Source organism: Peromyscus maniculatus, chromosome X (genome assembly GCF_049852395.1).
Source record: "Peromyscus maniculatus bairdii isolate BWxNUB_F1_BW_parent chromosome X, HU_Pman_BW_mat_3.1, whole genome shotgun sequence".
Classification (NCBI taxonomy): Eukaryota; Metazoa; Chordata; class Mammalia; order Rodentia; family Cricetidae; genus Peromyscus; species Peromyscus maniculatus.
In genome coordinates, this window is record NC_134875.1 from 145754594 (window position 1) to 145815541 (window position 60948).

The window sequence follows — 60948 nt, forward strand, 5'->3', positions numbered from 1 at the left end:
GAGTATGCCATTGCCATCTGTCGTCTCTCTCTATTAGAAGGCAGTAGCCATCTCCTGTTTACCCAGTCATGAATAAATGCCACAAATACCCAGGCATTTCCAGTGTGCTCTGATGGTCTTTGTGGTGGAAGCATAGGGCCATTCTAATCTATCAGCCATCCCTCGGGACCTTAAAAAAAAATCCTGATTTTCTTCCTGGGAACATTAGTCCCTATTCTTTATCAGATAAGCTTTCTGAGAGTGTGTTATACTGTGTGAATACTTTGTCTCAGTGGATCTAGATCAGTAGTTCTCAACCTGTGGTTTGCAACCCCTTTTCGGGCTTGAATGACTCACAGGGATTGCCTATGATCATTGGAAAACACAGATACTTACATTATGAATAATAACAATAGAAAATTGCACTTATGAAGTAGTAATGAAAATTTTATGGGTGGGGTCACTGCAACATGGGGAAGTGTATTAGAGGGTCACAGCTTTAGGATGTTTTAGAACAACTGACCTAGATCTTCCATCTCCATCACTACCACCCACTATGTCACATACCTGATTCATTTCTCTGACAAAATACATAACATGAGCAAGTAAAGGAAGGAAAGTTTATACTGGCTCTTAATTTAAGTAAATACACATCATCAATGAGAGATCATGGGCCAAGAGTCCCAAGTTGCTTGCTACATTGCATTTGTAGTTAGGGAGCAGGGAGAGTAGTTAGAGCACTGCAGATGCTCCCCTAGCTTTCTCCTGGTTATGCAGTCAGGAAAGTCAGTCCAAGGAATGATGCTACTCTATTTCAGATGTTTCTTCCCAACCCAATTAACCTCATCTTAACCTCTTTGAGACATTACCATAGGCTTCTGTATTTCTTGATTTCAGATCCTGTTCACTCAACATTCAATATTAACCATTCCTAATCCTCTTCTTGATAATTTGTGGTCCAAATATATCATTTTTATTACATTAATCTTTTGTGGGTGTGTGGTTGTACAAGAACATTTGTGCCATGGCTTGTGGTGATGTTATAGGGAACTTGGTAAGCAGTAGCCTTCTAGGAGTATATGAATTTCATTAACTCGAGTGGACAAATTATGTATGTGCTGGAAATTAAATCCACACAGGACAGAGAGTAGAGTGACAGGGGAAGGTGATAGAGTTACATCTATAGATATGTGGCAAGGAATTTTAAACTGGAAGCCACTGGGATTGCAAGTAACAGAGATATGCGTGTTCCTGACAGAAAGTAACTGTTATAAACTCAATATACCCAGATTCAACTGAGCACAGAAGCAAGATCAGATGTCAGGAAATGTTTTGATTATGAGCAATGTGTGGCAGATGACAGGATATAAAATCATAGAACAAAAAGACTTCTAAACATGTATGTGAGAATATTTAGGCTAGGATAAGTGAGGTGGATGATTTATGATAAATATGGGTGGCATAATTCCATGAGCACTGGACTCAGACTGCATAAAAAAGAAGAAGAAGATCAGAATCATTCATAGCTCTCTGCTCCCTGGTGACAGGCAAAGAGTGACTGGAAGCCTCATACTTCCTACACCATACACTCTCTGCTGTTACAGTACCCTCAAACTGTGAGAAAATAATGTTTAAATATCTACTCTTTCCTTTCTTTTATCATGTCTGATATTTGTCACAACAATGAGACACAAAAGTAACATAGAAAAGTGGTCATTGGAATAGAATTGTTCAAGTTAATGTTATTAACCTAACCATGAACTTATTAAACTTTTGGAATCAGTACTTGGGTAATGTGGAAATATTTGGACCTATGCCTTAGAAATGCACTCAAATGTTCTAAAAACAGATTTTAATTGGCCATTCCATGGGGAGTGTGCAATTCTAGAAGGATGTGGAGAGTTGGGAGCTGCTTATGAGTATTCAAAGAGGATCAAGGAATGTAAGGTGAAAGGAGCCAGGGGTCATTCTTATTCTATGCTTGCACAGAGCTGGCTGCATTGTACCTGTGTCCTAAAAACCTGAATATGGCTGAACTTAAATTTGTAGAATAATTTGTCTTGTGGAGGACATTACAAAAACATAGAAGTCAGGCAATGGTAGCACACACCTTTTTCCCTAGAATTCAGGAGGCAAAGGTCCATCTGGATCTCTGTGAGTTAAAGGCCACACTGGGAACAGAGCCTGGCATGGTGGCACACACCTTTAATTCTAACACTAGTTAAATCTAAACATCTGGAGGTCTGTACAGACAGACAGGAAGTGGTGAAGCAGGGCCGAATGAGGGATTGTTGTAGCTGGGCTGAGAGATGAGGTGAGATGGCAAGGATAGAAAGGCATACAGGCATGAGTATACAGGAAAAAGTCTCTTTTGAGGCTGAGGAGTCGGTAAGGTGAGGTTGGCTGTGGCTCACCCTATTGCTTTGATCTTTTGGTTTTCACTCCAATATCTGGCTCTGGGTTTTGTTGTTGTTGTTAATAAGATCGTTTAGCAATTTGTCTTACTATTAGGTCCCTGGGGTTAACTTCTGCTCAATTTAGTGGTCTCAGGGATGTTAGGGGGACACAGATTGTGCAAGTCCAGGCAATGGGTTTGCATTGTGCTACTGAAAAATCAGGTAATAGCTTGTACAGGTTATGAGGAGACAGGTGAAATTGTTGATGGAGCAGTCTAGCTTGTTCCAACAGGGGCAGGTTTACTGTCATGGAGAGCTTGTCAACCCTACCACCTGAAGCAAGTATTTCTGGTAGCCCCGAATGAGATAGGATATAGGTTATATACTGGAGATGCCTCCTATTCTGTAGCATGTCTTGTATTGCTTTCATAGTCGTGGAGATGAGATTTCTAAGGTTTTATATTTTAGCAAAGGACAACAGCTTGCATGTCTGTGTCATGTACTGTCTGTCTGAAAAAAATGTTAATGGTCACTGATTGGCTCAACTCCAGTACTTTAAGGACGGCCAGAAGTTTTCCTATTTGAACAGAGCCTGGGTTGAGTTAGGTATGAGTAATTTCTTTGCTATCGGGCATTATGATTATTAGGACAAAGGTCATTCTATTGGCATCTGTGAAGGCGATAGCCATTTTAGGAAGAGGGACTTTCAAGGAATTAGCACATGAGCTTAATGGTGGGCCGAGGAGTGGCAAGGCAGACAAACATTGATCTTGGGAAAAATGGTTATCCAAGGTCTCTGGAAAACCCATCATAATTTTCTGGAAGGGAAGAGAGTCTGCCCACAAGGGCTAAGTATTTTGGAGGGAGAAGATGAGGACAATCTTGTCTGGTTCACAGCCTATGATTCTCTTAGCAGTTGTGCTTGTTTTAGTGCCTATCTCAAAGGCAATATCAAACTTCAAGGTGATACAGGATAGCTCAGAAAGTGATTGATGTATCCAGATTAAGGGATCTGATTGCCACAGTGCTCCCAGTACACAGCCTTTAGTCCAAAATACTAGGGCTATCAGGGGGGGCATTTGGGTCATGTCTCCTCAGGGAGGCATTATAGACAAGTTCACTAGCCCTCTTTAAGAGATTCCTGGCTCCCTCCATCAACTGTATTTTTGCAGAGAGGAAGGAATGCCCCTCAAGGAAAGAGAACAATTGTCTCATGTCTTCATTGGGAATTGGGAGAAAATGTTTGAGCCAAGTAATGGTGCCATAGAGTTTCTGGAGGTATGTGAGGGAGTAAGGACTCTTGCATTATAATAGAGGCATTGAGGGGTTGGATGGGTTGGCTAATTTGGTAACCTAAGAAAGCAAACGGTGGTAGTCATTGTATCTTTACTGGGGCCATCTTGAGGTGAAGAGCTCCTAAGTCCTCAAGGAGCTAGGGTAATAACTCCTGAAGTCTCTGTCTACTTTGGTGGGCCAACAGGATATCATCCATATAGTGGATTATTAATACCTCACTGGGTACCCTAGCTAAGACCTGTTGAAGATACAACTGACAGATGATTGGACTGTTTTTCATACCCTGCAGTAACATCTTCCAGTGATAACAGAAGCAGGTTTTTGAACATTGGGCTCCTAGGTAGTCAATGTGACACACTCTCTGTCCTCTGGAGCCAATGGTATTGAGAAAAAACAATGTTTAATGTTTATTACAAGAATATGCCACCCTGGTGAAATAATACCTGGGTATGGTAGCCCTGTCTGAGGGGAGCCCATCTTTTACACTTGTGCGTTGATGTCTCTTAAGTTTTATGGAAGTTGAAATTTTCCTGACTTTTTCTTAATGACAAAAATGAGAGTGTTGAATCTCCTGCAGGAAGTTTCAATATGGTCCAATAACAATTGCTCTTCAACTAACTTTCTCAACCCTAATAGTTTAGGTTCTATAATACGCCACTGGTCTACCCACTCAGGCTTCTGTGATGTCCAATTTAATGGTATGGGCCTTAGAATTTATATCTGGGCATGCAGTGGGGAGGGTGCTGTTGCCCTTAGAGTTGGGGGTGAAAGCTAGAATTTCTATCAAATTGACCTGTCATATCATGTGTTACTATATACTCACAAAAGGCCTTGTCATCTATGGTAAGCATAGCCCCCATTTCCTCTAATAGATGGTGACCCCAAAGAGTATAGGATATATCAGTTCTAATACGGCAGAAATGCCCCTGATTGCCATCAATGTCCTTCCAGTGAACTGAGTGAAGGGTTATTTTTGAAGGCTTATCCCCTCCTACCCTGATAATGGTTGGACCATCTTTAAGTTTCCAATGTGGGAAGGCTTGAGCATTATTAAGAGATATTACAGTGATTTCTGCCTCTGTGTCCACCAGTACCTTTGTGGGTCTACCATCCAGGTAGACCATGATGGGAGAATGGGGGTATATGGGAAGGGTACAGAACTGTCTGGGTTTGGAGGGGCTGCTGCCTCTTACTTGCTGGGCCGAGTGGTGCCTCTCTTTCAGTTTAAAGGCAACTGGGGAGAGCTTCTACAATCATCTGCCCAATAAAAACCTTTTGGGCATTTGGGACATCTGGTCTTGGAACAAACTTTAGGATAGTCTCTACAAAGGAGACCTTTCTGACCTCAGCCCCAACAAGAACAGTCAGGTGGGTTAGGAGAGGATTGCCACGATTATTGTCTTTGGAAGCTAATAGTGCATTGAGAAAGGTGGTGAGGGTTGCTATGGGCCCTTTCTGAGGGTTGAGATCACCTATTTATGGAGGTCTTCATTATGCACTGCCACAACAGCATTGTGGGTAAAGGCATTAAGCCTTTCCCATGTTAATTGCCTAATGAGCATCTCTCTGGTTGGGCCATGATCCACCCATTCCTTCACAGCCTCAATGACTTGGGCTAAGAAGTCAGTAAACAGTTTTCTAGGCTGCTATATAAGATGATGAAAGTATGCAGTCAAAGCCCAAGGAGTACAGGATTTCAAGGCTTTAAATGCCAGTTCAGAGACGTGCTAATTTGGACTTGGGTTACAGGACTAACATATTGGCCTCTGATGGTCAGCATCTCTAGGGAAATAGCCATATTATATTGAATATTTAGGTATACCTGCCCTTCAGCTTGATCATCATAGGCTGCCCACCAATTAAGAAAAACAGCTGGCTAGAGCACAGTTTCATCCAATGATATCAGTCATAATAAATTGGAAGGTGCATTGCCCATTGTCACAGTACTTGTTCAAAATAGGAGGAGTTGGTCCTGAGTCATTCGCAGCCTTATGGATCAAGTAAAGTTTGGGTAGAGGGGTAGGAACCAATGGCTGAGTGGCTGCATTGGCCCCAACATTAACAGGAAATGCTAAAGGATTGTTTTGGTGATAACTGGAGAATTTGAGCTGAACAGTGCTCTGGGTGGTTGTCTCAGTTATCCATGAGGGGCAATGGGGAAGCAGAGGGTGGGCAGGTGTCTTGTAAGTCTCTGCAGGGATAAACAGTACATCGTTCTTCATCATCCTTAAGGACTGATTTCTTGAGTGGTTTCTTGGAGGGGATTGTGTCTGTGGAGTGTTCTTCTCCCCATCTGTGATATGGCCCTCGTAAGGTGGTGGGGAGGTAAAGGAGATTCAGGAGGGTTTTTGTTCCACACAATGGTCATTAAAGGACTAGAGGACTTCCTCTGTAGTGCCTGATTTTACACATGCTATGATTCCCAAAAGTATTGGGACAAAGGCTACATGGGTGGGTTTTCCTTCCTGCACTTCCCATTTCCTTGTTAAAAGGATGCCCCACATCCATAAGTATGGGTTCCAAATGTTTTCAGGTGATATCAAGGGTGCAATAACAGAAGCTTCATTCCAAAATTTTTCTAGTTGAGAGGTTTTAACGCTTATATCCCTGGTCTGAAGTATAGCTTTAAGAGCTCTGAGCTGGAGATGCCTGGCAGCTGAAGCAAAGATTCCCAATGAAAAAGAAATAGCATGCAAGGACAAACAAACTAAAGAAATCACTAATCTGCTAAGCAAACATTCCCAACACTCTATGGAGGTGTCAGGGGATTTACAGCAACTGGAAAAACAAAAGCCTGGCTGTGAGTTTCAGGAGCCAGGTGGGTCACTAGTTAACAGAGTGTGCCCTAAAGCCAAAGCAACTGGAGGAAAGAATGAAAAGATAGGGAGAGGTGGATCTCTTCCTCTGCCTCCCAAGTGCTAGGATTAAAGATGTGTGTCTCCACTTCCTGACTTCTATGGTAGCTCCGCCCTCTGATTTCAGGCAAGTTTTCCTTTATATGCAACATATCACCACATATGATCTTACAGAGTTGGAGGCAGGATGCACAGGGCCTGCCCAGGTCTGTACCAGATTGAGTTCTAGAGCTAAAAGAAGAAGAGGACATATGTCCTTATTCCTAATCCAGAAGCAATATCCAATTGATAACTTCTTGTAAATGAATATTTTTTTCTCCAATGGCATCTCACTGGGGAAAAAAACTACTCTTAAGAGTAGGCTTCATGCTTAGCACTACATGAACAGAAAAACCAACTCAACATCACTTTTGGAGGTTCCTTGCCACATAATGTCATGTCAGGGATTTTTCTTTTGTTCTTCCTTTTTTACAATTTTTATCATTTTTTTCTTCCACCCCTTTTCAACCCTACAAGTCCTTAGAATATGTATTATGTCTTATGGTTTTCTGTTTTTATAGGATTCCTGAGTATGCTGAAGGGTTGGCCTCTGCATTTGTATCTGTTTCTTGTGTCTTTCCTTGAGCTCTTTTCTTTCTGTTTGTATTTTACAATTCTTATGTTTTTGCTTTATTTTATTACATTTTACGTTATTCTATTATTGTTCCTTAAGAGATGGTTTGTTTTCTACTGAGGGATAGAAAAGGGAAGAATCAAGATGAAAGTATAGGTGGGGAAGAAAAGAGGGAGGGGAGCCTATAATCAGAATATATTATATGAAAAAAAATATATTTAATAAAAGAAGAGTGAGGTCTCAAAAAGAAAAGCCGAGGATTCAAGATGCCAGAAACAAGCAGATGCAGGTAGGCCTGTGGCAGCTGCCCGCAGAGGTAGACAGGCCTGGTGGCAGCCGCTGACAGGGACATTCAGGCCCGGCAGCAGCCAGCATAGACATTCAGGCCCAGTGGGGGCCCACAGAGGTGGACAGGCCTGGCAGCAGAGATAAGCAGACAGAGGTGGACAGGCCCAGTGGCAGTTGACAGAGACATTCAGCCCGGCGGCGGCCCACAGAAGTAGACAGGTCACGTGTCGGAGACAGGCTGACGCAGGTGGGTCCGCGGCAGCAGCAGCGGTGGCGGCGGCTACCTGCGGAGGTGGAAGGCCTGGTGGCAGTGGCCGGCAGACACATACAGCCCCGGTGGCGGCCCAAGGAGGTGGATGGGCCCGGCAGCAGTGACAAGCAGAGGTAGGTAGGCCGGCAGTGGCAGCCGGCAGAGACATACAGGCCTGTTAGCAGCCCGCAGAGGCAGACAGACACAGCGGCAGCTGACAGGGACATACAGGCCCAGCGGCGGAGACAGGCGGACGCAGGTGGGCCTGAGGCGGCGGGCTGCAGGGGTGGACAGGCCCGGGGACGGAGACAAGCAGACACAGCTTGGAATGCGGATGCCCCTAGCCCCAACACCTGGGGAAGAGGCTATCTGCATGGGTCAGAACCAGGGCGAGTCTGGGCACTCCCTCTGGGGACAACCCAGGGCCCAACTGCTGATCCTATGAATCCCAACAACTTGGAGGTGTTGGTGAGACTACCCTGCTCAGCTGAAACCCATCTGGGAGAGGATTCAGATGCCTACAGTTTGAAGTCTGAAGAAACAAGATCAGCTGAGGAGTTGAAAAATGAACAAAACGTGACCTGGGAACACAGAAGAAGGTGCTACCCAGCCACTAAACCAGATCACCAGAATCATAAGTATATAATTCACCAACTGAAATCAGCTGTCCCTGAAGAAACAGCCCAATAGCACCAATTTAACCAAGAACCCCTACTAAACCAAGACTAAAAATTAGAACAAGAGAGGCACTCTCAGACACAGACACCACCTGCACCGCACAGAGGAAAAGATGAGTAGACGCCAGTGCAAAAATACAGGCAACAACATAAAGACCTATATGGCAACATCAGAACCTAGTGATTCTACACCTGCAAGACCTAATCATACCATGACAGAAGAAACGGAAGAAATCAACCCTAAAAATGACTTTAAGAAGATGATAGAGGCCCTTGAAGAAGAAATAAAACATTCCCTCAAAGAGGAAATAAAAACTTTCCCTGAAGAGGTATTGAAAAACTACCTTAAAGAGGAAATAAAAACTTTCCTTAAAGAGGAAATGAAAAACTCTCTTAAAAAGGAAATAAGAACTTCCCTTAAAGAGGAAATGAAAAACTCCATTAAGGAGGAAATAAAAAACTCCCTTAAAGAAATGGAAAAAAAACCAAACAAAAAATGGGAAGAAATCAAATCAAGCCAAGAAAAAGCAATTAAACAGATGAAAGAAACATTCCAAGATCTGAAAAATGAATTTGAGACAATAAAGAAAACACATGCTGAGGGAATGCTGGAAATAGAAATCCTGACTAAACGAACAGGAACTACAGAAACAAGCATAACCAACCGATTGAGAAAATAGATTCGTCAGTCAAAGAAAACACTAAAGACAAAAAAGTCGTAACACAAAACGTCCAGGAAATTTGGGACACCATGAAAAGACCAAACCTAAGAATAATAGGGATAGAAGAAGGAGAAGAATACCAACTCAAAGGCACAGAAAATATATTCAACAAAATCATAGAAGAAAACTTTCCTAACCTAAAGAAAGAAATACCTATGAAGATACAAGAAGCTTACAGAACACCAAATAGGCTGGATCCAAAAAAAAGTCCCCTCGCCACATAATAATCAAAACACTAAACACCAGAACAAAGAAAAAATATTAAGAGCCGCAAAGGAAAAAGACCAAGTAACATATAAAGGCAAACCCATCAGAATAACACCAGACTACTCAATAGAGACTATGAAAGCTAGATCATGGACAAATCTCATGCAGACCATGGATGCCAACCCAGACTATTATAACCAGCAAAACTCTCTATCACCATAGGCGGAGTAAACAAAATATTCCAGGATAAAACCAGATTTAATCAATACCTGTCCACAAGCCCAGCCCTACAGAAAGCACTAGAAGGGAAAATCCAACCCAAAGAAGCTAAACACATCCATGAAAAATCAAGCAATACATAATCCCACACCAACATACACCACAGAAGGACAACACAACACAACCACAAAAAATAACAGGAATTAACAATCACTGGTCATTAATATCCATCAATATCAATAGTCTCAACTCACCTATAAAAACACATAGGCTAACAGAATGGATAAGAAAACAGAACCCATCCATCTGCTTCATACAAGAAACACACCTTAACTTCAAAGACAGACACTACCTCTGAGTAAAGGGCTGGGAAAAGGCTTTCCAAGCAAATGGACCTAAGAAACAAGCTGGTGTAGCTATGCTAATATCTAGAGAAAAAGGATGTTTTAAAAGAGAAGAAGTCTTGATGCTGAAAAAGCCTTTGACAAAATCCAACACCCCTTCATGATAAAGGTCTTAGAAAGAATAGGAATACAAGGAACATTTCTAAACATAATAAAAGCAATTTATAGCAAGCCAACAGCAAACATCAAATTAAATGGAGAGAAACTCAAAGCGATACCATTAAATTCAGGAACAAGACAAGGCTGTCCACTCTCCCCATATTTATTCAATATAGTACTAGAAGTTCTAGCTAGAGCAATAAGACAACAAAAGGAGATCAAAGGGATACAAATTGGCAAGGAAGAAGTCAAACTTTCACTATTTGCAGATGATATGATAGTATACATAAGTGACCCCAAAAACTCTACCAGGGAACTTCTACAGCTGATAAACTCCTTCAGTAAAGTGGCAGGATACAAGATCAACTCAAAAAAATCAGTAGCCCTCCTATACACAAATGATAAAAGGGCTGAGAAAGAAGTCAGAGAAACATCACCCTTTACAATAGCCACAAATAATATAAAATACCTTGGGATAACACTAACTAAACAAGTGAAAGACCTTTTTGATAAGAACTTTAAATCTCTAAAGAAAGAAATTGAAGAAGATATCAGAAAATGGAAGGATCTCCCATGCTCATGGATAGGCAGGATTAACATAGTAAAAATGGCAATCTTACCAAAAGCAATCTACAGATTCAATGCAATCCCCATCAAAATCCCAACACAATTCTTCACAGACTTGGAAAGAAAAATACTCAACTTTATATGGAAAAACAAAAGACCCAGGATAGCTAAAAGAATCCTATACGATAAAGCAACCCTTGGAGGCATCACCATCCCGGACCTCAAACTCTACTATAGAGCTATAGTAATAAAAACAGCTTGGTACTGGTATAAAAACCGACATACGGACCAATGGAATCGAATTGAAGACCCTGACATTAATCCATGCACATATGAACACCTGGTTTTTGACAAAGGAGCCAAAACTATACAATGGAACAAAGAAAGTATCTTCAACAAATGGTGCTGGCGTAACTGGATGTCAATATGTAAAAGATTACAAATAGATCCATATCTGTCACCATGCACAAAACTCAAGTCCAAGTGCATCAAAGACCTAAACATAAATCCAGTTACACTAAACTTAATAGAAAAGAAGATAGGAAGCACTCTTGAACGCATTGGCACTGGAGACCATTTCCTAAATAAAACACCGACAGCACAAACCCTGAGCACAACCATTAATAAATGGGACCTCTCAAAACTGAGAAGCTTTTGCAGGGCAAAAGACACAGTCAATAAGACAAAAAGACACCCAACAGATTGGGAAAAGATCTTCACCAACCCCACATCTGACAGAGGATTGATCTCCACAATATATAAAGAACTCAAGAAACTAGACATCAAAGCACTGAACAGTCCAATTAAAAAATGGGCTAAAGAGCTAAACAGAGAATTCACAAATCAAGAACTACAAATGGCTGAAAGACATTTAAAGAAATGCTCAACATCCTTAATCATCAGAGAAATGCAAATCAAAACGACTCTGAGATACCACCTTACACCTGTTAGAATGGCTAAGATCAAAAACACCAATGACAACCAATGTTGGAGAGGATGTGGAGCAAAGGGAACACTCCTCCACTGTTGGTGGGAATGTAAACTTGTACAACCACTGTGGAAATCAGTATGGCGGTTTCTCAGAAAATTAGGAATCGAACTACCTCAAGACCCAGCCATCCCACTCTTGGGCATATACCCAAAGAATGCTGATACATACCATAAAGATACATGCTCAGCTATGTTCATAGCAGCCCTATTTGTAATAGCCAGAACCTGGAAACAACCTAGATGCCCATCAACGGAAGAATGGATGAAAAAAATGTGGTACATATACACAATGGAGTACTACTCAGCAGAGAAAAACAATGAAAGCATGAAATTTGCAGGCAAATGGATGGAACTAGAAAAAATCATCCTGAGTGAGGTAACCCAAACCCAGAAAGACAGTTATGGTATGTACTCACTCATTGGTGGATTCTAGATATAAAATGAACAATCAGACCACAACCCATAGAACCATAGAGGCTATATATATAGCATGGAGGTCCCTAGGATGACTGTGGCATATAATCAATTTCAGTTTTACTCAATTATTGAAAAAAAATAGCCAAATGAATGGAAACACATGAACTATGAACCAAAGGCTGAGGGGCTCCCAGCTGGATCAGGCCCTCTGAATAGGTGAGACAGTTGATTGGCTTGATCAGTTTGGGAGGCATCTAGGCAGTGGGACCAAGTCCTGTGCTCATTCCATGAGTTGGCTGTTTGAAACCAGGAACTTATGCAGGGACACTTGGCTTAGTCTGGGAGGAAGGGACTGGACCTCCCTGGACTGAGTCTACCAAGTTGATCACAGTCCTCGGGGGAGGACTTGTCCTGGAGGAGGTGGGAATGGAGGGTGGGCTGAGGGTAAGGGGAGGGCGTGGGAGGGGGGAGAATAGGGGAACCCATGGCTGATATGTAGAACTGAATGGTATTGTAAAATAAAAAATATATATCACAAAAAAAAAAGAGAAGAAGTCTTGTGGCAATGCCTCAGTGGTCCAGGTAACTACCAGAACTCGGAAATCCGAGACGGAGACTAAGGCAGCAGAGACGAAACACATAGATGTACATACAGGAAATAATAAAGAAAAAGTCAGTAAAGCCAAGAAGAACAAAAGAAAGGTGGATCCTGAAGCCCATCCGTCAGATGATCCTGTGAACGAGGAACCAGTGACAAAAAAGAAAATAAAAGATGGAAAGCAAATCCAAAAATAGTACCAAGGTGCCAAAGGGTAACAGCAAGACGGAGGAGACTAAGGGGGACAATAAAAAGCAAAATACTTCCATTAAAAAGGTGCAAAGAAGAAACCTCAAACAGGTAAATCAAGTGAGAAGGGCAGCAGACCTGCTCAGGAGACGCAGAAGGAGACGGCTCTGGCAGAGCCTCCTTCCATGGAGCTGGCTCAAGGGGAGGTCTCTTCTGGTCCTGCGCTCACTCGGGTGGTGGTCACCCCTACAGGCTCTACTCAGCCCGGGCTTCCTTTTCCCATGGATATTGCTCAGACTGGGTCTGCTCAGATGGAGCTGCCTTCTCCCCTGGAGCCTCCTCTGAGGGAGCCGCCTCCTCCCCTGGAGCCTGCTCAGAGGGAGCCGCCTCATCCCACGGAGCCTCCAGGGATGGAGCAGCCTCTTCCCATGGAGCTTACTCAGATGGAACAGCCTCCTCCCATGGACCCTGATCAGATGGAGCCTCCTCCTCCCATGGAGCCTGATCAGATGGAGCCGCCTCCTCCCATGGAGTCTCAGCGGGGACATTGTCAGAGGAGGCTGCTTTGTCCTTTGAACCATGCTCAGGTGGATGTTGCTCAGACAAGGCCTCCTCACATGGGATCTGTTCAGAAAGAGCCTCCTGCTGTCATGGAGCCACCTCTTCAAGTGAAACCAGTCATCAAAAGGTCTTCTCCCCGAAAAGAGAGTACCAAGGAGAAGTCGGGCATGTGGAGTGAGGTGGTGCAGCAGGAGCAAGTCCTTATTGAAGTTGGCTTAGTGCCTGTTAGAGATAACCAGCTTCTGAAGGGAAGCAGGCCCGCACAGGATCTTCCAAAGGGAAACTCAAGAAGAGACAAGACACGTAAGGACCAAGAAATTGGCTCTGATGGGGAAGGAAATAAAATGGCCCCTCTCAAGAAAGTGGGAACAGAGGAAGCTGGCAAGAGTCTAGCTATGCATGCTGCTCCCAAGGAATCTACCAGTGTCTTATCCTCAGAAAAAAACTCAAATGGGTCAGGTGGTGAAACGTTACATGCTAAGTGTCAGACTGGTTCAGCTGGGCTTTGTGAAATGTAAGTGGACACTGAGCAGAACCCAGACAGTGTCCCTGTGAACGCCTCAGCACCCGAACCAGTGTCACCATTGCCTCCTGTCCCATCACCAACCGTAATGGCCTCTCGTCCTATCACTTTGGCTGAAAACGAGTCACTGGACATTGATGAAGACGAAGGCATCCACATCCATGATGGAAGTGACCTGAGTGATAATATATCCAAGGGAAGTGATGATTCTGGGCTGCATGGGGCTCTGACAGTGCCACAAGAAGCAAGTTCAAAAAGTGGGAAGGGGGGTTGGCAGTTAAAATAACCGAGGGAGAGTTTGTTTGTATTTTCTGTGATCGGTCTTTCAGAAAGGAAAAGGATTACAGCAAGCACCTCAATCGCCGTCTGGTTAATGTATACTTCCTTGAGAAAGCAGCCGAGGGGCAGGAGTAGTGAGCTGGCCGGTGGAGGGCGGCTCATCACAGTTTGTAAGCAATGCCTCACTTTTAGTTTAAGGCAGTAGACACACACAAGCTCGCTTTAATTAGTGTCCAGTGCTGCTTTTTAAGTGACATTATTTCCTTAGGACTGTATGTGTTACCTAGTGACTTGCAAAAACCTTAGCAAATCCTAGGGAGTTAATGTAAGAAAACAGATACTTAATCTGTTAGCTTGTGCAGTGCAGTGAAGAAAGGCGGGATGGTAGGTGACGTTCTCCGGGGTGTCTACCTGTTTGGAACCGGTCCGGTGTTCTGCCCTTTTCACTTCACTTGCTATTTTTAGTTCCTTGTTTAGGCTGATAAAAATTGGCATAGCAAATTACTTGAAGAATTTGCCTGCTTTATATAAGTAAAGTTAGCACTTTAAGGTTTCTTTAGAGATGAGAAAAGACATTTAAATTGAAGAAAAATTCTTTCAACAGTGGACATTGTATCTGTCCAGGTAATTGCTTCCTGACTTTTGGTCGATATTTTGTGCTTCTATGTTAATAATTATGAAAAGTGATTTTTGGTGGGTTTTTAAATTTTTTTTATTTTGGTGCTTTACTGGCTTAAGATGTTGCACATGGTTTTTTGTTTTTCTTTTTTAATCTATGCAGTTAATTCCCCCCCCTAGAGATAGCATTGTGTTTAATAGTAACACTTTATACATGTATGCATGTTTTTTTTTTCTTTTTGGGGGTTACTTTTAGGCTTGTTTGCAAAAGGGCCATTTTTTTGCTGCAGTTGTCTTTTTTGCAGAACAATAGTGTGTGCAAGTTTATGAGCAATGGAACATGCAGGTTCAATCCATTGTTTTTATTTTTTTAATCTTAACCTCTTGATCTATGCCAGAAGCAGTTTTTTTTTTTTTTTTTTGAGACAGGGTTTCTCTGTGTAGCTTTGCGCCTTTCCTGGAGCTCACTTGGTAGCCCAGGCTGGCCTCGAACTCACAGAGATCCGCCTGGCTCTGCCTCCCGAGTGCTGGGATTAAAGGCGTGCGCCACCAACGCCCGGCGCCAGAAGCAGTTTTATGTAAGTTATTTTGATGGTGAGCATATGTGTAATTTTACAGCTCTCCGGGTCTGGTTTTTGCAGTAAGCCACTAGATCCCATATTGAACACAATTTAATCTCAGTATCAGACATTAGAGTTTTTTTACTTTGCTGTTTCTAGCTTATTTCTTACAGAGTGAGAAGTCATTCTTTGAAGAGTTTCTTTTTTCAATAGATGGTTGATGTTGGGATGGTTACTCAAATCAAGTGATGAGTGATGAACTCCAAGTCATCCTTGGAAATAGCAAATCTGTAGCCCAACATAATTATCCTTTAAACTAGAGAATATCACTTGTGAGAAAACCATCATGGCCACATGGCTGATCTAGAGTGGAGTGCTGAGTTCTGGCAAACAGCTGCATCCTTCTTCCAGTGAGTACATGAACAGGGCTGATGTGAATTATGTACAGTCCAGATTTTAAGAATCATACTTTCTCAGGGATCTCCACAAACTAGTGGGTGTCCTCGCTGCCCCTGTGAGACAGCCTCTGTATGGGAGAGGCCTCACGTGACTTTGTCCCTGGTGTTCCTCTGGGGACACCTGTGTGAGAAACTGCATGCTCCAGAAGCAGCTCTCATGTCCTTTGGCCAATGCCGGAGTGTGAAATAGTCCAATGTGGGATTTTTCTTACTAGTAGTAAACAAAGGATGATCCCAATCGGGAATCGTGACATTTTTCATTTTTGATGATGGTCATGTTCTGTTTTGAAATAACCTCTGTGTATTTCATTTATTTTCTTTTACCTGGCGATCTCTGAGCAGGCTTCAGATTTTGACAGTTGATGAAAGATACGACAAGCATTAATGTGTGGGTGAAAAGCTTGGTGAAATTCTTAGTGAAGTTTTAGTTAAAGTTGGTTGAACTTGGGATTGACTGGGAGGCCAAAGATTTAAAAAGCAGAAGATTCTCTCAAGACACAAGTTGTGTGATAATAGTGTGTTTGGTGTGTGTGAATGAGAATTTGTAAATGTTGAATTCTAGGCTCTGACAATCATTGTCAGTGCAGATAAAGCTGCAAGTATTTATGTTTTAAAACTTAAATTATAAAGCTAGTTACGTCTTTCTAACAACTAGTTTTAATGTTTATGAGCATATTTTACCTATATTACCTTTTCAGGATGTTGAGAAAGATGCATCACAAGCACAGGCTGGAGGCTGGGTGCTAGATGGTTTTGAGGAAGAGGTCTTGGTGGACTCTTTCATAGAGCAAAGGGAAGCAATGCCTTCTGGGAAATGAGCTAAGTTTTAATCTAGTCTTTAAGATTAGAAGTCAAAAACAAAAATATTAAGGAAATGAAAACTTAATTGATCTTTGAAGTATTGTTATGTGGAATTGAGTGGTACTTTAGAGGCCTTTCTTCGAGAAAACAAGGACTTGGTTGTCAGGCCTGTATTAGGCCTAAACCTTGGTGCCATGTAGTTGTACTTAAATTATTTCAATGGAAAGTGTCTTAGTGATTGGAACTTCTAGTGCAGTTTGGAGTTCTTCCATTTGAAAAATGTGATATTTGCATGGGATTGTTTGAATCTTGTTTTCTAGTCCCTCCCCATCACCACCCTCATAGTCTGAAGGTAGATTTTTCTCTTCATAAAGGAACAAAAAAAGTGAACATCTTGTTTGTAAATAGGTATCTAGTAACTAGTGGTAAACTTGAAATGGTAGAATTATTTAAAGCCTAATTCTAGGTAGCCTTAGGAAAATGTATCTTAATTATTTTTGAACCTGCATTCACCTTGTTTTTTTCAAATATCTTAACTTATATTTTCTTTTTCAGAGCTGCTTCTTATTTGGGGCTACTTTTTTTTTTAATTGAGGCATAATTCATAAAAGGGTATATTGTTTTGATGAGACTTTTTACAACTGTGGCTGGATGTCTTTCTTTAGTCTTCCAAGAAGGGCCATTTTACTTTTTTAGAGTTACTTTTTAAAGTCATGAGGTCAACAACTTGGACTACTATGCATGTAAGTGCTAATGCAAATTAAAGCCCAAGTTGACCTCCAGCAGCAGTTCATTCTATGTTGACAGTGAGAGAACACTTTGCCTGTTAGGATACTGTTACTCGTGGACTGAAATGCTGAAGAAACCCCTCCCCCTATTTTGTTTTTTGCAAAAATCAAGGTATATTCTAGGGTTTCCTGGTTGACCTCAACAGAGAAACTGAGATGATAGTCTTAGTTCAGAAATGATCTGAATGTAGATTTACAGTCTACGTGTACAGCTGGCTAAGTGAGATCACTTTCACAGTTCTACATGTATCCCATCGGCTCCCCATTAGTCACTGAACTCTTAAAATTGGTATTGTAACACTATCACAATGTTTTGCGTGAATTTTATAAACTTTACAGTGCAATATGTGTTCCTTTTCTGAGGCAAACCAAAGGTATATTTCTCAAGGTTATGCTGCTATCAGCAGTGTTGATGGAGGATTTTTTACACATTTGTAATAGATAGAAATAAACCAGAAAAAAAGAAGAAAAAAAAAGTGGTGGAGGAAAAAGTGAACACTGCAAGAATACTCAAAAGGGCTCAGAGTTGCAAACACCAAGAATGGCTTTGCATAGTAAATGGAATAGAGGAGCTCTGAACTATAGTTTACTTTTCCTGGTTTGGTCTGACAGAATGATTGAATGCTTTTGTACAAAAATCAGAGCCTTAAAAACAAGGATTTGGTGAGATTGTAAAATGGTGTGCCACTATGGCAAAACAGTTTGGTGGTTGGTCAAAATGCAAAACATTGTTACTCTGTTACTCAACAATTCTACCCTTAGTAATATATCCTCAAACTACCGAAAATGTGCACCTATGAAACATGTTCATGAAGGTTTACAGCAGTGTGTTGCTAATAGTAAAAAAGTTAAAACAACTCAAATAGCTATCAAATACTGGAGAGAAATAAAATGTGGCTTATTCATACAATAGAATATCATTAAGACATAAAAATGAATGAGAAACTGACAGATTAAATGACTTTGGTGAACCTTCATAATTTCATTTGTAGATCTTTCCATTTCTAATTTATAAATACATTTGGGGTTATAAATTATAAATGTACTGTCTCCTGTCAACATTGTATACTTCTATTTGATGATTTCTGTGTCAACATTATATGGAAATGTTTCCAAGTATTTTCTGTATTAACTGTGAATGAATAGAACAAAATAAATTGCCTGTGATGGAAAAATAAATAAATAAAGAAAAGCCACAGGATAGAAGTCATTGATATTGTCTGGACCACAAAGCTGAGGAAGACTTCATATATAGCAGAAAAAAAGAACTTACAATATTTGAGCATAAATTATTTAGAACTAATCTCTTGGTGCTACTAATGAATTTATTATATAAATGTTACTTACTAATCATGATGACCTTGGGTATATGTCTGTGCCCTTATTTACTCAACAGATGTCTGGTTGACTCAGTAACTTTAAAGGCTGATCCATCTGATTAGATTGGTTAAAAAATAAAGTCAAAGGGACTTAAAAAAATAAAAGAAGAGAGAAATAAAAGAAAAGAAAGAGAGAAACAGAAGGAGAGAGAGAGAGAGAGAGAGAGAGAGAGAGAGAGAGAGAGAGAGAGAGAGAGCATGAGAATGTCCCTCAAAGGACATTGCCACCTATTGTAAAATATATAATGAATTTGCAGTTGTAGGTATAATAGGTACATCACGTTAGGTATAATTATGGCCAGGTTATTATTTTCAACTGGTAATTAAGCATTGTATAAAGAGTTTTGATTGTGTGTCAAATTGACAAGGAGTTGACTTGTAGTGGCTATTCTTGGTTGTCAACTTGAATAGTCTGGGATTAATTGAAACTAAAGAAGTTGGTGTGGTGGTTTGAAAGAAATTGGCCCCTGTAGGCTCATAGGGAGTGGCACTATTAGGAGGTGAGGTCTTCTTGGAGCAGGCATTGCTTTGGTAGAAGAAGTGTGTCACTGGAGGTGGGCTTTAAGGTCTTATATGCTCAAGCTAGTTCCAATGTGGCACTGTTTCTTTCTGCTGCCCACTGATTCCGATATATAACTCTTAGTTCCTTCTCAAGCACTATGCCTGCCTTTATGCCACCATGCTTCCCACCATAACAATAATGAACTAAATCTCTGAAATTGTAAACCAACCCAAACTAAATGTTTTCCTTCATAAGAGTTGCCATGATCATGATATCTGTTCACAGCAACAGAAACCCTAACTAAGAGAGAAGTTAGTACCAGAGACTAGGGTATTTCTGTGATTGGTCTGATCATGTTTTTTGTTTGGAGAAATGTGGAATTTGGGACCTTGGATTGGAAAAGCAGTTAAATGATTTAAGTGGGAATTAATGGGACATACTTGTAGGAACACAGAAGACAGTGGTTTTGAGGGTGATTTGAATTATGAAGGCCTGTCTCAATAAGGTTCAAAGGAGAAGAATATTTGTTTGTATCCTAGAGACCATTCTTGTGATCTTCTGGCAAAGAATGCATGCTTTCTACCCTTGTCCAAAATGTATGCCTAAGGCTAAATTTAAGAATCATGGATTAACAGCTTTGACAGAGAAAATTTGAGACAGCTTAGTATTGATTGTGTTGCTTGGATAGTGAAGGCCATATTTAAACAGATCTGTAATGAAGAGGATCAGGCTGAGCAAAGAAAAATACAAAATGTACAGATTGAGGAGAAAAGGGACACTAGGAAGTGGAATGAAGTTAATTCCTATGTTCAAAGAGAAAAATAGATAAAGCCTGATATTAAATAGAATAAAAGGACTGGTAACAAGATCTCCCCAGCTAAATTCTAATTTGTAAAAAGGAATTAGAGAAAAGCTCAAAGCCTGGAGTGGTATTGCATTCCTTTAATCCCAGCACTCCAGAGTCAGAAGCAGGCAGTTATCTGAGTTCAAGGCCAGCCTGGTCTGCAGAACAAGTTTCTGGACAACCAAGCTTAGGCAGTGAAGTAAATCACTGAAAACAGAAAGCTGATGAAGACATAATTGAAAGAGGGGGTCATGTGGCAGCAGTAAGTAGAACTTGGCAGCTTTACCTATGTGGTTCTGGCTTTAGAGTAAACAGAAAGTAGAATGGGGTTGTGGAATTTCCCTTTGTGAATAAGGAAGGGCACTTCGTCAGAGATATCACTGAATGGAGGCCTAGGCCATTTTGTGAAACTGTGAAGTTGAGGCCAGTATTGCCTTGGAGAGCCCAAATATTGTAGATGCCAGAATTGTGAGAAACCTGTAGAGGAGAGCTGCTAATAGGGAATAGAAGCATCCCAAGAGAAATAAGGGTGTTGCGGACCACAATGCTGAAAAGAGCTGGAGATCTGAAAAGCACTTTCACATTAGACATGGAGACTCAGAGTTTGGAGTTTGCCCAGCTATTTTTAGGTCTTGCTTTGTTCCAGTATTTCCTCACTATGTTCCCTTTCTTCCCTTTTGGAATGGTAATGTATATCCCGTGCAACTATATGTTGGAAATATGTGATCTTCTTTTGATTTTGATTTTATAGGGGATTACAATTAAGAGTTTGTCATGAGATTCAGAAAAGACTTTGGACTTTGGATTTTTACAGGGGTTGAGGCTTTTATAGACTATGAGGACTTTTGAAGTTGGACTAAATGCATTTATGCATTATGATATGGCTTTAAGCCTATCATAGCAGGGGAGGGGAATGTGGTGGTTTGAAAGAAAATGGCTCCCATAGATTCAGGGAGTGACACTTTAAGGAGATGTGGCCTTTTTTGTAGTAGGTATGGCTTTTTTTTTTGAGAAAGTGTGTCACTGGTGGTGGGCTTTGTGTTCTTGTATACTCAAGCTAGGCCCAGGGTTACAGTGTCTCTTCCTGCTGCCTGTGGATCCAGATGTAAAACTCTCAGCTCCTTTTCCAGCACCATGTCTGTCTGCATAACACCATGCTTCCTGCCATGATGATAATGAACTAAACCTCTGAAATTTAAGCCCTTCCCAATTAAACATTTTACTTTATAAAAGTTGCCATGGTCATGATGTCTCTTCACAGTGATAGAAACCATAACTAAGACAGTTAGGTATATCTGTGAGGGGTTTGTTATTGATCTAATTATTTGAAGTTGGAAGATGCACAATAAATTCTGATATTTGAATGTAGAAGGTGTAAGGATTCTGTCCTTAATTACATCATCAGCCTGCAAAGGCATCCCAGCCTAAAAAGTGGGTGGGCCCATTGTGCGTCCCTCTTCTCTTTCTGCTCTCTCCTTCTGTCTGTTCTCTCTCTCTCTCTCTCTCTCTCTCTCTCTCTCTCTCTCTCTCTCTCTCTCTCTCTCTCCTCTCTCCCCCCTCTCCCAATAAAGCTCTAAAAAGGTAACCATGGCTTATGATTCTTCCAATCTGCACTCTCCTCTGCCGGCATGGCTGCCACGGGCAGTGGCCAGCTATGAGCAGAGCACCGATTTAACCAATATTGGTACTGTTCAGACTCGGATACACCACCGAGCACCGAGGACCTGCTATGACTGCTGCCACCTGTTGCCTCCTTCCCCATCCAGTGAGACTGAGAGACTGTGCTGCCATTGCCACAGTGAATCTGCCATTCTTGCGGCTATATTCTTTGCGACAGACACCCTGGGGGTTGTCCTCAGGCTGTGCTGGCAAGTGCAGGCACATTTTCGCTCCTGAAGAGGGGGTAAATGGTGTCTAGGGTTCAACAGTGGACCAACTGCAGTGCAGTCGCAGCCCTCACCTTCCTTTGATGAAAAGGAATGTTGACTTGAGCTGATTCATAGATCTTTCTCCACTCTCGGGGATGCTTGAGGTTGTAGTCTGATCCCAGTTTGTTATTTTAATTTTTCTCTCAGCTACAGCCATGAGACAGAGGGGCAGATACATTTGCCACCTACATTGGCAGGTAGGGACAGGCACAAGTAAACCTGGCCACATAACAGAGTCGCAGGAACTTCTGCCAGCAAACGGGCAAATAAGAGTTATGTTATTTCTAAGCTTTCTGCTAAAGCTCTAAACCCTTCTCCCTCCCTACTTCTGCATCTGCCACATGCAACCTTTTCTGTCTGACTTCCTCCGGCTGTGGGCAGGCTCAAATGGGCAGGCTTGGGTGGTTTCTACAACTTGCCCTAACTCACCTTAACTCCACCCACTCATACTCAAACTGCCTTGAAAAGCACAGATGGGTCTGGAAGTGGCTAAGATCCATACAAATAAGTTTACAGTAGTCAGGGTGGCTCTTAAGCCAAAAATCATCTTATAGCCTCAGACAAGTCTTCCAAAAGCATTGGTTTATGGTCTGCCTACTGGCAGATCTTCCAAGAGCTATCCTTAAGCTACCAATCACCAGAGGAAAAAATTCAGGACACAGAGTAAAATTGGTTTCTTGTTCCCCAGACCTCCCTGACTATAACTTAAGCATCTGGAGAGCAAGGCTCCTGAGCCCACAGGCAAAAGAGTCATATGTGGCATTTAAGGTGTGCCAGGGAAGAGATAAAAGCCTGAAAACAAAATTGCCTACTGCTGGTACTCAATTACTCCCAAAAGCTGTTAGGTCCTTGTTTTAAGTGAGGAAAAGGCACAGGCTAGTGAATGCCCTGCCAGGCCATCAACAGCCTTGTTAAAAGTGCCAACTAGAAAGACAAAGAGACAGCTGACTGCCCCAAGATGACAAGATGCATGGGTACATCAAGCTAAGATCTCCAACAGACCTAGGCTTGGCTACAGACATGGCAGGGAACCCAGAATGCAGCATGGAAGTGATCCGTTTCTTTCCTTCTGGACACCAGAGCCACTGACTCAGTCCTGGGAGTTTTGGGATGCCACCTCTCCTTTATTTTTGGGTACAGAGGACAGTCTTACCACCTCACCAGATTTAATTGCACTTTCAGAGTTACTTAATAAAAAAAGATTTCCACCTAAAATAAGAGCTCCAAATCCACTGCCTGTGTTTCTCATGTGCATACAAAGAGGGCCTTGATCTTTGCCTTGTCCCTAATTCCAAAAAAAATAAATTCTCATGCACCACAAGCTTTTCTCTTCCCAGTTCCCTGTTCTAACTCACTGTTCAGCTAATAGCACAGGACCACCACAGAACCAGAGTCCAGAGATCATCAACATCTTGTCAAACAGAAAGTTCCCAGCCACAGCCAAGAGGGATACATGTCTCCAGAGCAAATAGATTACAGACAGCATCCCACAATACCTGTCTATCTCAGAAGACTCCCCCAAGAGCCAACCGATGTCCAATTGTCAGCTGAAAGCAGTTTTTGAGAGGAATGATGCCCTTATTCCCATCTACCTGCGGTTTTAATATGCAAAAGTCTGGGATATAAGGATTCTGTTCTTAATTACTTCATCAGCCTGCGATGGCATCCCAGCCTAAAAAGTGGGTGGACCCTCTGTGCATCCCTTTCTTTCCTTTCCACTCCTTCCTTCTGTCTGTCCTCTCTCCCTCCTTCTCTCTCTCTCTCCTCCCCTCTCCCAATAAAGCTCTAAAAAGGTAACCATGGTTGTGATTCTTCCAATCAGCACTCTCCTCCACCAGCATGGCTGCCACGGGTGGTGGCCAGCCACGAGCAGCATGCCATTTAACCAACAGAAAGATATACTTTAAGCCTGACCTCCTTTCTGGACCAGAGGTGAGTATCCGGGCCTAGCCCCAATCTCATCCCTGGGCACCAGCCACTCCAGGGAAGACCTGCCCAACTTGGCCCCAGGTTCTGGCCACCAGGCAGGTCCCCTTCTAGCCACACCAGGAAGGATCCCCTTCTCCAAGAACCCCGGCAGCCCCTGCAATCTCCACGCCCTGCCACGACACCCATCTGCCCAAGACCCCAGCCACTTCCTGAGACTTAGAGACCGGCCACCACCTCCCATCCTGCCCCCAACTTCCCTTCTGGACCAGAGGTGATTATCTGGGCCCAGCACAGACCACATCCCTGGGCAGCAGACACCCTGAGGAAGACCTTACCAACTTCACCCCTGGTTCTAGCCACCAGGCAGGTCCTCTTCTAGCTTCACCAGGAAGGACCCCTTCTCCAAGCCCCCTGGCAGCCCCTGCAATCTCCATGCCCTGCCCCCATGGCCATCTACCTGAGACCCCAGCCACTTCCTGGGACTTAGAGACTGCCCCCAGCTCCTATCCTGCCCTAGACTTCCCTTCTGGACCAGAGAGGGCTCCCATCCGTCCCTGGAATTCCCTTCTGGACAAGAGCTCACATCATGACCTGGGCTTCCCTCTGAACACCCATCCTACCCAGGACTTCCTGTCTGGACAGAAGCTCCCATCATGCCCCAGACTTCCCATCTGGACAAGAGCTTCCATCCTTCCCCGGAGTTCCCATTTGGACAAGAGAGCTCCCTTTTGGACAAGAGAGAGAGACTTCCTGAATCTATCAGCTCTGTCTGAACTAAGTGCGCTGATAAGACCAAGAAGGAATCACAAGGAGATGGGCAGATGTCAAGGCAGAAGTATATACAACAAAATGAAGAGCAATCCAGCATCACCAGAATCTAGCCTGCCTCCAACATCTAGACCTGAACATCAAAAATTGGAAGAAGCAGAAGAAAACAGCCTTATGAATAACATCATAAAAAAGGTAGAGGCTTGTGTAGAGGAAAAGACAAAAAAATGGGAAGAACGCTGTAAACAACTAGAGGAAAAGGCAAACAAATTAGAAGAAAACAATAAAGTCCTGGAAGAAAACAATAAAGTACTGGAAGAAAACAATAAAGTACTGAAAGAAAATCATGAAAAGCAATGAAACAAATAAAGGAAATAGTCTTAGACCTGAAAAGAGAAATAGAAAAAATGAAGAAGACACAAACAGAGGGAGTGCTGGAAATAGAAAACCTGAGTAAAAGATCGAGATCTTCAGATGCAAGTATAACAAACAGAATGCAAGAGATGGAACAGAGGATCTCTGGCATTGAAGATACAGTAGAAGAAATAGTTTTATCAGTAAAAGAAAACACTAAAGCCAACAAACTCATAAACCACAATGTCCAAGAAATCTGGGACACCATGAAAAGACCAAACCTACAAATTATAGGGATAGTAGAAGGTTAAGAATACCACCACAAAGGCACAAAAACTATATTCAACAAAATTATAGAAGAAAACTTTCCCAACTTAAAGAAGGAAATGCCTATGAAGATACAAGAAGCCTATAGAACACCAAACAGAACAGACCCCCAAAAAAGTCCCCTTGACACATAATAATTAAACAACTAAATGTACAGAATAAAGAAAGAATATTAAGAGCAGCAAAGGAAAAGGCCAAGTGACCTATAAAGGCAAACCCATCAGAATAACACCTGATTTCTCAATGGAGACTTTGAAAGCCAGAAGGACCTGGACAGATGTAATGCAGACATTAAGAGACCATGGATGTCAGCCCAGACTAATATACCCAGCAAAACTTTCAGTCATCATAGACAAAATGAACAAGACATTCCAAGACAAAGCCAGATTTAAACAATACTTATCCACAAACCCCGCCCTATAGAAAGCACTAGAAGGAAAATTCCAACTGAAGGAAGTCAGATACACACTCAAAAACACAGGCAATAGACAAAGCCACAGCAGTAAACCCCAAAGAATAGAAGTACACACACACTACTACCAAAAATAACAGGGATGAACAATCACTGGTCATTAATATCCCTTAATATCAACAGATTTAATTCACCTATAAAAAGACATAGGCTTACAGAATGGATACGAAAGCAGGACCCATATTTCTGCTGCATACAAGAAGCACATCTAAAATTCAAAGACAGACACTACCTAAGAAAAAAAGGCTGGGAAAAGACTTTCCAATCAAATGGTCTTAAGAAACAAACGGGTGTAGCCATCCTGATATCCAACAAAATAACATACTCATCACAGGAAAGATCCACCAAGATGAAGTTTCAATTCTGAACATTTATGCCCCAAATACAAGGGCACTCACATATGTAAAAGAAACATTACTAAAGCTTAAATCATATATAAAACCCCACACATTAATAGTGGGAGATCTCAACCCCTCACTATCTCCACTGGAAAGATCTCCCAAATTGACACTTAACAGAGAAATAAAGGACTTACCTGATGTCATGAACCAATTGGACCTAATAGATATCTACAGAACATTCCATCCTAACAAAAAAGAATATACCTTCTTCTCAGCACCCCATGGAACTTTCTCTAAAATCGACCACATACTTGGCCACAAAGCAAATCTCAACAGATACAAAACAATTGGAATAACCTCCTGTGTTCTATCAGACCACCATGGTTTAAAGTTAGATTTCAACAACAACCAAAACTACAGAAAACCTACAATCTCATGGAAACTGAATAATGCTCAACTGAATCACCAATGGGTTAAGGAAAAAAATAAAGAAATTAAAGACTTCCTGGAGATCAACGAAAATGAAGACACCACATACCCAAACTTATGGGACACTATGAAAGCAGTGCTAAGAGGGAAATTCATAGCACTAAATGCCCACATAAAGAAGTTGGAGAAATCTCATACTAGTGACTTAACAGCACACTGAAAGCTCTAGAACAAGAAGAAGCAAAGTCTCCCAGGAAGAATAGATGCCAGGAAATTATCAAAGTGAGAGGTGAAATTAATAAAATAGAAACTTAGAGAATAATACAAAAAATAATGAAATAGAGAGTTGGTTCTTTCAGAAAACCAACAAGATGGACAAGCCCTTATCCAAACTAACCAAAAGACAGAGGAGAATCCAAATCAATGAAATCAGAAATGAAAAGGGGGACATAACAACAGACATTGAGGAAATCCAGAGAATCATCAGGTCGTATTTCAAAAACCTCTACTCCACAAAACTGGAAAACCTAAAGGAAATGGACAATTTTCTAGATAGGTACCACATACCTAAGTTAAATCAAGACCAGATAAAGTATTTAAATAGTCCAACAACACCTAAGGAAATAGAAACCATCACTAAAAGTCTCCCAACCAAAAAAAGCCCAGGACCAGATGGTTTCAGCACTGAATTCTACCAGATCTTCAAAGAAGAGTTAATACCAATACTCTCTAAATTGTTCCACATAATAGAAACAGAAGGAACATTACCAAACTCCTTCGATGAGGCTACAAGAGAGCAACTCAAAGCAATTCCATAAAATCAGGAAAGAGGCAAAGCTGTCCACTCTCCCCATACTTATTCAATATAGTACTTGAAGTTCTAGCCAGAGAAATAAGACAACATAAGGAGATTAAGGGGATACAAATTGGAAAGGAAGAAGTCAAGCTTTCCCTATTTGCAGATGACACGATAGTATACTTGAGTGACCCCAAAGATTCCACCCAAGGAACTGATAAAGCTTAGAAACACCTTCAGCAACACAGCAGGATACAAGATCAACTCAAAAAAATCAGTAGCCCTCCTATATACAATGGACAAAGAAGCTGAGAAGGAAAGCAGAGATACATCACCATTTACAATAGCCACAAATGACATAAAATACCTTGGGGCAACACTAACCAAGCAGGTGAAGGACCTATATAACAAGAACTTTAAGTTCCAGAAAAAGAAATTGAAGAAGATGTCAGAAAATGGAAAGATCTCCCATGCTCATGGATAGGCAGGACCAACATAGTAAAAATGGCAATCTTACCAAAAGCAGTCTACAGATTCAATGCAATCCCTATCAAAATACCAACACAATTCTTCACAGACCTGGAAAAAATAATATTCAACTTCATATGGAAAAACCAAAAACCAAGGATAGCCAAAAGAATCCTGTACAATAAAACAACCTCTGAAGGCATCACAATCCCTGACTTCAAGCTCTAATATAAAGCTATACTAATAAAAAACATCTTGGTACTGGCATAAAAACAGACATGTGGACCAATGGAATCGAATTGAAGACCCTGACATTAACCCACACACCTATGAACATAAAATTTTTGACAAAGAAGCCAAAAGTGTACAATGGAAATAAGAAAGCATCTTCAACAAATGATGCTGGCATAACTGGATATCAATGTGTAGAAGGCTACAAATAGATCCATATCTGTCACAGTGCACAAAACTTAAGTCCAAGTGGATCAAGGACCTCAACATAAATCCAGCTACTCTGAACCTGCTAGCAGAGAAAATAGGAAGTAGTCTTGAAAGCACTGGCGTAGGAGATCACTTCCTAAATATAACACCAGAAGCACAGGCACTGAGAGAAACAATCAATGGGACCTCTTGAAACTGAGAAGCTTTTGTAGATCAAAGGATATGATCAACAAGGCAAAATGACAGCCTACAGAATGGGAAAAGATCTTCACCAACTCCACATCTGACAGAGGACTGATATCCAGAATATATAAGGAACTCAATAAATTAGACATGAAAATGATCAACAGTCCAATTAAGAAATGGGCTATAGAACTAAACAGAATTCTCAACAGAGGAAGCTCAAATGGCTGAAAGACATTTAAGGAATTGCTCAACATCCCTAATCATCAGGGAAATGCAAATCAAAACAACTCTGAGATAGCACCTTACGCCTGTCTGAATGGCTAAGATCAAAAACACTGAAGACACTTTATGCTGGAAAGGATGTGGAACTAGGGGAACTCTCCTCCACTGCTGGTGGGAATGCAACCTGGTACAACCACTTTGGAAATCAATATGGTGCTTTCTTAGAAAATTGGGAATCAATCTCCCCCAAGATCCAGCTATACCACTCTTGGGCATATACCCAAGAAATGCTCAATCATACCACAAGAGCACTTGTCCAGCTATATTCATATCAGTACTGTTTGTAAGCACCAAAACCTGGAAACAACCTAGATGCCCTTCAAGTGAAGAATGGATAAATAAACTGTGGCACATATACACAATGGAATACTACTCAGGAGAGAAAAACAATGACATCATGAAGTTTGCAGGCAAATGGATGGATCTAGAAAAAATCATCCTGAGTGAGGTAACCCAGACTCAGAAAGACAAATATGGTATGTACTCACTCATAGGAGGATACTAGATGTGGAACAAGGATGACTGGACTGCTACTCACATCACCAGTGAGGCTACCTGGAAAACAGTACCCCAAGAAAGACACGAGGATCGCCCAATGATGGAGAATTGGCTGAGATCTGCATAAACAACCTGGACATGAGTGGGAGCAATTTCGGGCAAGGTTCGAGGGAAAGAGAGCTTGGGGGAGGGGGAGATCCCAGCTGGATCAAGAACAGAGAGGGAGAACAAGGAATAGGAGACCATGGTAAATGACCACATGAGAAAAGGAAGAAACAAAGTGCTAAAGAGGTCCACAGAAATCCACAAAGATACCCCCACAAAAGACTGCTGGCAATGGCCAAGAGACATCAGGGACTGACCTACTCTGGTGATGGAATGGCCAAACACCATAATAGTTGTGCCAGAAACCCCATCCAAGGACTGAGGAATCTGGATGCAGAGATCCATGGCTAGGCCCCCGGTGGAGCACTGGGAGTCTAATTAGTGAGAAAGAGGAGGGTTTATATGAGCGAGAATTGTTGAAACCAAGGTTGGATAAAGCACAGGGACAAAGAGCCAAACGAATGGAAACGCATGAACTATTGACCCGTCCAGCAGGCCAGGTTATTCAAGGGTCTCGAGGAAGGACCACCTGGGAATCATTGGGGGGCAAGAGGGAAAGGAGACCAAGTGCGTGAAGAAAGACAGAATCAGTCTGAGTTGCGTCAAGGTCTCCTTTATTGACTGGGTGTTAGAGCTTATAAACAGGGCTTCAGGTAGGGAGGGGGAGCAGGAGGAGTGAGGAGAGGACAAAGAAAATTCCTAAGGGAGGGTCAGCAGGAGGTCGCTTTGGTCCCAGGCGCCTGCAGCTAGCTGATTTAGCACAAGTTTCAAGAGGTTTATTTAATAGTACATTCCGTGGTTAAGCTAAGAGCCTCCTATTTACAGGAGGCTTGATAAATCGTGGAAGGTTACACAAGTTCAAGACACAGCTGTCCGGAGTCAGTCCCCAACAAACTAAGAACCAAAGGCTGAGGGGCCCCCAACTGGATCAGGCTCTCTGAATTGGTGAGACAGTTGATTGGCTTGATCTGTTTGGGAGGCATCTAGGCAGTGGTACCATGTCCTGGGCTCATTGCACGAGTTAGCTGTTTGAAACCTGGGACTAATGCAGGGACACTTGGCTCAATCTGTTAGGAGGGCACTGGACCTGCCTGGACTGAGTCTATCAAGTCAATCTCAGTCCTCAGGGGAGGCCTTGCTCTGGAGGAGGTGGGAATGGGGGGTTGGATGGGGGAGGGGGAGGGAATCAGGAAGGGGGAGAACAAGGGAATCTGTGGCTGTTATGTAGAACTGAATAGTATTGTAAAACAAAAAAAATGAAAGATCTACTTTAAACCTGGACCACACTTTCTCATGGTATCTTATCTTTGGGCCCTTTCTCCTCAATCACTGGTTTTAGAGTCTCCATTTTTGGGATTGTGACACACACTAAAGACAAACTGAATTCACCCTCATGGACTGAACAACTACAGGTTTCTGTAGTGTTCTGTTGGGACAAATCCATTGTTGAAATAGCTACACTAACAAATATGTTTTATACACACACACACACACACACACACACACACACACACACACACACACTGAATAATACAGTGACTCTTGATATTCCTGAGAGAGTCAAGGTGATACTGGCAGCCTCTGACAAGTATATCAGGCACATTTGTTCACAATCGGTGGGTACAAGGTTAGGCATGGGAGTGTTGACTGAGCAGGCCAGCACATTTTAGTTACTCACCAGTGAAAGATGGTTCAGGTATTATGTGACAGGAGCAGTTTATGGTGTATGGTGGTGATGGTGATGCTGGAAAGTGAGATTCAGCAAGGCTATTCAAGCAAAGCATGTGCACAGTCTGCCTGTTGAGACAGTATTTGGAATGTGAGGATGGTACAGGCATGAGTGGTTCTGAGCAATTCACATGTGAAAACTTGTACAGTTACTATGTGGCCAGAGCTGGCCTGATAGCGTGGGAATTCTGCTGGTGGGCAAGTTTCTAAAGCACTCACAAAGCAAAGCTATGTCTGGGAGGGTACAGACAGTGGGTATGGGCTTTGTTGTGGGGTACTCACCTGAGAAAGGCAGTTCAGGGATTGCTTGGGGCTAGTTGGGGAGCAAACTATAAGGATAAGTTTGTAGGTGAGCTTCTGGCAAGAGTGGACAAGAAACCAGTATGTGATTCACAGATATGCCATGGAATGTACAGTTGATATAGGTGGTAGAACCCACCAAGGAATGCAAGTGCATGAGCTGTTTAAACTTACCTAGGACTGAGAGTGTGAGGAAGGTCCATATGAGCTTGGGTCTGGAGGAATTGACAGAAATCTAGGCCAGATGCTGAGATGTTGGAACTAGTCCCATGATTTTTGGTCATGCTATGAAGTATGGTTCTCACATATTCTACCTGAAACCATTGATCACTCAACTTATCCACAGCTAGGTCTTGGAGTAGTTATTTGGCATATACAGGCTCTTTATGGGAGAACTTGCCAGGAACAACCAGTACAGGATTTGCACGCCTAGCTAAGCTTAGGTGAGGGGTTAGAATGGTGTTGGCAAGCCAGGTTCTAGACAGGTTCTAGGGAGCCCATGAGCCAAAACAAGTGGCTATATTTCACATATGGAACCAAGCTTGCAAATGTAGAAATAACTCAGATGGTCTTGAGTCTGAGGGAGCACACCAGTAAAATCCAATTTCAGAGCTGCACTACCAAAGCTATACTTGGTATATTGGAGGTGATGCTAGCAGATGAGGTTCTGTGGAGCATACTTAGACAAAGAAGTGTGATCATAGTGTTGACTGCTAGATCTTGGAATGTGGAGATGGCATAGGCAGTCTTGTGTTTAGGGAAATCTAATCAGGGAAGACTAATCAAGGAAATCTTATGCAGGATCCATGTGATCAGAGCTCTTTCTGGAAGTAGGGACAATATTGGAATTTGAGGTTTGTTGGAACTCACTACGTAGATTATATATACTGAGCATATCCAGAGCCTGGTGTGGGATCAAGAGATGTCACAGGATGACATTGTTCTGGAGTTTTCAGCGGGAAAATCAAGCCTATGAACTGTTTAACCAGTATTAGGACAAAGAGTATAAATTTGGTACTGGGTGCTGAATTTCTCAAGAAGTTCATCACAAAACCAGTGAAATATCTATGCACCCAGAGCAGGATCTTGGAGCATGGCAATGCAGCAGGCATGCTTTGTTTTGGGGAAACTCATGAGAATTCATCTCAGGACCTGCATCCCCGGAAATAGGCATAGGAGTGCCAGGATGGCATAGGCAGGGGATGTTCTTGGAACTCACCAGACAAACTCTGTGCATGAGCTTCACACATCTGGTGCTAGTCCTGGGAGTGTGGAGACAAAATTTACATACTTGTTGATGGGGGAACTCTTCGTAGGAACCCAGTGCTGGAACTCTGTAACCAGAGTTAATATATAGGGCATATACAGATGGTACTGGCATATACAGATGGGTGGGAGGGTTACTGCTGATTATCACCAAGAAAACAAGTACAATATCTAGTCTTCTAGACCTAGCCTTGGAGTGTGGAGACAGCTCTGACTGGCAATGTATTTAATATCATTAATTAAAGCCCTTGGGTCCTGTATACCTACAGAGGCATGTTTGGTGTAGATGTAACCAACCGTCTTATTAAATAAGAAACACAGAACCAATGTAAAAGAGAAAGCCAAGAGATCAGAGCTCAGATCTAAAATCTCACCCTTCCTTCTGTGTTGGTCTTACCTTCCCAAAAGAGAGCTATTTCCCTGTGTATAAGTCGTTTCATAGTCATTCTGCCTTCTCATTGGTTGTAAACCCAAACACGTGACTGCCTCGTCACTGTCTGTATGTACAGCCCCCCAGGTCTTAAAGGCATATGTCTCCAATGTTGGCTGTATCCCTGAACACACAGAGATCTATGGGGTTAAAGGCGTGTACCCCCACCGCCACACTCTGTCTATGGCTCTAATAGCTCTGACCCCCGGGCAACTTTATTTATTAACATACAATCATAATCACATTTCAGTACAATTAGAATACCACCACAGTTTGGGATAGTAGAGATAGCACACATAATCTTGGTTCTTGTGGAATTTACCTGGAAATGATACTACAGGAGATGAATGACAACAGGAGCATGGGGATGGCTCTGATGGATGAGATTTTTTGAAGCTTACTAGACAAAGTCCATTCTCAGTGAATGGGGCTATAGATAGGTCTGGGAGTATAGAGATGACAAGGGCAGGTATGGTAGTCTAAGTGAGAATGGCCCCATAGGCCCATTGTTTGAATACTTTGTCTTCAGGTGGTGAAATTGTTGTGGAGGTTTAGGAGATGTGGCATTTTGGAGATGTGTGTTGCTAAGGGTGGGCTTTGAGGTTTCTAAGGACTCCTTTGTGAACCAGTGGGAAGTCATGATGGAAAGCTGTTCCAGGAGGTGAGTTCCTAGAGCCCAGACTGGGAGTATGGTGATGACTCTAGTGGCTGAGATTCTTTAGTTCACAAAAAGCAAAGCATCTGAATCTTGGCACCTAGGAGAGTCCATTCAGGAAGTTCCAACCTTATTTACAGTGGAAAAGATAGAATTGAAGTGGTCATGGAGATAAGGTGGGGCTTGACACAACTGCAAAGTAGACTGGATATTCCTGAAAAGAGCTGAAGAAGGGATCCTGGTGAAGGTACATCTTCACTTGCAATGGAGATTTCAGTGCATTAAAGATCCAAGGCTAGGGTATGAGGACCAAAGGCAACCACAGGTTTAGTGTGAAACTGGCAGGACTGAGTCTACAAAACAGCCTGCTTATATTGTTGATGGTAGATACAGAAATACCTAAGCACTGTGTAGCCCAGAACACCATGAGCTAATCACATACTTTAGACGTTTAGTGACCAATGCTGTTTTACTTTGATTTGACTGTAACTGTGCCCCTACTCTTCCCTCTGAGAGTAGGAATATATTGAAGTATTTTTTTTTTATTTACAGGTGCCAACAGTTGAGAGTCTTTGCACATTTGATAAGACTGCATATTTTAAAGAGGCTGAACATTTAAAAATGTTTGAGTTTTTATAGATGGAGGGTCTATTAAAGTAATACAAATTTCATTTAATGAGTTTAAAATGACTTCTGGTGGATAAACAAGAAAGGAGAGGTTATAATTTAATGATCCATGTGTATCAAACTAACAACTGATCAATTGTGTTGACTAGGAGTTTGTCAACTTGAAAAAAGCTAAGGTCATTTGGAAAGAGGGAACCTTGATTGAGAAAATGCTTCCATAACATTGGCCTGTAGGCATGAATGGGAAGGATTTTTTTTTTGATTAATGATTAATGTGGGAGGCTCTAGACTATCAGAGGTCATGTAACTCTCAGTCATTTCTACTGAGTCATCTAACTAAACAAGTTGAGTGAGTCATGGGGAGAAAGCCATGACTTCTGTGTTAGTTCCTTCCTCTGGGCTCCTTCCTAGATTTCAAAGTTGTATGCTGAAATATACCCTTTCCTGACAAAGTTGTTTTTGGTCATATTTCATCAAGGCAATAAGGGAGTTAGGGAATGTGATGGTGGACAACTTTCTGGTGATGATTGTCAGGCAAACCCATTCATTATTTGTAGAATATAGAAAGTTAGACCCTGGAGTATGGAGATGTGGTATTGGCTTCATTGAAACTGACCAAGGAAGACCAATGCTGAAGCTTCAAGACCAGAGCAAGACCTGGGGGTGTGGTAATGGCTCTGGCTTGCAATGTCCTTAGCATTTCAACAGCCAAGCTGTTAAGCAATCATCACATCTGGGGCTGGGGCTGGGAGAGTGGAGTGGTCACAAGAGGATGTGATTCTGGCAGAACTCACCTGGACAAGTGAGTTCAAGAGCTGCATGACCAGAATTACTTCTGGTAGTGAGAGAATGCCAACAGATGTTGCAGTTCTGAGGAGATCACGAGGCAAACTTGGTGCACTGTCTGCACATCCTCAAAGAGGTCTTGGGCTGTACAGATGATTGATGGAAATTTAAGTTTGAGGAGATTCTGCCAGGGAAACCAGTATAGGATCTGCTAGACAGGAGCTAGGTATGGTACTGTGGGGTGGTGATGACAGGTAAGATTCTTTGTAGCTAACAGGGCAAATCTGTTATGAAACCAGGGCACCTTGGGCTAGACTACTAGACCAGTGAGTGTGGTGATGAGGCTGGAATGTGGGTTGGGGTAGCACCATCAGGCTAACTAATATGCTATCTATGCTATAACTTTGACATGGAGGTGGTGCAGATGTGCTTGATGTTGGGGAATCCACCAGGAAAAGATAATGCAGGAGCAGTGTGATGTGAGATAGGAGATGGTGCAGATGGGCTTGGTTTTCAAAGAACTTAGCAATAAAAACTGGTACAGTAGCTGATTTACCAGAATTAGGACTGGGAATGTGGGTATAAAGCTGTAGGATGACATTTTGAGGACATCACAAGCCAGGGCACCATCTACCTATGCAGAGGTTGGCCTGGAAGTGAGGGGGAATGATCTGGTGGGAAAATCTCAAGGAACTCAGCAGACAAAGCCTGTGTGATCTGTGCATCCAAAATGGGGTGGGTCATTGTGCTGATGGGCTTTGTTCTGCAGGAACTCACTAGGAAAATCTGATCCAGGAGGTGAGTGTCTACAGCCAGGCCTCATAATGTACAGATGATGCATGTTTGTTTGATTCTTTGGCAACTCACCTGGGAATTTTTCTGCAGGGCTCCTTGACAGGGAGCAACCACTAGGACAATGAGAATTTTGCTAGCTTTTGAGGTTTCAAGAAATATAGTAGGGAAAGCCAATGTATGATCTCTGTGTTCATAACTGTGACCTGGACAGAGATGGCACAGCTCTACATGGTTCTTTGGGCTCTTGCAAAACAAAGCTGTTACAGAAACTGTCTGACCACAGCTAGACTCAAGAATGTAGCTTTTCCTCTGACAAGAAAGCATCTTTGCAACTCATTATGCAAATCTTCTAAGCAAGGATGTCATCTAGAGGTAGGTCTCAGATTGTAGAGGCCATGGGGCCAGATCAGTTCTCAGGGTACTAAACAGAGAAAGAACAGAGCAAGGCAGAAAATACAGGCATGGTGCTGACAGAAGTGTAAGCCCCTTGAGCCACACAAGTGGCCAGGCCCCTCCCCTGAGGACCTCTAATTGCAAGGTTCCAGCCACACAATACTCTAATTGCCCCCATCCTACACAGTAAAAAACACAATCTCTGGACATGAAATCCAACCAATCTCTACCCTGCAAAGTTCCACTCCTTCCCAAGAAACTATATAAGTCCTGCATCCTGTTCAGTTTACTGCTATTTCTTGTGAGCAGAGGTAGCCATCATCCTGTTTTTTTTCCTTTCCAATAAATCTCTTGTGTGAGGTTTGTTGTGTGGTGTGACTTTGTGGTATTCCTTGGTTCCAGGCTGCCAGGATACCATTCCATCCAAGCTCTAATGCTTACATTTGTTGCTGTGACTCAGATAGGCTCTCCTAGGGCCTCCATTTCCTCTCATGATCTAAGCTGCACTGTGATCCTATACCTCATCTCTAGTCCACCTGCAACAGACTCACCTTCTTGCTTACTGATCATTCACCCACCAGCAGCAATTAGGTAAGTTTCCCCTTTGGTCAGTGTAAACATTTCCCTGAGTCCAAGGAAGTGACTGTTGAGTGTCCAGCCCTCCTCTGGTACTCTTGGAGGTGGAGGTACCCCCTGCCACAGTCTTTAAGGTTATAAGCTGGACCTCTTCACCTGATCCCTTCCCACCTATAAGCTTGCACTTTCCTTAGGCCAAACCACGATATTGTACCCCTTCCTGTCTTCTTCTCCCACCTTCCTCTTAGAACTACCTGTAATCCCACAGCTCCTTTAGGCATTTGTGGCATTTGTGACCCTATTCCCTGACAATTTCTTGTGGATGAGACCCCTCCTTCTAGAGCTCGGTTTTTGTCATTGCCTTCTTGCCCCTACAAAATCCCTGGTACCAGGCTCCAAATCTCTTTGCTGGCATAGCCCCCTATTGAGTGTGGTGATGACTCATTGAATGGCTTGGTCCTTGTTCAGTGCTCCCTGAGTCCTGGAGATGCCCATGACTGCAGTGACATTTTTCTTTTCTGTCACCCATGGGAACATGTCTTCTATAACGTCTCATTCCCCCTTGGGATGCCTCTTAGTGAAGCTCCGGGAGTCCAGTTGGTGAGAAAGAGGAGGGATTGTATGAGTGAGAATTATTGAGACCATGACTGGAAAAAGCACAGGGACAAATAGACAAACTAGTGGAAACACATGTACTGTGAACCAATAGTTGAGGAGCCCCCATGGAACTGGATCAGGCCCTCTAGATAAGTGAGACAGTTGATTAGCTTGAACTGTTTGGGAGGCCCCCAGGCAGTGGGACTGGGACCTGTCCTCAGTGCATGAGCTGGCTGTTTGGAACCTGGGGCCTATGCAATGACACTTTGCTCAGCCTGGGTGAAGGGAGGAGGGGACTGGACATGCCTCAACTGAATCTACCAGGTTGACCTGAATCCCCAGGGGAGTCCTTGCCCTGGAGGAGATGGAAATGAAGGGTGGGTTGAAGGGAGGTTGGGAGGGAGGCGGGAGGAGGAAGGCCAGGGGAATTCATGGTGGATATGTAAAATAAAATTAAATTATAAAATAAAAAATCTCAAAAAAAAATCCTCGAGCCTTTCCACCTGACATCCGACCTGAAGTGCCCTAAATTTATTTACCGTTGAAATAAAATTCATGACTTAGGTAGCTTCAGAAAGTAGAGGCAGAAAGATTATAAGAGTCAGCAGGGATGGAGGTAATCAAGGAAACTAGGCCTTCTAAACACAGCAGGACTGATGCACACATGAATTCACAGAGACTGTAGCAGCATGAAAAGGACCTGTACATGTTCAATATGGACAGGCTCCCAGTGCTAAGAGTGGGAAGTGAACATTATCTACTATCCCCACCCAAAAAGCTGTCTTCAACTGACAGCTGCTTGGAAAAGAAAATACAGTTTTATCCAATGAAATGTAAATGGGTATACAAAACCATGTTGAAGGGTAGGACCCAAGCCCTGCAGCATGTGGCCAACACAAAACAAACTCAATGGTGTTTTTGGAGAAATTTTTTGCCTAGTTTTGCTGTGTTTGTGCACTTATCTTATTTTTGTACATTATGGTTCTGATTTTGTGTTTTTATGGGTTTAGAGTTCTGTGTGTGTGTGTGTGTGTGTATGTGTGATATGAAAGTAGGACCCATCTTTCTGCTGCATACAAGAAACACATCAAAAATTCAAAGACCCAAGAATAAAAGGCTGGGAAAAGACTTTCCAATCAAATGGTCTTAAGAAACAAGCGGGTCATTTTGTGTTTTTATGGGTTTAGAGTTGTGTGTGTGTGTGTGTGTGTGTGTGTATGTATGTGTGTGTGTGTGTGTGTTTATTGTGCTTTTTGAGGTTTGATAGTTTGTTTGTTTCTTATTCTGGTTTGTTTGCTTCTTTATTTTTCTGTTTGCTTTCAAAAGAGACAAATAATGAAGGCATAGGATTGTATGAGTTGGGAGGTGGGGAAGATCTAGGGGAAGTTGGGGTAGGGGAACTGTACTAAGAATACATAGCATGGATTTTCAATAAGAAAAACAAGTACAAAGCAAAACAAAAAAACAGGAAGCCAGTCTAGGAGCTGCATGGCCAGAGCTTGGCCTTGGAATATGGGGCTGGTTCTGGCAGTTGAGGCTGTGTGAAGCTCAACAACAAGATCAGATATGCACTCTACTAATAAAGAATTAGGTAGGCCTAGAAGTGTGGAGACAGCATGTGTAGGACTGGCTACACAGATACAGTGGAAAGCCAGTGGAAGAAGATTGTCATCAGAGATAGAGAGCAGAATATAATGATAACTCTTCAGGTGGGCTTCTGGCAAGAGTCATCAGGGAAAACCAGTGAGTGATTCACAGATAGGCCATGGAGTGTGCAGATGAAATAGGTGGATATGGATTTGTGAATGGACATGAAGGCAGGTGCAGAAGTTGCATGAACATACAAAGGCATGGAAGTGTTGTGATGGCACAAATGGGCTTGGGGCTTGGAGAATTCACCAGACAAAGCTAGGCTATATGCAGAGAGACCAGATCTAAGACCACAAGTATGGTGGTTGTGCTATCAGACAAGGATCCTAGACAGTCCACCTGAAAAATGAGTACACACTCTTTCCTAGGCCTTGAAGTCAGGCTTTCTCACAGGTGGGCTTGCCTCTGGGGGTACTTGCCAGAAAAAGCCAATGCAGGAGTTACATGCTCAGAGGTAAGCACAGGAGGGAGTGTATGTACTTGAAGGACAGGTTCTGGCCAGGTTCTAGGGAGGTCATGAGCAAACACCAGTGCCTGTGTTTCACATATGGAACTTAGCCTTGAAATGAGGAGATGGCTCAGTTGGACTTGGTATTGGAGAAACAGAACAATAAAAGTCAGTTCAGGAGCTGCTACAGCATTGGACATGATGCTAGTGGTGTAGTTCTGTGGAGAATCATCATAAAAGTAAAATGAGTGTTTAGAGATAAGTCTTGGAATGTGAAGATGACATAGATGGTCTTCATTCTAGGCAAATTTATCAGAGGAACCAGTGCAGGTGCTGGGTGAACACAGAAAAATATGGGAGTTGGCACAGAACTGGAAATTGAGTTTTGTTTTTGCTCACAATGCTTTATATATACAAGGTGTACATCCAGAGCTTGATAGAGAATGTAGAGATAATGCAAAGGACTAGGTTCTGGAGTTTTCAGCATGAAATGTAGCCTAGGGACTGTGTAACAAGTTTTATAAAAGGAATATAAAAATGGAACTGGTTTATGAGGTTCTCCCAAAATTCATCATAAAAATTAGTGAGATATCTGTATATTCAGAGCAGGACCTTGGAGAGTGACAATGGGGCAATGAAGACTATGCTTTTGGAGAACTAATGAGAAGCCTTCTCAGGAGCTGCATTCTTGAAATAGATAAGGGGGTATAAGGATGGCAGAGGCAGGTGACATTCTGGGAATTCACCAGGCAAACACCACACATGATCTGTACATCTTGACCTAGGCCTGTGAGTTTGGAGACAGCATTTGAGCGCTTGCTGATGAGGAACTCACTTTAGAAACCCAATGCTGGCTGTATTCAAAGAGAGGAAGGATATAGTGTATACAGATGGTACTATAAGGGCAGGAGGGGCAGTGTTGGCCACCATCAGGAAAGCCAATGAACTGTCCGGTCTTCTAGAGCTAGACATGGGAGTGTGGAGGTGGTACAGGCAAGATTCTTTTGCAGCAACTCTCCATGGAAAACAATTGAAAGAGTTGTGTGACAGAAGTAAGGCCTGGAAGTGTTGAGATGTCTCTAATAGACAATGATCTTGGACTCACCAGAAAAAGCCACAGTGCCCTGTGTACATCCAGACACAGGTCTGGTATTTTGTAGATGACACAGTCCAATTTGTTCTTGTGGAAATGACCAAGAAAAAAACAGCACAGCAGATATGTCTTGGAGCGTGGAAATGGCCCTTGTGGGTGAGGTGCTTTGGAATTCACTAGACAAGGTCATCACCCACTTCTCAATGACTACATCCAAATCTGAGTCTGAAAATGTGGCCATGACAAGGACAGATGTGGCTGTTAGTCAGAATATCCCTGCATATTCATAAGTATGAATAGTCTGTCCCAAGTTGCAGAGCTTGTTGTTGGAGATGTAGTTTTTTGGGGAGGAGGTTTATCAATGGGGTGAGTGTTCTGAAGATCTATTCATGAATAGAGGGGGACTCGTGATGGAATGATGGTCATGAAACGGATGAACATTGCCAGGAATGGCAGTGTGGAAATGGCTCTGGTGTGTGTGATTCTTTGGATCACATTGTACATAGAATCTGAGGTTTGACTCTATGAGAGGCCAGAAGAGGCCATTTTTGAAGGTGCAGTCTGACATGCAATGAAAGAGGGAGTATTAAAGGGAGCAAGGATAGAAGTTGAGCCTTGGCATCTCTAGTACACTGCAGTATAAATAACAAGTGAGGCTGAACCTTTTGCAATAGCCTCTCTTCAGGCATTTTCAGAGCTTCTGATCCTACATAATGATGCCAAAGGTAGTATCAGGTCTAGAGTGAACCTGGACTGAACAATATGGCAATCTTCTTGTGTTGCTGATGACAAAGCCAGAGGTACATAAGTGCTTTGAAGTCCAGAAAAGTATGAGTGAATCTCTACATTGGACACTGAGTTGTTTACCCTGCTACAGTTTAGTTTTACTTTCTTTGATCTTAACGCTGAGTTTATGCTTCCGTCTTAGATTAAGAGTGTATTTGCCAGGCATTGGTGGCACATGCCCTCAATCCCAGCACTTGGGAGGCACAGGCAGGCAGATCTCTGAGTTTGCAGCCACTGTGACCTCCAAAATGAGTTCCAGGACAGCCAGGGCTGCAAAGAGAAACCTTCTCAGAAAAAAACAAAGCAAAACAAAAAAAAAACTAACCAAAAAGTGTATTTTACTTGGTTTAATTTTTAAGTTATATTTTGTGTTACAGGAACCAAGATATGAGAGACCATGTACTCTTGAAGAGACTTTATTTTAAAGATTCTGAAAATTTCAAGTGTTTGAATTTTTTAAAGACTGAAGGGCCTGTATCATCATGAATTTTTAAGCATTACAGGATTAACTGAGACCCAGGGGATAAACAAGAAAGAAAATCTTTTGGCTTAATAGTGATGGATTTGTGTGAAGTGGAAAATCATTCAATTCTATTGACTAGTAATTTGCCAACTTGACTTAAGCTAGGTTCATCAGAAAGAGGGAACCTTAACTGAGATGATGCTTCTATCTCTTTGACCTGTTGTAAGGACTATGGAGCATTTTCTTGATTAATGTTTCATGTGGGAGAGGCAAGCCCACAAGAGGTGGTGTCACACTTGTTCAGGTTATACTGAGTTATATAAAAAATCAAGCTTAGTGACCCATGAATAGAAAGCTAATGACGAACCTCCTTGGTGTCAGTTCCTGCCTCTAGGACCATACCAGAGGTTCAAAAGTGTAATCTGAAACAAACCCTTTCCCCAAAGTGGCTTTTGGTCATATTATTTCATCCCATCAGTAAGGGAGGTAGTTATGTGGCACAGCCATATCTGAATGGAATGGCAGAAGTCATACAGCCAGCACAGCTGCTTGACAAAGATCCAGCAAAGCTGAGCCACATGATGGCTGCCATGCCACCTTTGGTTCTCATCTCCACCTGTTACATACTTGGGGCACTTTTAATATTTGTACAATTTGGGGGTGTTGGATTGATGGAAAATTCCTTATGAATCTTTTATGCCTTCTCCCAGGAATGCTGCGTCTAAGCTTACCCAGGAAAGTCCTGAAAATACTACCCCACCCCACTTTGAGGGAGATATCATTATCTACTTGAGGTCTTCCTTATGCCTTGGAGGTTGTGACACATAAAGAAGCCAGAGATCTCTTTTTGAGGCTATGAGACATTCTTGAAGCATCTGTCCCTGTACTTACACTGGAACAAGATTTTCAAAACAAAGTAAATTCAAAAAGGTCAACGAGTTTAGGTGGGCTAGAGGAATTGTCCACAGTTCAGATTACAAGCCTCTTCCCACTGTACACTCAGACAATTACGTGGCATGAAACTCTGCCCTACATAGAGACATGTTGATGAGCAAAGCATGGAGTGGAAAGATGATGAAAGTATGAGGTGTTAGGACCTCCCTCTCTTAGAAGTTAGCTCATGTAGAGCCACTAATGTCATATGACCATGGAACAACAGAATGCCAGGCTTAGATATATAGACAAATTCTATAAGGATATAAATATGAACATTGATTGAAATTACTGCAGCTTTAGCCTGAGAATTTTTCCTGGGTACTCTGACCACTAAGAGTTAGTAATACATTGTTTGAGACATGTCAAAATGCCCAGGGTGGTTAAAGATTTTGTTTTGGTCTAATGTCCTTGAAGCAACCAAAACTACCAGCCTGAGCAAGGCTGTCATATGCCTCTAGATTCTCAAAAAATGGGTTATGGGGTTAATGAGTAAGAATGATAACTCTGTTTATTAATGATGTCAAAACTTGTGGGAAAATGACTGGAAATAACTCTGTTCTGTCATAGTTTATTAATGATGACTAAAAGATGAGCAAAAGGAAGTGAAACACATGTCCAAAAACAAAAATGATATGATCTATGTTTTGGAACATCGTGAATGTATCCATGCTAACTAAATTCTGTATCAATAAAGAAACACTCTGGCTGCTAGTCAGTCAGGCTGCAAGATTCTCCCAACCACCATGGCCTGGCTCACTTCTTTCCCTGCTGACTTCTTACACCCTCTGCTGAACCTATCCACTGCCGGGGAATGGCTCTCGGCAGTTATGTGCTGAGGAAACTTTCTGGCAACCATTACCAGGAAAGCCTTTCCATCAACTCTGCAAGTGAGAATGTTAGAAGCTGGAGTATGGAGATGCTCCAGGTGGCGTTGGCTCAGTGAGAAGTGACCAAGGAAGGCCAGTGCTGCAGCCTCAATACTAGGCAAGACTTCAAAGTGCAGGGATGGCACTGGCAGTAAAGCTTAAGAAAATCTCAGCAGGCAAAGTTGGTGAGCAATGTAAGCATGGGCAGCTAGATCTGAGTGTCCTGAGAGACCTCAAGAGGACTGGATTCAGGTAGAACTCACTAGGAAATGTGGGTCCAGGAACCAAATGTCCAGAGCTGCTTATGGGAGTATGGGAATGGTAAAAGCAGGTGAGGTTATATTGGAGACCAGGCAAACTTGGTGCATGATAGGAGCAATTACAGAGAGCCTGTGGACTGTGCAGATGTTTGAGGGAGGTTTGGTTCTGAGGGGGTGCTTCAGGGGAAGCAACTGTAAGATCTGCTAGAGAGGAGCTAGGTATGGGAGCATGTGGATGGTGCTGGCAGACAAGATTATTTGGAGAACACAAGGAAAACTTGATATGAGTTCTGAGCTTCTGGATATAGACTGTCATATCTGGGATTATGGGGATGACACTGCTGAGGGAGGTGCTGCAGACTATGATAATGCAAATCAGTGTGTGATCTCTACTTCCAATGTTAGTTTTAGGAAGTGTGAAGATGGTACAGGACTGCCTGTTTCTGAAGAAAAGACCAAGGAAATCTGGTATAGGACCTAGCAGAGCAAGGTGGGCTTTGTGTCACTACTATTAGTTGGGGTTTTGGTGATTTTCAATGCACACAAGAGCATAACTGGGTGGTTGGTGATAGAGAGAAGCTTGTTTCTTTGCAGGAACTGACCAGGAAAAGCCACTGAGGGAACTGTATGACCAAAACTAGGCCCAGAAATATGGGGCTGATGTTGGAGGGCAAGGTTCTTTGGAGATCAAAGGCAAAGCTATTATGGGATCTGTGTGTTATGAGCTAGACATCTAGAAAAAGGAGTATGTGGATGACACTGGAAGGTGAAGTTCAGGGAAGCATCCTCAGGCAAGCTTAAAGTGTGGTCTGTTCATCCTAGTCTAGTTCTTGGAGTGCACATGTGGCACAGGTGTAATTGGTTCTAGGATATATCACTTGAGAAAGCTGCTGCAGAAGAAGCATGACCTGAGATAGTATTGGCAGTGAATGAATTGAACTTGCAAGCTAGTTGCATGGGAGTTCCATTAGTCAAGAAAAATCTTTAATCTATGTTGAGATACAGCCCTTAGACTATGGAGATTTTACATGTGTGCATTTATAGGTAGTCTGGTGTAACTACCATGTAAAGTTGTAACCAGAGCAGCATGAAAGGAAGTAGGCATGGGTGAGAGTAGATTATTCTTGCAGGCAAGATTCAGTGGTGATGAACAAGAAAAGCAGGTTATATATCTTCATTGGCATGGAGAAAGGACATTGTAGAAGGATCTTAAAAGTTCTTATTAATAAAATCAAACCCGAGGCGAGTTATTGGGGTCTATGCTGGTAAATCAGAGAGACAGAACAAGCCACAGCTATCTCACCTCGCCGGATCCTCAGCTGGTCTTGTCTCCACAGACTGGAGGCCTCTGAGTCCCCATCCGGAATGGGTCTCAGGTGAATTACTGCTCAAAAGCCTGAATGCTTAACCAGCCAAAATCTTCTAGTTTCTGGTCCTCACACCTTATATATCTTTCTGCGTTCTACCACCACTCCCTGGGATTAAAGGCTGGCTTTCTGGGATTAAAGGCGTGTCACCATGCTTGGCTATTTCCAATGTGGCCTTGAACTCACAGAGATCCAGAGGGATTTCTATCTCTGGAATGCTAGGATTAAAGGTGTGAGTGCCACCATTTTCTAGCCTTTGTATCTAGTGGCTGTCTGTTCTCTGACCCCAGATAAATTTATTAGAGTACACAATATTTTGGGGAACACAATACCACCACATTTCCTCTCTTTTGTCTAAAATTAAAAAAGCTTATAACTAATACAGGAAAAACTATCTTCAATAAGTATATGCAATATACAGTCAAGATTACATTAACAATGTCTAGTCCATTAACATTTGACATATCAAGACAAAAAACTCCATTATATATATTAACAATATCCAGTCCAGTAACATCTGATAAACTCAGACCAAAAAATTTTCATTACTTATCTTATTTTAAAAAAAGTATTTTCTTTTTAAAAGTAGATTCCATAATCTCTCTTTTTTATCTTATCATATCCATAGTCTCTCTTTTTTCTTTTCATAATACATTCAGTAGTCTACCTTTTGTCATTTTTATATCTTCCCCTTTTTCTTCAGTGTAGATTCAATGATCCACCTATTTATCCTATTAATTCTTTATCTTTTTTCTCAGAGTAGATTCGATGATCTATCTCATATCTATATTCTCTTTTTCTTTTTGCTTTCTAGGGGTGAAGATATCTTTAGGGAATCTTGAAAAGAAAATTTTGGGGTTAATCATCAAGTCCTGTATCGTTTGTCCATTCTCTGCATAAAAGGAAAGTTCAGGGCTTGTTTCAAGTCCTTGTTCGAGTAGTCCGTCAGGCTGTATCATCTCAGCTAGTCCTCTCGAAATTGTCCTGACCAGTTTGTAGTTCAAAGTCGATTTTTCCATGGTGTTAATCGGCTTAATAGCTTTATCATAGTCCATGTGGAATCATCATTTTAGGATCCTGTCATCTTTTTGAAGATTTAAAAGTCACTGTTAGGCGGTTAGGCGTAGTCATGGTTTCCTGTGGATTTTTTTTTTTTTTGCCTCCTCTGTGGTTTGGAGCAATCATAGTCTGATAAATGTCTGTCTCTCGGAACCAAGAACATTCTTCCCTAGAACATAAAATCTTCACAACAATTTCTCCCCACCATTTGTCTTGCCAAACTTTTCCAAACTGACCTTTGCCGATGCTTTCTTGTAACACGATGGTCCTGGCAATTCTTCTCTGAACCAGCAGCAGTAAACACTTCGTCCCAGGTAGCAGCATCACTGCAGTCACCAACATGATGAGAAGGAGCTGGCAACGTGGAACAGTAGCCACTGCTTCCATGGTCCCACCACTGTTTGTTGTGGTTCAGTCTGGGCCAAAGCTTCTCCCAAGCCTCCTCGGCCGGCTCAAACTCGGGATCCTACTGCCTCTGCCTCCTTCAGCAAATCCTACCGGTGTGTGCCACCACAACCGGCTGAGTGTAGCTTGGGCCTGAGCTGGGGCTCACAAGGCCATAGGCAAACAGCTTTTTCATGAATTCGTAACACGAACGTTGGGCGCCAGATGTAGCAGGAATCTTAAAAGTTCTTATTAATAAAATCAAACCTGAGGCCAGTTATTGGAATCAGTGCTGGTAGATCAGAGAGACAGAACAAGCCACAGCTATCTCACCTTGCCAATTCCTCAGCTGGTCCTGTTTCCTCAGACTGGAAGCTTCTGTGTCCTCATCCCAATGGCTCTCAGCTGAACTGCTGCTTAAAAGCCTGAATGCTTATCCAGCCAAATGCCTAACCAACCAAATGCTTCTAGTTTCTGGTCCTCACGCCTTATATATCTTCCTGCTTTCTACCACCACTCCCTGGGATAAAAGGCTGGCTTTCTGGGATTAAAGATGTGTGTCACCATGCTTGGCTATTTCCAATGTGGCCTTGAACTCACAGAGATCCAGAGGGATTTCTATCTCTGGAATGCTAGGATTAATAGTGTGTGCTATCACTGACTAACTAGTGGCTTGTCTGTTCTCTGACCCCAGGTAAGTTTATTAAGGTACACAATATTTTGGTGAACACAATACCACCACAGGACATGGCAAATGGTGGCCTTGTTTCTTGGGGGAATTTACCAGGAAAAGTTGGTGCAGGAACTACATCTCCTGAGCTATCCATGGAAGTGTGGTGAAGTCTCTGGAAGCCAAGTTTCAGGGGATTTCAACAGGTGTCTCAGTTAAGGTTTCTATTCCTGTGAAGAGTCACCATGACCATTGTAGTGGGTAGGCATTCCAGCTTTGACATGGAAGTTCCAACCACCATTGAGGCTTTGGTAATGGTCACGCCTACAAGGCAGGGCTGAGAGAGGATGGTGAAGACCCAAGATCTGGATGTGTGGGCTCTCTTGGTTCCTGGACCCTGAATGCTGGAGCTAGACTGAGCAGAGTTCTTCAGAGAACACTACCAGACTGCACCACACCTTTCCCAGACCCTGTAGCCTATCCCTTCACTTGTAAGTTACCTCACAAAATAAACCTGCCTTTTAACTACGTGGAGTGGCCTTAATAGTTTCTCCAATAGACCATGGCTACTTTTAAAAAGGAAAACATTTAACTGGGGCTGGCTTACAGAGGTTTTTCAGAAGTTTTGTTCATTATGGTGATGGCAAGAAGCATGGCAACTTGCATGCCGACATGGCAATGGAGAAGGAGATGAGTGTTCTCTCTCTTGGTCCACAGAGAATAGGAAGTGAACTGTCACACTGAGTGAATTGACCATGTATGAGGAACTCAACGACACACTTCCTGTAACAAGGGCATACCTACTTTAACAATACCATACCTCCTAATAGTGCCACTCCCTTTGGGCCAACATTCAAACTCATGAGTCTATGGGGGCCATACCTATGCAACTGACCATAATGTTCAAGTCCAGTGCATGAATTATGAGTCTAGAGCAAGCAAGACCATGGAGTGTGACATTAGCACAGGCAGGCTTGGTCATGGTGGGGAAATCAGGTGTTGTACATGTGTGACTGGAATTAGGCCTACCTGTGAAGGTGGTGCCACTGGCAGACAAGGATATGGGGAGATGTCAGTGACAATCTGGACAGAGCTAGGCCTGGTAGGGTGCAAACAGCAGGAATGGGCTTGGAACTGTAACTATCAAAAAGGGAATTCTAGCAGATACTGTGATCTGAGCAGGGCCTGTGAGGAGTGTATGACCCTGGAGGGCAAGGTTCAGACTTCCTCAAAAAGTATACCCTTTGCCTGATCTGCACACACTTAGCTAGACCTTTTAGCATGGAAATTACAAATGCGGGATTATCAATATGGCTACTCTCAAGGAAATCCAGTGAAGGAGCTGTGTGACTAGAGTCAGGCATGGAAGGGTAACCATTACAGTTGCAGGCAAATGTCTGTGGATCTCATCATGCAAAGTTGGTAGATGCTATGTCCAATAGAGACACACCTGGAAGTTTAAGGATGGCATAGGCAAACTGGGGTTTGAGGTAACTAAACTGTGAAAATATGTGCAGGAGCTGTGTGATGGATGCCAAGCCTGAAAATGTGTGCATGATGTTAGCAGAAGTGATTCAAGGATGATCTCCAGGAAAAGATGGTGAGCAGTCTGTATCCAAAATTATGACTGGGGAGCAGGGATGACAAAGGTTTAGTTCAGGTGGAATTCAACAGAGGTAGCCAGTGGAGTATCTGTGTGACCAGATCTAGGCAGGCTCAATAGGCATGGCTGTGGCAGGAAAGGTTCTGGGGAGCTCACCCTGCAAAAAACGATGTGAAAGCTGTACATCTCATTCTACTTTTAAAGTGGATATGCCACAGGTGCATTTGATTCTGGGGAGTGGATTGCTCACCAGAGAAAGCCAGAACAGAAATTTACCAGTCCATCACTGAAGGAACTTAGGTCAGCAGTCAAGGAAGGAACCTAGAGCAAAAATGGATGTAGAGACCAGGAAGAAACTCTACTTACTTGCTCATCCACTGAGGGTAACTCAGCATGTTTATTTTACAACATAGGATGACCTATCCAAGCATGGGACTACACACAGTGACCTTGGCCCTTGAAGAACAATCATTAATCAAGAAAATCCTCTGTAGGCTTTCCTACAGCCAATTTCATGAAGGCATTTTCTCAACTGAGATTCCCTCTTCTCAGAAGACTCTAGATGGATAATTTTAGAAGTGTGTAAACCTAACAAAAATAAAACCAGATCGACCAGGCTCCACTCTTCTCAGATGACTCTAGATTTTGTCAAGCTAAAAACAACAATGAAATAACCAAACACAACCAGGAATATATCAAGCTGGACAAAGAATATGACAGCATGATCTTCATGGTGCTGAATTTGCATAAAGAGAAGATTCAATATTATTGGGTACTAGAACTTTGAATGACAATTTGAGACAATGTGTGTCAGAGCTAAAGTCCCTGCAAGGGGGTTAAAAAGTCTTTTGCATGAAGATATAAAAGAGGGGACTGGAGAGATGGCTCAGAGGTTAAGAGCACCGACTGCTCTTCCAGAGGTCCTGAGTTCAATTCCCAGCACCCACATGGTGGCTCACACCCATCTGTAATGAGATCTGGCATCCTCTCCTGTATACATAATAAATAAATAAATCTTTTTTAAAAAGAAGATATAAAAGAGAAGCCCGTGCTGCAGTGGGTATGCAGGATGATCGGCATCCCAGAATCATGAGGTACCTCATGTGGAAAGCTGACTGTGTGCTTGATACAGCCAACATTGATGGAAGGCCAGGGAACCTAAAAGCCCTTGGAATCCAGAATCACTGCTTTATATTACTAGATGACAGATATGGAGCTGCTGGATTCAGTGTTTACCCTCATGGGTTTACGTCTTTTTCTGTCACTTCTTCCCTTGCTTTGGCTCCTTTCCTCTCCTTTATATTGATAATATTTCCTTTGTATCCTTTTATGTTAGAAGTATGTGAGTTGATTTATGATTGCCAAACGTCTTACAGTTGAAAAACCCCCAGAGTGCCAAAGGAGACTTTGGACAATTGGACAATCTTGTGACTGTTAAATATGATAGATAATTTTACAGATGGTATCAACTAATTTTTCTTTTTTAATAGCCTTCATTTTATGGGGACAAAGGATTGAAGGTGCCATGTTTTGTGTTAGTGGGATTGGCCAGTAGGAATTTATGTTTTCCATCATGTTAATGTGAGTTTGAATGCATCGATTCAGAATCAAAGCAGATCAAGTTGGATAAACTGTCCTCTGATTACTATACCACATTTTCCATAAAAGGACACTGGAAATGCCTGGGCATTTGTGATTTTCACAAACATAAAGAAAGGAGGTTCCCACTGCCCATTATACAGGATAGCCTTCCTACTCCTTGAAATTAATACAAAGTGTCTGCAGAGCTAACACTATGAAGTCCTGCTCTGCTGCAACAGGCATAAGGCTTTACCTGTCATCACACAAGAATGTTTGTTTTTGTGTGTTTCAGCTTCCTTATAAAATGATTTCACCTGGTATTTATCGTGTTTATTTTTGTAACATATATTTCATGAGTGCTTTTCCCTGCTACTGCTCATTGGCAATATCTGAAAACATGATCATGACCTTCAGAGTTTAGGATGTGAAAACATTTAAATTAAGGAACACAGATAGAGGAGGAATTAATTTAGACAGACCCAGAGGCCCAAGTTGGTGCTTTATTTAGAACAAGTTGATGATTATACAACTTTTGGCTGAGAAGAGGAAATTTCTTCAAGGAGCATTCTGACTGATGTTGCAAATGCAGGAGCCCTTGCTTCAGACCTCTTGTTAGGTAAATTTGAAAGCACGCTTGGACTTCATATAACTTTGTATTTTCAAAGAGCTTATCTCACAGAGAAACATTGTCACTCCAAAGAGTGACATGGTGTCTGTTAGGACCCCTAATGGGAACACAAAAGTATAATGTTTGCTTATCAAGGCTCCCTTTTTCACAGGGAAGTCTGGTGGAAAGTCAAGAGTGGTTTGGCCATAACGCTCTATGAAGTGGTTCCAGCTCATGGAAACAAATGTGAACAGGCTGCTAACACACAAAACTAAGGCAGAGACCTTGTAGCAAGATGTCTGCATCTCAACAAATGGGTCTTTCATGAAACTTATCTTAATGGCCATTGCACTGAAAACCAGAACTACAGGCTTCATCAAAATGGCCCATATTATCATGGTCTGTGCATACTAAAATTCAGGTGAAATGGTCCAGGTGGAATTGATAGGAGTGTGCACCAGCATCTTGATTACAGTCCCTGAGACATTAAACTCTTGAGGGTAATAAGCCTCCCAGAGTCCAAAAGACACAAATTTTACAACCTTATTGTTGAATTTCTACAGGCACCAGGATTGACAATTTGCAATGACTATTTCAAACACCAAAGCTGACAGGCTGCAAAGGAGGCCACTCAGCTTGAAGATGCATTTCTTTCCATTGGTAAATCTGAAGATGAGATTGAATAAATATATAGTCAAGCCAGGAACACAAGGGAGGGTGGGAAATCTAAATGAGTCATGATGTACAGAGCACCAAGCTCTTATACTTTATCAGTGCTGTCTCAATATTGTTTTTGAGTAGTCTATCCATGTATTAGGGTTCAATATACTACAGGTAAGAGTGTTAGAAGCCCTCAACTCCATAACTACAGCAGATGTTCCCTCTACTTATGTGAGGCACGTATATTTGTGTGTATGTGTACACACACAAACACACACATGAATACATACAGAAATGTGAATGTAAAATTATAACTGAAAAAGTTACTCTAAGCTCATCATACTAGCAATGTATGATATCTTATCTGTACATTTTTCTGAAATGTGCAGAGTTTTAAAAAGCTATACTAATTTCATATTAAAGCCTCAGTAAGAATTACTTTCAAAATATATAAATATCTGGGCTAAGAATATTCCTCAGTGAAACAGTGAATGCTCAACATTTGAGAGATGCTATATCCATTCCTTAGTGCCAAAAGTCCAAAATCTACATGTAAAGCATGAAGACTCCTGGACATTTCCATCATTTATTCACAACTTACTCAAATGTAGATTTTCAGGTAACCAACTTCATTTGATTGTTGCATATCCTGACTATCTGTGTCAACCACCATCTTCTTTAACAATAACAACAACAAAACTATTTGTCCACATTTACTATATGCACCGTCTTATTTAAATCACTTCTTAGTTCAAATACCTGGATGTAGTGTTAATGCTCATGAAAAACCATGTCCTGGAGGATGTCAAAAAGTACTTGAGAAGAAAGGAAGCAAAATTTTGTAGCCACCAAGTCTGTGGATACTGTCATTTCCATCCCAAATACCAACTTGTACTACCAAGTGATGCTAATAAAAGGCAGCATGGTATTGGCATAAAAACAGGGACATTGACCCTTGGAATCAAATGGAAAACCAAGACATAAATTCACAGAAACATGTTTCCTTGATCTTTCACAATAGGCCAAAAACATACACTGCAGATAACACAGTATTTTTAACCAATGTTGTTGGAAATACAGGACTGCTAAGTGTGGAATAGTGCAAATAGTTACATGGTTTTACCCTGCACAAAATTCAACTTCAAATGGAGCAAAGTCCTCAACATAAGACCAGATATTATGAACCTAATAGAAGAGAAAGTGGAGAACAGGTTTGAACTTATGGGCAGAGGAAGGGAATTTCTGAGTAGAACAGTGTTAGCACAGGAACTAAGACAAATAGTTTTTATTTTTTTTTTTTAAAAATCTGCTTTTTATATTTATTTTTTTCCTTTTATTTTGTTTTACAATACCATTCAGTTCTACATATCAGCCACGGATTCCCTTGTTCTCCCCCTTCCTGCCCCCCTCCCCTTTCCCCCAGCCCACCCCCCATTCCCACTTCCTCCAGGGCAAAGCCTCCCCCAAGGACTGAGATCGACCCGATAGACTCAGTCCAGGCAGGTCCAGTCTCCTTCTCCCAGATTGAGCCAATCGTCCCTGCATAAGTCCCAGGTTCCAAACAGCCAACTCATTTGCCGGTTGTGGTGGCACGCACCGGTAGGATTTGCTGAAGGAGGCAGAGGCAGGAGGATCTTGAGTTCGAGGTCAGCCTGGAAGACCAATAGTTCTTAAACGGGACATCATGAAACTGAAAATATTCTGTAAAGGAAAAACACCATCTTTCGGGGAAACTGACTCCCTAAAGAATGTGAAAAACATTACCCTTCTGTCATATGGCAGCATTAGTGGGAGAAGGAATCCTTCCCCTCACCCATCAATGTCTGAGGAAGATGGGAGAGCTGGCCCCAAGGGCATTTGAGCAGGAGAGCTACTCCTGTCCCCCACCAGCTGCAACAGTCGGGAGAGCAGGCCCTCACCTCGCCTGGGCAGAACAATAAAGCTATTCCTGTTGGAAGAGGTGTGGGTGAACCAGCCCCAATTTTGTTAGCATAAGAGAGCTGTCCCCATTCCACATGTGTCATGTGGCAGTATGGGCTGAAGAGAGATGTCCTCCCTCTATCCATCAAGACCTGAGGCAGGTGGGAGAGCTGGCCCCAAAGTCATAGAGCAGAAGAGCTGACTCTGTCCACCACCAGCTGCAATACTCAGTAGGGCAGGCCTTGCATCTTGCCTGGGCAGTGCAATAGAGCCAACCCTGTTGACAGAGGTATGAGTAAGCCAGCCCTCAAGTTGTGAGCATGAGAGGTCTGTCCCCATTACTCATCTGTTATGTGGCAGCGTGGGCAAAGAAGAGATGCCTTCCCCATTCCCAACTGTAGATAGAGTTTTTCTTCAGAACCACTGGTCAGCTCTGTCCCCTGAGCCTTCTCCCAAATAATCACTCAGAGACTTATCATTAATTATAAATGCTTGGCCAATACCTCAGTCTTATTACTAGCTAGTTATTACAGCTTAAATTAACCAATTTCTATTAATATATGTGCTGCCACAACACTCGTTTACCTCATCTATGAACTTCCCATGTTGCTTTTTCTGGATTTGGCTTTTGAGGCCTCTGACTCCACTCTTCTTCCCTGAATTCTCTCTGCCCCCCAAATTCCCGCCTAGCTATCAGCCAAATAGCTTTCTATTAACATTGAAAGCAACACATATAGACAGTGTAAAAGATTGTTCCACAGTATTTCTCCATGTTTGCCTAATTAAAAAGGAATGTTTTAACCTTAACATAGTAAAATTATATACAACAAAAACAGTTATCAAGTAAGAATTACAGTTGCAATATCCAGTTCATTTGTATTTGGCAAAATTAGAGAAACTATTTTATTATCTCTCTTTTTAAAATTTTTTTCATCAAGAAAAAAGTTTTAAAATTAATTTTACATGCCAAAGATTCCCCTCTTCCCTCCTCCTGCTCCTGCAGCCTCCCCTTCCCAACCCACTCCATATTCCCTCCTACAAGAAGGTAAGGCCTCCCAAGAGGAGGTAAACTCAGTAGAAGCAGGTCCAAGCCCCTCCCTGTGCTTCAAGGCCATGCAAGGTGTCACATCATAGAAGTGGGCTCCAAAAAGGCCTGCTCATGCACCAGGGACAGATTCTGGTCCTACTGCCAGGGGGCTCCTTAAGCAGATCATGTCACGCAACTGTCTCACTATGCAGAGGGCCCAGTCCAGTCCCATGCAGGCTCCACAGTTGTTGATCCAAATTTCCTGAGTTCCCACCAGCTTGGTTTGGCTGTGACTTTACAGTTGTCTGCACAATTTCAGATTGTGAAAACCAAATAAATTCTTTTCATCTTTTTGGAGGTGACCCTTTTGTACTTATTTTTTTTTGTCCTGCAGTCATCTTTGAATATATTGAGCATGACATTGTAGGTGGTGTACTTGGAAGATAATGAGTAAGATTATTTCTTAATCAAATACTACTATTAGGATAAACTTTCTCATATGGCCAATTATTATTCCCACTATGTGTTCCTCAGTTATAATGTTGACAATCTTTCAAATAAATTCTATTCATGAGCTACATAATGAGCATGTTCTTTATAGATTGGTGGTGTTTTTCATTGTTCATAAAGACTTTTTAAATTTTTAATTAAATATTTATTTATTTATTGTAATATTTGTTGAAAATATATTTTGCATAACATGTTCTGATTACAATTTCCTCTGTCATCCTCTCTCCCAGTTTGTGCCCACTTCCCTACCCACCAAAATCCAAACATTTACACAATTTCTTTCTCTTCTTCATTAAAAGACAAACAGGAAACTAAAAACAAACAGGGAGAAAGAATAGGGAAGAAACAGAAAAAAAGGAACCAAAGAGAAAGGAAAAGAAACACATGCAGATGGAATCACACACACATGGACACACAGAAATCACGTAAAACACAAAATCAGAAACCATAATGTATAAGCAATAGGGCTAACGTGCAAAAAAGAAAGAAAAAAACCCCATGCCTTGACAAAACTTTATAAGACAAAAAGACCTCTAATATAACTTTGAGTACATTTTGTCTTGGACATTTGCTGCTGGGAATGGGGCACCACTGAGTGTGGTTTGTGCACCCAGTGAGATTCCACTGGTGAAAACAAGTTTTTCCTTTGTGAGTGCTTGTCAATTGGAGAGAGCTTCTGGATTAAGGGTAAGGGCTTGTGTCTAATTCCCCTTTCACCACTGGGAGCCCATCTTGCTTTGACTGTAACAGGGCCCCAGACATTATAAAAAAAAATTCCTGGCCTCCTAGAGATTACTTGGTTTCCCCAACAATTTGTTGTCCTCCACACTGTTGGGCTTCTGACCTGTCTGCCAGACAATGGGAACTAAGACCATTGGGCCTTTGGAAATTCTGATGACATACCACAACCCAGTGCTACCTGAGACCACATGGTAAAGAAGAAATGAACAGCTCAAATCCACAGGTTGATGGAGGACACCAGAAGGAGAGATCATTCTCTCATAAACAATGGATAGGACTCTGGTAACTGATCTAAGATCCACAAAAGTTTTTGAGTTACTCGGACCAAAGTATGTTATACCTAGACTGAGCATCCTAGTGCTGAATGTCTCAGTCAGATGCCAGGTTTGTACTCAAGTGAATCCAAAACAAAGAACCCATACCCAGGAAGGGGTCAGTATGAGTGACTAACACCCTACCAAACTCTGGAAAAACTGGATTCACCTAGATCCAACTTGCTGAGTACTTGCTAGTTTCTATAGATAGCTATTCTGGATGGGTAAGAAGTGTTCTTCACTGTGACTAAAACTTTTCAAATAGTAACTAAAAAGATCCTCCATGGTCTCCTGATTTTGACCTCTTGCTAGCAATGGGGTCCAACAATGGCCTAGTTTTCATAGAAAAAAAAAACTCTCAATAGCTAATGCTTTAGACACAGTTTAAAAACATCATTGTGAATACAGACCTCAGAGTTCTTGCCACGTAAAGGAATAAGCAGGACATGAAAAGAAACTAATAAAGCTCTCATGAGAGTCCAGCGAGAGATGGATAGGTTTCATTCCTTTGCTATGCTTCAGTCTGCTGCACAACATAAGGGAGAGGTTTATCCCCATATTATATTATGTTTGGAAGTCGTCCCACTTTAAGTGTCTGGCTGTACTGGAGAAAGTGAGGGTGTAGAAGTTTATATTTTGAGGTAGGAACACAAAGTTTGCAACTCTACACATGCCCCAGCAGCTTGACCTCCTGTTTACCAGAAACAAGGGAATTTCCACTGCAAAAATTGGGGCTGTAAAACGGAAGCTTCCTGAAAAATTCCTTAAGAAATATTCTGGCCTTTGGAAAGCAGGGAAAACCTGGGAAATCTGACTCTATGTCACATGAAGGGAACCAGGCAATAGAGGTAACCATTTCCTGCCAAAAATCAGCCAGGATTGCTGGTAAAACTGTCAACATACTGACTGACAAAAATCACTGTGTCTGGGGCACAGCCCAAATTAAACTTAAATGACTTACAAATGACTGGAACTTGTCTAATATCCAAAACCTTTAAACTAGGTACTTCCCCTTATTCTGATGTCTGCTATTCTGCCTTGTGGTTTCATTCATCTGGATAACAATAATATTACTGAGCCCCTGAGATTAGTTGGTGTGCATGTCTCAATGGTTTGACTAAATATGCCTTTTCTGATACATTCTAAACTAAATACACAGATTGATCAGGACCCAGAGGTATTAAAACAGTGGTTATATTCCCTTACATGAATGATCCTAGAAAATTAAAAAGGCTTAGACTTACTTCCCATGGGATAAAGAAAACTATGTCTGGCTTTAGGAATAAAAACTTGTTGTTTCTATACTAATTAATTAGTAGTAATTAAAAAAATCTTGCTATGATTGAAAAAAACAAAAAAGAAAAAGAAACAAAGATAAATCTATATAATTGATACCAGTCTCTGTCCCTTTAATCTCCCTGGCTAACTATTCTGCTATAAATACTAACTGGGACTTGAAATCTCATTTTGATTGGATTAACATTGGTCTCCTGCATCTTAAACTATTTGTTCAATTATGTATGAGTTCAGTAGAATTAATGGTCCTTAGGATACCTCTTTAGGGCAGAATGAGTCCACAATTTGACTCATTCTCTAAGACCAGTGTGGAACATAAAAGGACCCCAGATCTTAGTAGGCTTTGAGACCTTAGCACAACTGACTCCATAATGGAAGTGCTATTCAGGCTGTAAAACTCATCACATAGACAGTACCTCTTGACAAAAACAGAAACAATGATATAATCCATCAAAGTCTATGGTTCCGTGAAGTCCCTCAATGTTCTAACTTTGCTTTTGCCCTCTATAGTTCTGCTTCTGGCTAAGGGTTCTTGATCACCAGAGTCAACCCAGAACATGATTCTTATACTTAAAATCTCACCCTGAGAAAGGCTTGGGGCTACATTAGGATTCCAAACACACAGTGTAACCCCTGGGTGGCCAATAAAAGACTTTCTATTGGCTTAAGTCCAAGTAGGTTTAAATCTGAGTGGTCTTCTTAGGTGGATATCCTACAACAATATCTATGCAGACTCTGTGCATGCTGTCATAGTTTCTCTGAGTTCATGTGTCCCAGTCCTGTTGTTTCTAGAATGCACTCTTTCCTTAGTGTAGTCTAGGCCATACTAGTTCTCAAAATCTTTTTACCTCTTCTTCCTCAAAGGTCCCTGAGCCTTAAGAGGAGGGAATTGTGGAGACATCCTATTTTGGACTGAGTGTTTCAAAGTTTCTCACTCTCTGCACATTGTCCAGTTCTGGGTCTCTGTATTTGTTCCCATATTCTTAAGGTATAAGCTTCTCTGATGGTGGCTGTGTAAGACTCTGAACTATGAGTAAAACAGAATGTCATTACCACTAGTATAACAGCAGTTTTCTACCCAGACCAAGTCCTTTTTAGTCTCAGGTTCTTGGCTACCAAATTAGTGTCAAGCATGAGATCCATCTCATACATACACCTTAAATCCAAACAGATAGTTGATGGATACTTCTACAACTTTTGTGCAACGCTTGAAGCAGTGTATAATGCAGGCAGATCACCATTGAAGTTTTAAGTTTTTGTAGCCTGTTGTTTATATTTCTCCTCCAATGTTCTGTAGAGTACCCTATGAACTCTACTCAGTAGGGGGTGATGGGAATGAGCTTGACTTCTCTCTATTCAAAGTAATATGTAGGTGTTCTTCTCAACAGAAGGGCCTTACCTTCAGTTTGTAAAGAGCAACCAATAGAGTTGACAATAGCCTAGGGGTTTCCATGAGGCCCCTTGGACCAACAACTCAATTAGATGTAACCCATTCCTGGCACTGGATGTTCCATGGTGGTGAGAGTTGTCTAGTTGGGGCTTTGTCTCCCTTGTTATTTGGTGATTCCATTTGGATTTCTTTAGTATATGTGTATACTGTAAGAAGCCCCTATTGTATTAGGTTTCCATTCAACCCTTCAAGTGACCCTTAGTTTTAGCTCTTCCTCCCCATATTTCCTCTAATATCCCTAGTTTCCTTCTTCCTTTCCATTTAATCAGCTTCTTTGAAGTTGGTGTTCACCACCATCTATCCATACGTATATATTCTACTTTCCCTTTCTTGGTTCTTTCCCTCAGCAAATCCTTTACTTTATATCTTGCCTTTGTGTGTATACATATTAGAATCTACTTATGAAATACTTAAAAGCTAATATCCACATATAAGCAAACACATACCATATTTGTCCTTTGAGGTTTAGATGACCTCACTGAGGATGTGTGGTGGCTCCTCTTTGTAGTCTACTTGATTACAGCTAGAATTGACTAAAACCCCAGACTGGACTCTTAAACCTGTTAGGTAATTTTTGCTTAATTGGATCATTTGAAGTGAGAAGATCCACTTCAGACCCAGACCTTTGAGAAAGGAAGACACACCTTTAATCTAGATATTTAAACTCTAATCAGGGATACACTTTCAACTGAAAGCCTATATAAAGGACATGGAGCTCTACAAACCAACCAGCCCCAGTGGCACCAAGGACAACCAGAGCCATACAACCATCATGCACTGATTAGAAACAGGTAAGTCTCCAATCTCTGGAGTGGTCATCCCAGTTCTCTAGCCCCTAGGCCCCATGGCATATTCTGTGGCCCTCCTCCAAGCCAGTGTAGCCCCCAGAGACCAGGGAGTAGCCTCCTCCCACCCCTACCACTTGCCAACCATACCCTGCACCACCAGTGGCCACCAGAGCCATATGCCCCCTCTTGGACCAATTGGGAAGAAGAACAATCATAGGAGCCAGAGGCCCTACTTGCACCAATTGGAAGAAGAGTGACCTGGAGCACCACCTGTTCAGATTAAGGGAAGAAATGGGTAGATGGCAGTGTAAAAACCCATTAAACAGCATAAAGAGCAATATGGTACCACCAGAACCTAGTGATCAAGACCTGAACATCCCAAAGCAGATGGTCCAGAAGAAAATGACCTTAAAAACAACTTTATGAAGACGATAGAGGCCCTAAAAGATTAAATAAAAAATTACCTTAAAGAAATGGATGTAAAAACAAACAAAAAATTGGAGGAAATCAAGAAATCTCTTTAAAAAGTCAAGAAACCCAAGGGGAAAAAAACAATCAAACAGGTGAAGGAAACAGCTTGAGATTGAAAATTGAAATAGAGGCAATAAAGAAAACATAAACTGAGGGAATTCAGGAAAAGGAAAAATCTGATTAAATGAGCAGAACCTATAGAAGCAAGCATAACCAAAAGAATAAAAAAGATGGAAAAGAGAATCTCAGGTGTTGAGGATATGATAGAGGGAATAGATTCATAAGTCAAGGGAAATGTTAAATCCAGCAAATGTTTAACACAAAACATCCAGGAAATCTGGGACACCATGTAAAGTCCAAATCTAAGAATAATAGGGATAGAAGAAGGAGAAGAATTCCAGCTCAAAGGTACAGAAAATATACTCAACAAAATTATAGAAGA

General features: G+C 42.0%; 2 pseudogenes; one reads left to right on the forward strand and one right to left on the reverse strand.

Annotated features, from left to right (window-relative positions):
- The window catches only part of LOC143271105 (RE1-silencing transcription factor pseudogene), a 15409-nt pseudogene extending 1145 nt beyond the window's left edge, over positions 1 to 14264 (forward strand).
- A 37070-nt stretch (positions 14265 to 51334) lies between these two features.
- Positions 51335 to 60211, reverse strand: LOC102914425 (uncharacterized; annotated as a pseudogene).
- Between the last annotated feature and the right edge of the window lie 737 nt (positions 60212 to 60948).